We start from the raw sequence: 72,089 nt of genomic DNA on the forward strand, positions 1-72,089 counted from the left end.
CATTATAAGACATTTTGGTGCATGGCACTTAGGCCATTAAATAAATACCTTCTTGTTCAGACACTCCCTCAAATGATTTTACTTAAGCAAGAGCAAAGAATAAGTATAACTATTTAGTTAACTGGTAGTAACTCCTTCTCACACAAAGTAACTTGGATGTTATTAATGTGTTTAGTGAGTTAATTACAGCATTCTGATACTCTGATGTTTAGTTGATGGTGAGAATATATTAGTTGTTTGAGCTAGTATAAGAAAGCATAAAGTCCTTTGCAGATTTCAAAGTGCTAAACAAATGTTAGTCATAATTAAAATTACAACTTTAACAAATTAAAATACTGAAAGTTTGTGGTGTGGGAGGATTTCTGATATTTAAATTATAGCCATGGTTGTATGAATATGTTTGGAAAGTATGTTAATCACACTCTTTACTATGTCAAATGATATCTTATGATCATCATGACAAAGAAGCTAAGTTGAAACAGTAATTTTAGAATCAAGAGGCAAACATTTGGGATAATGTAACATTCATTAGAAAGAATACTGTGTCCTTCAATTGATAGAAAAGCCCAAATTTTCTTTTAGTCTCACCTTAACATAATTTCTATTTTAAAATTATACTTTACACGATGGATAAAAAAAATGAGCTGTATGTATTTTCTCCATTCACATTGGCTGGACCTTTTTTTAAATTAGAGGTATGTGATTCAATATGCCTTTTATATATAATAATAGAGACATATAGACCAATATTTGAGTACATCTGATATTTGGCTTTCCTCTTTTACTAAGTAAGATAAAAGACTGGCCACAGACAATGCAACCACAGCTAAATAACCAACTTGGTAGATGACAGAAAGCATCAGCCAGATAGCCTTTATTTTGGTGAGGACACTAATATTAAAGCAAAGAGTTCTGGTCTCAGTTTTATCAATACTTTATCTTAAGACTTAAACTGCATTTCTTATCTTGTACTTTCTTCATCTTTAAAATTAAACCATAGACAAAATTTTCACTTGTTTTTTATATGCTATTATTTGATCAATTTGGAATGAACTTCAATAGATTCCAATAGGGGTGTTCTTTTGCTTCTGATCACACTAAAATTCATTAATGTAAATAGAAAAGATAAGCATAATCTAAGCCAGGAAACTTCACCAGTGGATAATTTATTTCAAAATACATTCAGATTAGCTTGTATCTGTTTTATCTGAGGCAACAGACAGATATGCCTGTGATCACAACATGATACCAAGAAGCTCCACTCCAAAGCAGCAAGAATTAGAAATTTTGACAAAACTTTGCCTTTGCCCTAAACTTATGGTGATCCTCCTGCCCTAGGCTGCCAAGAGCTGAGATTGTAGGCATGTATCACCACACCCTGGCATTCTTAATAACCCCTCCTAAACCCTCCTCTTACTGGAAGACTTGACCAGCTTCCTTACTGAAATCCTATCCCTTACTATTGTAATCCCTTACTATATGTAATCCATGCATCTTCTGGATGCTTGGATTCCTCTGATATCTTACAGAATGGCATTTTAGATACTTATCACATTTATATTGTTTTGTATTTGAGAAAATTGCAAAATATCTTATCTGTTTGATGAGACTGCAGAAAGCTGCTGGAACTGGCAGCGTTTTTTTTCCCCCTATCATCTTACCTCTCATACTTTGCTCTATATTTTGCTCTCCCCAGTTCTTTTTGATACACTGTGTTTACACATAGCAGGAATTCAGTAGATCTAGAATAGAATGAAGTAAGCCTATGGAAGGGCTGAAATCATTACTGTAGAAAACTCACTTTAAATAAACAAGAAAAGCATCCCTTATGGCATCCTAGATCCCAGAGTACAAAGTAAAAAGCCAAAGCAGTTATAACATACTTCAGTCTTCTGTACCATATCTTGGTTAATGCATATTTGATTACTCTCTATATATATTTGACATTTGAGATTATTGGCATTGTAACAAGTCTTGGGCAGATCAGTTTTCCCATTGGTCTGCCTCAAGGTTTATTTTATATTCCATTCCTACTATACACTTCTTTCCAGTTTGGATTAATATTCCCACCAAAGTTTTATAGTAAGACTATTTTTTTGAGCATCAGAATTTTAAAATCAAGATTTCAGAAATGTTTATTTCTAGAAGAGCAACTAGTCTCTCAAGCTCAGTAAAAGTGTCCTTTGAGGCAGAAGACCTTCAAACACTCCCGAAACTATACCACACAGGTTATGTCCAAGCCTGAGACTGAACTTGCACTGGCAATCATCTCTCTCATGGATTAAGTGAAAACTTCCTTTGCTTTGATATGGAATGATTAGTGAAGGTTTGCAGATTTCCTCCTCTTCATCTTCCTGTGTTGGTGTGAAAAGAGTTTGATGGTTCATAAAGTGTGGCACTAGGTTCAGACACCTGGGTTCAGGGATTCCTTGAAACATCATCCTCAAAATCCTGAGGATATAGGCATATTTTACAGAAAACTGGACCCATTTGACTGGAAGTTCTCTAACCACTAGAAGGAAATGGAGGACTATCTATACTTTCGGATCACAAGGACACTGAGGAAAGCAGAGTGGTGAACAGGAAGTTTAAGTGTGATTATAGTTCAAAAATTCTTATTAAGAAGTGGAGTATTTATTTCAGTCAGAATGTCACAGGTTTGTATATTTAGGGATGTTCTAGGCAGAGATCATTCTCTTCCTGAACTTTACTATTAGACTCTACTGTATATTTAGAGAAATGTCCATTTAGATACTGAAACTAAAGTGCAAAGCTGGGAAAAAGGATCATACTGAAGGTTGCGGTGGTCTGGTATATCTATAAAAGGGACCAGAAAGCACCTAGATTCTGCAAATGACACAGTAAACAGTCTCAGTGTTATCTCAGACTCAAAGCTCAGTGCAACCACAAAGCTAGAAGACAATGCTGTGTGACCCTATAAATAGAAAGGAGCATTTCTTCTGCTAAATATGAAGCTTTGCAGTCATTATGTTCAGCCTGTTGAATAACCTTGCATCATTAATGAGAGAGGAGAGGGGCAGAGAGAGAGAGAGAGAGAGAGAGAGAGAGAGAGAGAGAGAGAGAGAGAGAGCTGCTCACCCACCCACTGGAAAACGGAAATGTTCAATGTGTTCAGAACAGCTTGCATATTTCACTCTGACAACTCACTACCATATTTTCCAACATGGTAGAGGTTTGGTAATCCTGAAGCTTTTTTTCACCTGCCTTTTTCCCTTTTGCCTTCATCATTTTTCTGTTGTTGCTCCCCCCTCTCTCTGTCTGCCTCTCTTCTCTTCCTCTTTCCCTTTCTCTCTTCCTCCCTCCCTCCCTCCTTCCCTCTCTCCCTCCCTCTTTTCCCCTCTTCCTCCTTCATTGCTTTTTTTTGGGGGAAGTGAATGAGGATTGGATTGGTTGTTTTCAGAAAACGGAGTTGGATCGATGCACAGATCAGTAGCATCCTCATTGGAGTGGCTGTCACATGAATTCTTTAGAGACTTCTGGAGAAAAGAGAAAGAAACTGAAACGGTAGGTTCTAAATTGTTAATGAATAATAGCTCTCACATGCCTTTCACACTTGATATCTAGAATTGGACAGTTGGCATCAGGTTCTAGCTAATCTGTCAGATCTAAATAGTTATGAATATAATGAACTTGGACCATCCACAGAGGTCATTTTCTTGGAATTTGCACAAGCAAAAATAATGATATGATCTGTCTGCTTCAGGTGGGAGGAAGAATGTAACTTCGAACTTGGTAAAATGTAAGTTTGAAATGGAATATTTCTCTGTATAATAATGTATTTAGCACAACTGATACCAGACAAAATAGGACTATGAATATTTATAATTTAGCCTAGCTTGCATTAAGAAAGGTTACTTGCAGAAACATACTGGGAGATTTTTATCTACATTTTGCTATAACATTTTGGTGAAGATATTTTTTAAACTGTTGAATGATGAAAAATAGTTGATTCATCGCCTCTTTCAAAATGCTTTTGAAAATGATAAGTATAATATCTCAAGACTTTAACCAGCATGAAGTCATTCTTCTCTCTGTGTGAATCACATAGTTTTATTATAAAAATAAACTGTAGTTATAAGTAACTTTAGAGAGGTTCTACTATCAAAAAAGCAGTCCAGAAGAATATATGTGTTTATAATGTGAGAGAAGAAAATAAGAAAGATAGACAGGCACAGCTTTTCTGATTCTCTTAGATAAGCTATAGTTATCAGAGCAAACAGCACAATAAAAACAACAATGTGATTTAATTTATATTTCTGATCAGTATAATTGACTTAACTTGTTTCTACAAAATGTAAGTGCATTGCTTGTAACGTTTGTGTTCTTTTTTCTTGATTGGAAAGATAAAAAAGATGCTTTCTGACTTTAAACAATTATGAAGCTATTACTGGCATGCAACTGCTAGGAGCTGTGTTCAGATACTTTAAAAAAGACAAAGGTGGATTTCTATCTGAGGTGAGGGAAAGGATGAAGAGGAATGTGGAATATGACCAAGGATTAGACCCCAAATAGGTATCCACTTGTTTTGCTGTGAAGATTGATGTTCTTTGATTTGCTTTTATACTGGGGTAATTTTCCATGGAAGGAAAGTTATAATTTTATTGAACAAGCAGAAGTGGTTATTTCAGAGAGCTTTGGTCATTCAGCAAAGAGTATTTCTTTCCCCCAGCTTTGGTAATTTTCAGCTATGCAGGAAATGCTTCCATTTTATAGAAAGAATCGAAATTCTTTAGCCTAAGCAGACATTATGCTAGCCAAATTTCTGAATATTTACAAAAGCCATTCTCTGAGAAGTCTGTGTTCATAGCAGAAACTTCATTTTGCTCTTGAGTAAACATGTTCTTCCCTTTTCTGTTTTCAGTAATCTTATTATAATAAATGCATCTAATACATTTACTTTGGTGGCAGACTGTGTAATATGGTGCTGGATATTGTATCGGCAGAAAAAATTCTAAGAAACAAAAATGAGGCATTATATGTTCCAAAATGCTTACTTTTACCAGAAGACTCTTATGAATTTAACTCTCTTTCTGCTGGGTAGCTGAAAAGCATGGAAGAAAAAGAATATGTATTTTCTCTTCTGTGATATAGTGCTCTCTCTTCTCATATCAATAAGATTTTTAAAAAGCAGAAATAGAATTTAACTCCTTTCTGTGACTACCATGCAGTCCTGTGAAATAGAGTACAGACCATCCCATTTCTCTTGCCTATTAAAATGTATATTCCTTTAAGACTAGTCTCTCAAAAATCAGCCTCTTAGGAAAAGAATAAAAATTCATTGGAATATATCATCCTGGCCATTTGTAGGAACTAGTAATACTTCTTTGTGTTTTGAGAAGTAAAGTTGCTTATATTTTGCAACTGGAAAAACTGAGGCTCAAAGGATTGAAGTAACTCAGCCAAGTGCTTCTTTACTTTAACAGAGAAAAAGCTAAATTCTAGGTTTCTCAGCAGCTCATCCAGTGCTCACTTCACTCCTTCCTGCTGCCTAACAAGGCTTGTGGATTAAGATTCATGCATTATTCATTTGGAAATCTTAAAAGATGTCATTTAGAAATCACTCAAGAACCTCTCAATACCATGATGTACTTCAGGCTTCTCCCAAGGGCTCTGTAGACTGATTTGTTGGGCTTTACCACTATTTCCTTGTAAAATAGGAAGGAAATAGTTTGACTCTAGCTATATATACAAACAATTACAAAATACAAATTGATACTAAGTGCTGAAAAAAAACAATAATATATATGTGGCCATATGGCTGATGTGTATGAATTAGATCTAGTGTCTGAGAAATTACCTGGTCAGTACAGAAGGGAAAGAAAGTATCCAGGAAGTTATAGGCATGAGATATAGGCATTACAAAGTTGAGAAGGTAGTAAATATTTCTGTATATCCACTTGGCTAAGGCAAGAACATGAGAAGGCTGAATAATTACAGTACTTGTTAAGAAGTAAATCCAAAAGAGAACACTCTAATTAGTTGTTTGATTGTTATTACTATTTATCATACTCCCAGGCACCATTTGGGATTTGAAAATTGAAGTCAGTTTTCTTGGTATAGTCTTTGTAAGCCAAGTGAAAGAGGGTAGTGTGCTTCTCTGGCAGCATTTTCATGTAGAACCACAGAAACATTTGCATTAGCCAAGAACCAAGATGCAAATAGAGTATCTCAGAAATAGGAGTGTAAGCTATTAACCAAAATCAAGTCTGTACAAACTCTAGAAACTTGGAGCTAGATAAGGAACGTTACTAACTCGCATTATTTAGTAAAGAAGTTCAGTTTGATTTCTTCCTTTGTCAGTCATGGGTTATATAGAAGCATTCTGAAATCTCAGAGTAAGAACGGGGCCTTCGAATTCAAGGTCAGCTTGCATCTTGAGCAGCAGTTATTTTCTCACTGGAAACATAAAATATATGTCAGTGGCTTCCATCAAGTAAAAGAAAAAACAGTCACTCATTTCTTTTTTGTACTTTTTTAAGTTTAAAAATATATTAATGTTTCCATACAATAAAAATATGATTAAATCATATTTCGCCCTCCTCCAACTCTTCCCAGTTCCTCCCCACCTCTCAACCCACCCAACTCATTTCCTATTTTCTGAAAACTTCTTTGCTTCCTCCAAACGACTTTTATTCAGTGTACAATACTCATGGGAGACATCAGAATTCAGCAACAGATGACATAATTTATAATTATAAACATTTACTTAAAATTATTTTATGTTTAACTTGACTGACCACATACAAATACATTTTATAAAGTAATGGTAGTTTGTTGTGAAATATTTTTTGTTTTTTCAATTTTTTTGTTTTTTCGAGACAGGGTTTCTCTGTGTAGCCCTGGCTGTTCTGGAACTCACTCTGTAGATCAGGCTGGCCTCGAACTCAGAAATCCGCCTGCCTCTGCCTCCCAAGTGCTAAGATTAAAGGCGTGCGCCACCACTGCCGGTGAAATATTTCTTATAAGTAAGTTATTATTTATGTTACAAAGTGATTCTTAGTAAAACACAATGCTAATGAGAATGGCTTACTACTTAGAGCATTTGCTCTTTTGTTAGGTGATACTAGGTGACTTAAAAGGCACTATTCCTAAATGTCTAGTCCCTTTTGGGTTAAACAATGTGCTATAAATATGAATAACATAAGATGGGTAGACTAATTTTTTAGATGTGATTTTACAATTAAATATTGTTATCACCAAACTTGAAAAGAAAAAAATGCTCATGGGGCAAGCTTTCAAATTTCTGCTTTATTTTTAGCATATATTTGTCTTGATCCCTTTAATTCTTAAATCAAAGGTATTATTATTTTGTTCTTGAAAATATATTTATTTGGCTTTTCTTCTTATATGTCTGTGATGATGGCACCTTAATTCTACATTCTCAAGTAGACTTTTGGTTGGCATCTATCATTTTAATCATTTCATCTGACATATTCTGATTGTGAAGGCACCATAGACATCTCTTTTTTCATGGTAAATTAAGATAAATCTAAGACAGGCTTATTTTCAGTCATGCCATGGGATTCTGTACAACAAAAACTTCAACCAATTTGTCTATTATTGGCTGGTCTGAGGAAGAGCTACTAAGAAGAAATGACTGATTTTGTTCTCAAGTGTAGGTACAGCTCACATCAAGGAATACAAGCTCACATCACATCACCTGAAGCAGTAATGCTTTCTTCTATTAAATGCTATGACCTCCAAACATTAACAAAGCTGAAAAGAAAAATCTACCTAGGTGGAGCAGTACGAATATGACAGTTTAGTTTTGAAGTGGCAAGTCTATATAGTATTCTGAGCAGATTCTTATACCTTGGGTTTGGAGCTATCTTGATTGTCTCTGACAATCTGGTAAAAAGGTCTTTTTGGTTGTAGGAAGTAGTATAAACATCCCTCCCTGTAAACTCTAAGAAGACACTTAGGAATATGCAGAGGAAACTAAACTATTTTTTAAAGTTGATATGGAGCTTCTTCTTAATATCCACCCTAGTTCTAAATTTCATTTGTAAAAATTATACATTAGAAAATATCATCTCTGTCTGTTTTAGTCTTACCTAGAGAAAAATCACAGAGGAGATTTAAAAATTTCTGACTTAGGGGAAATCACTAAATTTGAAAATTCTGTGACATCGTCCAATAAGCAAGAGATATTAAATTTGATTATCCTAGGTTATAAATCATTTTCTGACTGGGATGTGGGCCAATCACATTTGGCTACAGTAAAACCGCAGGCCAAGTGAATATACTCCATGGCTAAGTATGCTGGCTCCTCCCAAATGCTGTGGTACCATCATTATGCAAAATGGCTTGGATATGCTGAACGCAGAGGCAACCTTTCTTCCCCTGATCAACTTAGTGACATTTATTTATAGACATGAATATGAACATAGAACTATTTGCACACACATACAAATTTAATGCCAAGGTACCGCAGTATGTAGTATTGTATGAAGCTATTTTGACAATTTAAAATCTAATAGTATTATCTGCATATCTTAGCTCATATGTCATGTTTGGCCAAAGAAGATGAAATTTCTTTTTTAAAGTAGTGCTGATCAGTTAGTTCATTATATTTTTCTGTAAAACTCCGGGGCATTAGCTAAAACAAATTTTATTTTCATTTCTAAAAGTTTGTTCCCAATATAAAATTTTAATTTCAGCTAGTTTTTTTCCTGTGGAGTTAAAACTATATTTGGTAAGAAAATCGTTATGATGTCTAAGAATTAGAGGGAAGACAGGATCATCCATGAAAAGAACTAAGGTAAAAATAATACAAAAACCATGAAAGTAAACGAGGTTTAATTTGATCAATCTCAATCTACTGCACTAACTTCTTGATGTTTGTGGAAAACTCCAGTTTTTGCTGATTGTCTCTCTTCACAGCTCTAGGTGCTCAGTGTGCTCCCTCCGACAAAGAGAAAACATTCTGAACTTTGTCAAGCAAGTTTGCTTAACTTGGTGAAGCATCTATGAGTCCCCAGCTCCTAATGACTCTGTATACAGGTAAACATTTTACTGGGTTCACACGCTTCCCAAGTTTCAATTGTTTTCCAAGAAAATGTAAACCTATGCTAACAGATGTTTCCCATAATAATTTCGGGTTAAATTATTAAATATTTAAATTCAGAATCTAGGATTCAGCAGGCCATTGGAGCTTAGCTACTACTGGTCCTCAATTTTATATTGGATTCTTAATCATCAAAATCTAATATATCCCTTATTTATTGTGCAGTCAATGTACTAAAAAGAACTGGGAAATCTATATTACATTTTTATGCTCTATTATTTTTTGTCCATTTTAGAAATAAAGAAATATATGCTAAATATATAAAAAAATGACCAGATTGAAGCAATTGTCTTGGCCCTATTACCTTTTCTGAAAAATCACTTTATTGAAGTGTGATTGGCATTTGAAAATTGTATGCATTTGGATTTCAAACCAAATTCTTTGGGAGTTAAAGTTCTTTCTATTACTCTGTTGTCTCCATATGTGAAAGCAGTCCAGACTTACTATCTTGTTTGAGCCGTTTCACTTGGGGATAGAGAACATTCATACTAGAGAGAGTCAAAATGTACAAACAATTTTGAAACACAGTCAATTTAGGCTATGTGAACGTGGGAAAAAATGATAACACATATATAAGGGAAAAAATAAATAAAATGGTAATTATTAGAAGCATTATCTCAGTTCATTTCAATCATACTTTATGGTGTGTTCACTTTTCCTGGGTAAAATTCATAACAAAGGGAACATTACAAATTCTTATCCTGCTGGAGCATAATTGAATGGGAAGGATAAACTACACACATGAGCATACTGATGGGATTTATGACACTTTTGCCATAAGCAGAGTCAATACACTCTTTGCAAAGTGCAAATGTTTAAAAAAATTACTGCCTTCAATGAAGCTGAACTTATGGGAAAAATAAATTATATCCAGGACACTAGAAACTTTTATAAACCTTGGTTGGTTTGTCACTAATATATGACATGCTAGGGTTTAAGAGCAAAGGTCCTAAATTATAGTTACAATACTCTGAGACATTAGAACAAAATATGTGGTTCTCTGTACAAGCTAATACTAACATAAGGGAAAAATCCTAAAATGTACTCTCTGTTCCAAACTTGTCTAAATAGAGCATAGGGACGAATTTAATTTTTGCATGTACTTATTTTATGATCTACTGTTGAACTCTGTGTATACTTATGGTTAAGAATTGGAGGGAAAATATAATATTCCATGAAGAGAACCAGGGTTAAACAACGACCATGGAAGGAGACAGTAGAGTCAATTTTATGCCTGTAAGTAAATTGTTGCATTATCAGTAAAGAATTGAGTTGCCTGTTTCAGGCTCATAGCACAGTCTATGAGTATATTAGAGAAAGAAATAACTGAACTCTAACAGACAGTTTATTTCAGAAGCTCATTGTGGGAGCCATCTTGTCAACTCTGAGCTCAGAGGTTAACACAATACTTGCACAATACAAGAACAAGGTTTTAGGTAGCCTCCTCTCAGTATAAATCAGTCTCAATCATTTCCCCCTGCTCTTATTATACTGAATTTCAAATTTGTTTTCTACCTAAGAAAAAATGGAGGAAGGGCCTTAGAATATCATTTTCTTAATAGTTTTATAAATTTTAATAACCATTACTGGTGTTTTAAGTCATGACTTGTGGATGACTAGAAGTATGAATGTGAGTGTAAACCCTAGCTTCCTCTTTTCTCACTCGGTGTTAGTGAGGGCACTTCTCTTTTGAAAATGGGTAACTATTGTACCGAAATGAACAGACACTTTGCAAAACTGGTCAAAGCTCCTCTGTACAGTTCTCCAAATACCATGTTATTGCCTTGCAATTACACTGGGAAAACTGAGTCTCAGACTCACCTGACTTTTAGTTGACAGATTTGTCCTCAGCACACAGAATCACTAGCTCAATGAAGCTTGCAGCTAGAAATGCTTATACACAGCAAAATAGAAAATCTGCAGCTGAATAAATGGAAAAGAGTAACATGATGATTATGGATCCGTGAAATCACTGCTTTTGGACATGCATTGTGATTGCTTAACTACTTTAAAATTTATTCTGGGTGTATACCCTAAATCTTTGGCAATTTTCTATAGGTCTTCCTGTTTCACCAATTAAATTTAGGAATAGATTTTGCAGCTTTTCTGTGACTTATGGGTCATTGTTATGTGGCAATATGTTTTAAGGGTAGGGTATACATTTTGCGTGACATCTAGCATTCTGACTTGGTTTGTAAACATGGTTATTCATTTTACCACTGCATTCCTTCTTTCTTGTTCAGTTGTTCAGCAGTTTGTAGCATCAGAATAAAACAGCCGAGTCTCACTTATGGTTTTTAGTGCCAATGAAAATGGATGAACTAATGCAGAGAATATGCTCACATCTGTGTTCCTCTCTAGGGGAATGGAGGAATGGGAGTTGATGAGAGGAATACATTATTGTTTGTTCTTCATATCATAAGGAATATCAGCTTCCAAGATATTGAAGAAAATAGGGGACACTGAGTTTTGGTGGATTGTTTGTGGTTGTCTGATTTACAGAATTAAAAATCTCTTAATAATGTAAACATTACCTTCAAATGATTTGACTGTAGGGGAGAAAGAGGAATATCTATACACAGAGAATGTATACTGAGAAAAAGACATGAGATGAAGAAAAAAACATGGGCTTTTGTATTAAGACAGGGTCCAGCCCTGGCTTTGCCATTAACTCATTAGATAGTAAAGGATGAGTCCTTTAAGATAACTGCTTCAGTTATCTCCCTTATAAAGCTAAAGCATTAATAGATTTTTATCTCATTATCAGCAGGGTTTTAATAAAGAATAAAATCTAATGTTAAAATTCTTAATCTGTTTTGATAATGAAAAATCACAATAATATTTACTGATTTGTTATCCATATCACCACCAGGTGTACCATGGTAAAAATGTGAATTTCCTCTATCACCTGTGACATATAACTGAGTTCGGAGACCTCTGGCTACTCATTTTTTTTTTTTTTTACTTATCCTCTTCTGGGGTCCTTTTAGTCCACTTTGTCACCTTCTTTCAAAGACAAATTACTTTTGGCTGCTTACTGCATAGCCCAGGCTTGCTTCAAGCTTGGGCTTCTCCTGCTTCTACCTGCTAAGTTTATATTCCATGTCTGTGTCATCACATGCAGCACAACAAAACAATCAAATCCAGAACAACAACCCAAACTAAAACAAATAAAAACAAAACCTTTAGTCATTTTTGTTTTCACTACTATTTTTACTTAGTTTTTCCAATGCATTTATTGAGACTCTTGTGTGCTTCTAGAATCTTGTTTTTATAAATGACAGAGGCAAAAGAAAGTATTGACAGTATTTATTAAGCACCTATTGGTGATAAGCACTGTCTCACTGAATTTTACTTGAGAGATCTCATGCAATCTTAATGATACATTCTACATTTTACAAGTGGAGACTAGCACACCATTTGTTTTCCAGCTATCTTTCATGCCCTCTCCTCCCAATAGTTAGACCCTTTTCAACACTTATGATGTAGTATGATGGCTGTCAGGTAATCTTGTTTCAAATGCCAACAACATTGTCTCTCTTTGTGTTTTTTTCCTTTGGTCTTTTACCAAGTTTATTTCTCATATTTATATATACCTCTTTATATCTTATCCTCTTGACTTTCTAAATGAAATTTTGTTTATGACATTTATTCCACTTAAAAGTATAATGTATAACAAATCTCTGTAGTATTCTCACTTTATTAGGAGATTCCTGGAAACGCAGTGCTTATAAAAACTGGATGGGTAATAGGATATTTCAGATGAGTTGGCAAACCTGAGCAGGAAATCACTAGATAAAGTGCAATGCAGGAATATGGGGTGTAGTCATTGGTGTTCATACTTGCCCCACATAGAAGCAAGCTACAAGAGTGACAATGGCATGTAAGAGACATCTTTGTGACGAAATTCAGCTTCTAAAAATGGCTAGGCTCACAACCAGTGGCCAGCTGACTCTCCTTTCTCATGTGTTTTCTAAGGAGTGAGACAACTGCAGTCAGGAGAACCTCTCAGAAGACTGCTGACAGAGGAAAAGAAAGCTGCTTCTCTCCAATAATGTTGGAAGTTTGACTAGAGACTGTGGGATTTTTCTAGGATAACTCATCAAAGTTGAGAGCACCTTGTGACCAGGGAGTGACTTGTGAGGCTTGCCAGTGGCATTCCTATCTGCTCTCACTCGTTTCTAAGGCTGCCAGGTCAAGTGAGATGTCAGATGGTAAAAGAACAGCTTACACAGTCTACTTTGCAACCACTAAGGGATAGATGTAGCTATTTGCTCATTTCTTTTTGTCTCTGGTAATCCGTGTTGGTGTATCATTTTGTATAGCTGTGAAAATTTCCTAGTCCTCCATGCTGCACATAATTATTATTTCATATTTTTTTCAGGCATGAATGAATTAATCAGCCCTATTATCACAGAGTCCGCAGGGAACCTGATAAAGAGCTTCTATCAGCGCGGGATAAAACAGTAGGTACTTAAACATTAACTTGACATTGTTCCAGCATCCTTCCCCAAATATAACTCTTTCACCCAAAGCTAACTGGGCCTCCATTAGCTCCCTGCTGCTTGTTTGCTGTTCTATATAGTAACCTACCATGTAGTGACAAGGTTATAACAGGGAAACGATGTAGCCTTGCATTACATGAAAGAACTGGTTTACTAGAGGATTTGGTAAATTATGTTATTTTAATTTTTCCCTTTGTGGTAATATTAGAGCCTATGATTCATAATTAACCTACTTTTAATTGCTATATAGATATTGTGTTCATTGTCAATATTTCTGATATTATAAAACATATTGCATTATAATATTGCTTACATTTATTGCTGATTTTTAAAGGCTCTTAAAGCAAAGGGGAGGACTTACGTCATTTCATTCTAGTCTTGTCCATATTTTTGTAAGCTGTTCATTTAATAGTTTTTTTTAAAAAAAACTAGAAAATCAGGGTGACTAGCCTTTACATTTCAAATTAAATGTGTACAATGGTTATGTAAACATTTTCAATATTAGACACCTAATATATACATCTATCTATCTATCTATCTATGTATCTATCTATCTATTTATCATCTATCTATCTATCTATCTATCTATCTATCTATCTATCTATATCTATTTCAGGTAGGTGTGTATGTATTTATCTCAACTACCACACACTGGACTCTGCATAGACATAATAAATAGAATAATAGTAAAAGAGAAAGAATATGACATTTTCTGAGATGGAAAATTATAGTGAGCAGCAGAAAGTTACATAAATATTATGCAAGTGTTTGCCCACTGGTCAACAAGTCTCTAGTTGGACATGGTGCAGTTTTCACAATGAGAAATACAGGAATTTTTTCTTTTCTTATTCTAGAGGACCCTTCTTAGAATTATATTACTCAAGCACCAACATAGATATATAATCACTATTAGGAGATATGTCTAGTGCTTGTGGTTTTAAACTTGAATAAAAACATGAAAAGTAATAGGTAGTTTTTTGTTTGTTTGTGGTTTGTTTTATATTTTTGGAAATAGAAGTACTCTATCAGGAGAGGGGAGTGCACCACAAAGAGTAATAGGCATTGAAACTGACCAAACTTTGGTATACACATGTAAGCATGAAATGGCCACAGACTAAACAGTGAATAAATAAATCATGAGCAAAGTAACAGCATAGAGAAATTAAACATGGGTGTACTCTGCCACTGATATGCCATGATGCAACAAATTTTATTCTTTTTTTAAATGTTTTTTAGAGGGCTGACATTTTATTAAAGATGTTGGTTCTAACAACTTTTTTTCCCTTTTTAAAAATTGGTTATAATACTTACATTTCAAATTTTATCCCCTTATCCCATTCCCCCCACCACCCAGGAACCCCTTATCCCATCCCCCCTCCTTGTGCTTCTATGAGGGTGTGATTTTCCTGTTTCTATGATGCTGTTTCCATTAACATAAAGTGCCTCCTAAATTTCTAAATCCTTCCATTTGTGTATTAAATCTCCTTTTTTCTTTTCTTTTTCTTTCTTTTTTTTCTTGTTTTCATCTTTTTTTAAAAATTGGGTATTATATTATCATTCAGATTTTATCCCCTTACCCCACTTCCTCCCACCACCTAGAAACCTCCTATCCCATCCCTCTCCTCATGCTTCTATGAGGCTGTGCCCCCACCTACCCCCCACCCCCACTATAACCTCCCCACCATCACATTCCTCCCCCACACTCTGTTCGTTTTTCATGGGACCAAGAATCTTCTCTCTCACCTATGCCCAACAAGGCCATCCTCCCCTACATATACTGCTGGAGTCATGGGTCCCTCCCTATGTGCTCCCAGGCTGGTGGTTTAGACACTGGGGGGCTCTGGTTGTTTGGTATTGTTGCTTTCCTCCTGGGGAGGAAAATTTTATTCTTAACAAGGAGGTTAGGTGTTTAATAACCAATATTACTACTATAGTACACATGTCTTCTGCATGTGAATGTTTTTATTTAATAGAATTTATTTCAATATGTATACAATTTTGGGCATCTGGAAGCCACGTTCAAGTTGCTGGACCCATTCTTTTTAGTTGCATATTCTCCTAAAAGAAGAAAGATCTTTTTCTTGAGAGATTTTCTTCTTTTTCTTTTCCTTACTCTCTCTCTCTCTCTCTCTCTCTCTCTCTCTCTCTCTCTCTCTCTCTCTCTTTCTTTCTTATTTTTTACTTATTCACTTTACATCCTGCTTATTGCCCCCTCTGGTTATCCCCTCAGACAATCCTTCCCACATCCTTCCTCCCATTCTTCTGAATGGGCAGGGCCTCCTGGATATCCTCCCCACCTAGCACTTCAAGTCTCTACAAGGCTAGGCCCATCCTTTGAGATGTTTTCTAATATATTAACAATGAGTATAACAAAAGACAAGAGAAATAAAATTAGGCACCTGTCCACAGTGGTAACACTTCTATATTACTAAAATATGACATGTGATATAATAGCCTATGCAACAAATGGCATGCATCTATTATCAAAAGTAATTATCTATTAGCTCAAAAGAAGTATTATGTGTATATTGAAAGCATTAATGGATGAAAGTGCTGGATAATCTTTGTATTTTTGAGGAAATATGAAATTCTCTTAAACAGTGAGAAATTCAAATAGTTCTGTGATAAAATAATAGTGTTTTTATCATATTCACACACTTTCAACTCTTTCCTGATTTACTCCCCTTCCTTACCTACCCAACTTCTTGTCCAAAAAATAAGAAAAAACACCCTTCAAGATAAATTTGTGGTCCCCAAATATGCTTGATTCTGTGGGGTTTTCCTGAATAGTAGTCAACTTACCAGTGCCTATACTCTTAGGAAAAAAGAAAACTCTTTCTCTTTCAGAAGCTAAAAATTGCCTATAATTCTATGGCTTCTCATGGGATTGTGTTCCCAACTTCCCTCTTGATGCTAGGATTTGACCTAAGGCTAACATAGGTTTTGTGGTGAAAGCACTGTGAAGTGTGTAAGTGTGGCTGCTCTGCTGTTTGTTGTAATCAACCACTCCAGGTGCTTATCCTCTTTCCTTCGACTCTTCCACAATGATTGCCAAGCATCTGGATGATATATATTTCCCCTACAGAGCTAAAAAAATCTACAGTTTGTTATTCTATACTTATTGGCCAGTTTGAGTTCTCTATGTTAGTCATCATCCTCAAATAAAAGCTTCTCTGATGATGTTGGAAAATGCATCAATTTATGGGTCATTAGGAGTTAGTTTAACATTTTAATAGCTTAACCATTTAGCATCTTAAAACTGATAGGCTCTCCCCTAGGGCCTTTATTTATATAGCTATAGGATTTTAGCCTGATAATAGTGCCAGGTATATGTGTTTCACCTCACAGGGCAGGTCCATGTTTGTGCCTATATTAAATCAGTGAGCATATCCTCCCCAACCAATCATTATTGGGTTCACAGTTGGGTAAGACTGATTATTACTTCTCTGACTGATAGCTTGTATAGTACCATCTTGCACCATGAAAGCTAGCCAGTAGAGGTGAGGTTACCAGTTTGTTATTTCCATGTCCTATGTAATATCTTCACCAATATTGTCTTACACTTAAGTTCTGGAGGGTAATCAAGAACAATGGCAAAAAGACTGTAATTTTTAGTGGTTTATTAGACAGCACTGTCCAAAAACTATCCCCTAGTAGGAAAATTCAGAGGGGGTGGAGAGGGAGGGAGAGGGGAGAGAGAGACAGAGAAAGAGAGAGAGAGAGAGAGAGAGAGAGAGAGAGAGAGAGAGAGAGAAATGAATCATAAGAGGGAAACAATATCCCTACTAGAGGCTAGCAAATAAAAAGGCCAATGATAATTATGAGTTACTTCTTTTGTAGTTGTTAACTCATGCGTATATGTGGTTTTCATGTGTTTTTAAAAATATATTTGATGTTATTCATCCCTTTCCTTACTCATCTTCTATCCTAACCTATATTTCTCAACCAAATATTAACTCCCCCCCCATTCCAATATTCTCTGCTAACCATTTATAGCAGTTCATTCTATCTCCCCTGCCTGGAAAGCCTTTCTCCATACCCCTTTAATAATGGGTAATCCTAGTGAAATCCACATATCTAAAAAAAAAAAAAAAAAAAAAAAAAAAAAAACACACATGATATTTGTCTTTCTGGGTTAAGGTTACCTCACTTAGAATAATTTTTGAAACTCCATCCATTTACTTGATCTTTTACAATTTTATATTTCTCAATAGCTGAATAACAGTTAAATATGTAAATATACCACAGTTTTATTATTCATTTATCAGTTGATAGACTTCCAGACTGTTTCCATCTCATAGCTATTTTGAATAGAGCAACAACTAACATGAACAAGCCTCTCTACAGTAGAACATGGAATCCTTTGGGCATATGCCTAAGAGTGGTATAGATGAATTGTGTATAGATCTATTTTTAGCTTTTGAGGAATCTTCACACCAATTCCTATAGTAGCTATATATCCTTCCTTTCCCTCCATCTGGATCAGCATTTGTCCTTTTTTCCATTAATTTATTTATTCACTTTACAACCCAATATCAGTGCTCCCTCTCCTCCAAGTCCCCATTTGAACAACTCCTCTACCATCCCCCACCTTCCCGCCTTTTTCCTCTGAGAAGGGGAAGGTCCTCCCTGGGTATCACTCCACCCTCTGCACATCAAGTCCCTGTAGGACTAGGCATATACTTTCCCACTGAGGCAAGACAAGTCGACCTAGTTAAGAGAACAGAATCCACAGGCAGGCAACAGATTCAGGGACAGCACTCCACTCCAGTTGTTGAAGGACCAGCATAAATACCAAGCTGCACATTTGCTACATATGGCAGGAGGCCTAGGTCCAGCCCATGCTCACCCTTAAATTTATGGTTTAGTCTCTAGGAGCCTTGAAGGGTCCATATTAGTTGATTCTGTTGGTTTTCCTGTGGAGTCTCTATCTTATTTGGGTTCCTCAATCCTTCCCTCAAGTCTTCCATAAGCCTCCAAATCTCCATCTAATGTTTGACTGTGGGTGTCTACATCTGTTCCCACTGGCTGCTGAGTGAAGCCTCTTAGAGGAGTGTTATGCTAGGATCCTATCTGTAAATTTAACAAAGTGTTCTTAATACTGTCAGGAATTGGTTTTTGCCCATGGAATGGCTATAAATTTGGTTCAGTCTTCCATTGGGCATCCTCTCTGTCTATGTCTCATCTTTATCCATGCACATCTTATAGTTAGGTCACATTTTTGGTCGAAGGTTTTTGTGGGTGGGCCAATGTCCTTATCCACTGGGAATCCTGCCTGGCTATAGGAGGTGACCTCTGCAGTTTTCATATCCCTGACTGCTAGGATTCTCAGCTAGGAGCCACTTTCATAGACTCCTGGGGCCTCCCCATATCCCAGGTCACCAATATGTCCTAGAGATGCCCCCTATCCCCACCCATAACAGATTTCCATTCTTTCTCCCCTGTTATCCCTACACCTGATCCCCCTGCCTCATTCTTCTCCTCGTCCCTTTCCTACACAGTTCCCTCTCTCCTTCCACCTTCAATATCTATGCTATTTCCAATTCTGAGAAAGATTCAAACATCCTTCCTTGGGTTCTCCTTGTTATTTGTCTTCTTTGGGTCTGTGGATTGTAGTATGTTTATCTTGGATAATATCCACTTATAAGTGAGTACATACCATGCATGTCATTTTGAGTCTGGGTTACCTCACTCAGGATGACATTTTGTAGTCCCATCCATTTGTCTGTGAAATTCATGATGTCCTTGTTTTTAATAGCTAAATAGTATTCCATTGTGTAAATAAACCACACTTCCTGTATCCATTCTTCAGTTGAGGGGCGTCTGGACTGTTTCCAGTTTCCTAGCTATTACAAATAAAAGATGCTATGAATATAGTGGAACAAGTATCCTTGTGGGATGGTGAAGCATCTTTGGGTATATGCCCAGGAGTAGTATACCTGGGTATTGAGGTGAAACATTTTTCAATTTTCTGAGAAACTACCAAATTGATTTCCAGAGTGGTTGTACATATTTGTGCTCCTACCAACAATGAAGGAGTATTCCCTCATTTTTTAGAAAAAATTTTAGTCTTAGTCATCCTTACCGGGGTGAAATGAAAACTCAAAGTACTTTTAACATGCACTTTCATAATGACTATGGATGTTGAATATTTTTTAAATGTTCCTCAGCCTTTTGTGTCTCATCTTTTATGAACTCATTATTTAGTTCTATAATGCAATTTTAATATGGGTTATTTGTTTCCTTATTGTTTTGTTTTTTGGGTTATTTCTATATTCTAGATATTAACCCTCTGTTGATTGTATAACTGATAAGATTTTTTCCCCATTCTATAGACTGCCTCATCATTTGAGTGATGGTGCTTTTTCCTGTACAGCCATTTTTCTGTTTCTCAAACTCCCATTTATTGTTTATCTTAATGCTTGTGGTCTCAGGATTCTACCTTCTTGTGCCCCTACCTGGACAACCTCTTTGAGTAAAAAGCCCAACTCACATTAATAATCCTTATCCTCTATCCTTACCAAGTGTTCCCTTCCTTAGCTAGTAGAAACTAGATTCCCACTTCCTGAACTTCATTCCTTGCAGCCAGATCCACCCATGACAGTTGCATGTACCTGATTCTTTCTCAAGGTAGACACTTGACTACTACAGCCAACTATATCCATTTCTATAACAGGAGGACCTCCCTCTTCAGAGAGTACCTACATCAATAATTCCACTTCTTCCTTTATCTTAATTGATAGCTATGAAAATCACTAATCAATGTATAGCTTCTTATTTAAGAAGACAGAATACTCAAGAAATGTTATCAAAAACTGAATAGAAACCAATAAGATAATCTAGCAAACCATAAAACTCTTTTATCTTTAATCTTTTTTACAGTCCCGTCATTATCCCCTTCCCATTCTGCCCTCCTACAGTCCCTCATCCCATTCCTCCTCTGTCATCTCCAAGAGGATGTCCCCCACCATCCTCACACATCCCAAACCCTACCATGTCTCCCTAGTTCCTAGGGCCTCAAGTCTCTCAAGAGTTAAGTGCATCTTCTTTGACTGAACCCAGACATAGTAGTCCTCTGCTGTATATGTGTTAGAGGCCTCAGACCAGCTAGTGTATGCTGCCTGGTTGCTGGCTCAGTGTCTGAGAGATCATGGGGGTCCAGGTTAGTTGAAACTGTTGGCCTTCCTCTGGAGCCACCCTCCTCTTCAGCTTCTTCTAGCCTTTCCCTAGTTCAACCACCAGGGTTCCCATCTTCCTTTCACTGGTTGAGTGTAAGTATCTGCATCTGACTCAGTCAACTGGTTATTGAGCCTCTTGGAGCACAGACACACTAGGCTCCTTTCTGTAATTACACCATAGCATCAGTAATAGTGTCAGGCCTTAAAGCCTCCCTTGACATAGATCTTAATTTGGACTGGTCACTGGACCTCCTTTCCCTGTCTCTTCTCCATTTTTGTCCCTGTAGTTATTTTAGACAGGAACAATTCTGGGTCAGAGTTTTTGGCTGTGGGATGGCAACCTCATCCCTCCACTTGATTCCCTGTCCTTCTACTGGAGATGGATTGTACAAGTCCCCTCTGCCCAGTGTTGGGCATTTTATATATGGTCCTTCCCTTTGAGTCCTGAGACTCTCTAACCTCCCAGATCTCTGGTATATTCTAGAGGGTCTTCCCACTCCCACCTCCCAAGGTTGCATATTTCCAGTCATTCTGTTGGCCCTCAGGGCTTTACTCCTGTTGCCACCCTCTCCCAATAACTGATCATGTTCCTGTTTTCCCCTCCCCCTTCCACTTAGATCCCTGCCTTCCTCTGTAGCCCTTGATTGCTTTCTTCTCCCTTCCAAGTGGGATTGAAACGAGAAACCATTTTTTTCCTTATAGGTCACTAATGCTTTTATTTTACATGTAGAGCCACTGAAGAGTCTTGATTGTAGCCACCCTAAAGATTGCACTGAACACTAGCTTGGAAGTGTAGTGACAGAAACAGTGAAGGAGGTCAATCACATGATTACAAGGCTGGGATTTCCAGCAGGGATACAAGTGGTCATACTTGACTTCCAAAGTCTAAGGAAGCAGTGACATGGAAAGGACAACACTGGGATGGCTTTGAGCTACCTCTATGTCCTCGATGTCCTCTATCAGGGACAGTAAGATGCTAAGCGGCTGGTGGCTCCAAGGATCTCCAGCTCATGCTTTACAGGCACTTCCTGGAGCACTTGTTGGCAACCTTGACCTTACTGCCCTGCAATTCCTCAATTCTAAGAATTTGATTGTATCTGTCCAGGTCATCAGATTGGCAAGGGGCACCATTTTTCTTTTTGGGATATTATATTTACATTTCAGATTTTATCCCCTTACCCCATTCCCCCCACCACCCAGGAACCCCCTATCCCATTCCCTCTCCTCCTGCTTATATGAGGATGTGCCCCCACTTACCCCCCACTCCCACCCTCTCAGTGTTCAGCCTTCATGGGACCAAGGATCTCCTCTCCCACCTATGCCCGACAAGGCCATCCTCCCCTACATATACAGTTGAAGTCATGGGTCCCTCCCTATCTGCTCCCAGGCAGGTGGTTTAGACCCTGGGGAGCTCTGGTTGGTTGGTATTGTTGCTCTCCTCATGGGGCCACACACCCTTTCAGCTCCTTCAGTCTTTTCTCTAACTCTTCCATTGGGAACCCCTTGATCAGATCAGTGGTTAATTGTGAGCATCTGCCTCTGAATACATCAGACTCTGGCAGACCTCTAAGAAGACAGCTATATCAGGCTCTTGTCAGCATGCACTTCCTGACATCCACATCAGCGTCTACTTTTGGTGACTGCACATGGGATGGATACCCAGGTGGAATGGTCTCTAGACGGAAGGGGCACCATTCTTGATCTTCCTAGTGCAGAGCCTCACCATGAGGTCAGTGATCAAAGTACACTGAGTCTCCAAAGAGTGATGACCGTGACATCCCTACCATTGAACTTGGCTAGCTTGCATTCCTGCAGATGCTCAGTCACAGAGCTGATCTGGTTCACTTTGAACAGGAGGCAGTTGTAGGACTTCTTGCCTACAGTTTTGTCAATCTGCTTATGGATGGTTACTGTGAGATAATCCCCAACCATTTGGATGCATTTTACTAGCTGTGAACTTCTTCCAGGCTTCCCAGTTGTCCCAGACAAAGAGTGCTTCTATGGACATCACTGGATACTCCTGGATGAAGGACTTATACAAGTCAGTCAGCTAGTTGGGTATGATGTACTGGAATCATTAGAAAACTTGAAGTTCAGGTCATTCCTGCCAGATGTAGAACTCAGAAGCAGCCACATCAATTCCAATGACAATCTGGTCAGTGTAGCTAGCTGTCTTCAGCAGCTCTAGTCTTTCTTCAGGTTCTTAGGTAAAAATGCACACACATCACCCACATTGGTTTTATCTGCATTCTTCCCATATTTCTGCTTGATGACATGCTTCAGGTTGTGTTAAATCTCTGCTCCAATGAACATTGCTTCCCAGAAATAGGATATCCCATATGGAGGACCATATACTGATGCAAGGCCAGTTTGTTACCAGCATGAGAACTACTGTTGATCACACTGAAAGCTGGCACCGGCCTGATGACTTCCGGGTTGGCCAGCTAAATAAGTGATGTGATGGTAAAGGGGCACCTTGTTTTCCATGGCAGTAGCACTGCAGACAGCCAAGGACACTCCCAGGATGTCATTTGCACCAAATTTAGTTTTATTTTCAGTGCACTCCATCTCAATCATTACTTTGTCTTTCCCTTGTTCCACAAAATTCAGTTGTTTTTGCTAACCAGAGCAGGTGCAATAGTTTCATTGATTGTCTCAGTAGCCTTTGAGATACCCTTCCCTGTGTAGTACTTCTTAGGCTCCTAAAGCTCTATGATCTCATAGACACCAGTGGAGGCACCACTGGGCACAGCAGCTCAGAAGAGAACCATATAGGTATAGAGATCAACTTTAACAGTAGGATTGTCAACAGAGTCAAATCTTTCTCTGGCATGGATCTTGAGAATAGACATGGTGAATTTCTGGCTATCAAATCGTCATGCAATAAAGAAACAGAGGTTTGTGCAGACACTGGAGAAAGTGTTAAGGAAAGACGTGTATGCTGCAGTTCCTAAGCTGTTCTCAAAAAACTATTTTGAATGGAGAGTTAGATGAAATTCATGACAGAATGAAAATAAAAGTTAAAGTCATACAAAATCAGATATATCAGTATCAGTGGTCTTCTTTATAGGGCTTTCAAGGGGGGAGAGTTAAAATGCATTGCTATGAAATGTTAAAAGGAAAACATGGAACAGGATTATAAAAGTGGGATGGTAGATTGGAGCAAGAAATATAAGGAGGGTTAAATAACAACAGTATGGAATAGAAATGTTACCATTTTAGATAAATTTAGGGTTAGTAAATCTTTTAAATTATCTTAAGGTGGCTGTCTGTTTTAATTTTATGTAATCAATCAGTGAATGCTTATATAAATGATGACTGGAAAGATATAGAAATAAATCAATGCATCAGGGACCAATTATAGAAGAAATAATAGATGCATTTGACTACTGTTCATTGTAAAATCTAAAGATAGCCAATTTCTTAGATCTGGAATTACATGGTCACAGATATCATTGTTTAAATGATTCATTAAACCCCCAAACTCTATGTATCTAATATTTTCCTACCCAAATATATACCTAAGTTGGTAAGTACATTAATGCTGTATGAATTTAATTTTTCTTGTGGGCTGGAGGTGTCTTTAAAATGTTTAAAGGAAACAGGTAGAAATTTTAATGAACTTGACCTAAATAAGCCTCAAAATGTGACTTAGTTTTCCTTCTAGTGACATGGGTATCTAAAATTGACCCAATATTTCTAATAATAGACTTCACTGAAAATACTTCTTATTTTTGTTACATATTTTAGTTTAATAATCTCTTCTTTCCTTAGCTTCCCATTACTTATATTTAAGAGTAGAAAGCAATAAATTTATAAATAAGATGTAAGTGCCAAAATTATATACAAACCCACCTTAACCCATATTAAAATTCACAGGCTTACTGTGGTGTCTGGGAATTCTGAAGAACAATGGTATAGAGTTAAGTATTTAGCATATAGAAAAACTGAAGTAAGTAAGTAAATATTTGAACTAATAAAAAAGTATGCGTCCTAGCATACTTTGTGTTAGGATAATCTTGCATAGTGGAAACCTAGGACACCAGTAAGAGATCAAACTGAAAAAAATAGTGTCTCGGTGTTACATTTTCAGGTCTTTGTAGTGTAGCTTAAGGAGATATTTTAACTTGAATCTGATTTAACAAAAAAAAAAACCTATAGACATATGTCAGTTTAAAAAATAAGAATAAGAAATTTGTGTTATTTAACAAAACACAAGGGAAGCTGGGCTAACATACATGTCAAAATGTTGTCAACAGGACTGAAATATGAACATTGGTTCACTTCTGAAATCCTGTTGGGTATTATTGGATATATTATGCTTCAAAAATATAAAAAGGTCCATTTGCCAATGAGGGTTCTTTACTGTCTTGCTGTTCATCTTAGGTAGAAGAAGCCTTAAGTTATTTTATCAGATTTGAACTTGGGTGTTGAGGCCCAAGCTCGAGTCCCACGTTCGGGTGCCAAAAATGTCGCGGCCTGAGCAAAATGTTGAAGCCCGGGCTGCCCCACATTTGGGCGGCCACTGTATCCTGGCCCAAACTGTTGCTCCGGTCAGCGGGTCGGGGTTCAGCAAGAGAGAGAGAGTGAGGCCGGACTCGAAGAATGGAGACCAGACAGAATGTGTTTCAATCCCGTTTATTCTTCAGTCTCTCTTCCTTTAAGTGTCTCCTAAAAGTGTCTGCTCTGTCTGATGTGTCTGATGTCTGCCTCTGCCTTTTATATGTCTTACTTCTAAGCCACGCCTCTAAGTTACACCTTTAATCATGCCCTTAGGTCTTATCTCTAAATCTGATCTCTACACTTCTAAGTCATACTCTTAAATCACACACCTTTAATCTCACACACCTTTAATCTCACGCACCTTTAATCTCATGCACCTTTAATCTCAAGGTATCTAAACCAAGATTATCGGAGTGTGCTCAGCTGTTGTAGGCTATTGTAATCCAAGTCACATGTCAGGGTATATGGCTCAAGATGGCTGCAAAGCTGATAGCTGCTTTCTGCTAAAAGTCGGCCCCCAACACTTGGGATAGAAGTTTTTTCTATAAATACATCTGCAAAAGATTGGGAAGTCTCAATTTTTCTCCTAAAGCTATGTGTCTCTACCCTCTCGAACCGCCATCCCACAAACATGGATCAGGTAATGCAGTTTGTTGAGCCAAGTCAGCAGCTTGTAAAGGACTTGATTTGGCTGGTTAAAAGATGTACCAAACCCGACAGAAAAGAATTCCAGAAAATTGCCATGGCCAAAGCGATAGGATTTGCTATCATGGGATTCATTGGCTTCTTTGTGAAAGTGATCCATATCCCTATTAACAACATTATTGTGGGTGGCTGAGTCCTTTCTCACCATGGGTCAAGTGAACCAATCAGGGGGACAAGCTCATGAAGTAAAACCTTGCATGGAAAAAAACAGATTGGGAAGAAGACATTTTGTAGATTTCTTAGATATTTTTAATTCAACAAGACTTTATGAAAATAAGTTGTAATACATTTCATTTTAAAGCCAAACAATAGTACCAAACGGTACAGCCTTGACAATCCTCTCATTAGTTACCAGTGCCAACTTGTGTTAGATACTGAAATGATGAATTGCCTAAACTGTGCAAATGTCACAATCAATACCACTTATTGAAAAAGTGTTTAGTAAGAGAACATTATTCAATACATAGGTATTTAAAATTCCACAAAATATTGCATCAAATTCTAAGACCTGGCCTGAACCTAAGCAAAAATTGTGATAACATTTCTGATCCTTAAGATCCTTATGATTCTTGCCCTAAAGGAGAGAAACATTCCCATGTCTTTGAATTTAGTACCAGAATATCATTTGTGGGAACAAAAAAGAGAGTCATTTGTAAAGGACTCATCTGACATAGCTTATCACTAATTGATAAATTGTCAGATGCCTTCATATAAAAATTTATCAAAAATTTCAGTGAAGACCTACAGTTTTATTTGGTGGCTGATATTTTATATCTTCTTGTACTAATTACAGACCAGGAAAGGAATGGCACCTAAGTGAGTATGTCATTACCTGGTACTTGAAAAATCTTAAGTTTTCTTCATCTTACTTTTGTATCTTTCTTTGGAGATGAATTCAGAGCAGTGGGTCATAATTTTTGTTTGGCTCATTTTACCAGATTATAAATAAAGAAGAGTTGTCAGGGAGTACACCAGAATGATTTACTACTCCATGCTTCCACCTAAGCCAAGAGGAGGGTACTCCACAAGAACTATTACTGGTGCAAGACCAATCAAGAAATCTACTTATCTTCATTGCTTTTTGAGACAGTGTCTAATGTACCTGAGATTGTTCTCATATTCACAATTTTTGTGTGTCTATTTCTGAGTGCTAGAACCATAGACAGATAAGCCATATCTATCTTCCCACATTTACCTGTAATGTCACTCTAGTGACAGAAAACTGACTCTGAGAACAAAGAACTGATAAACAAACAAACAAACAACAAATTTGATTTGCTTTTACTACTACTTAGGGGGATAATGCTGCCAGAGGAGTGTAGGATCACAATGCTGTTTTCTGGCATTTTTGTCACCTCCAAAGGAGCCCAAGTGTTTTATGTTAGTTACTTTTCTATTGTAATAAACAACCATGACCTAGGCAACTTATAAAAGAAATCATTTAATAGGGCTTATAATTTCAGAGAGATAGAGCATGTGATGGCAGAATAAAGGCATGGCAGTAGAAACAGCTGAGAGCTCATATCTTAAAACAGGAAACAGGAGGCTAGAGACCAAGTATTCAAGCATATGAGCCTATGGGGGCCATTCACTGAAGGCTTGTTTTCTGAAGTGTGTTCAACTAGAATCTGAAATCATGGAAAACTTGATAGAAGATTACAAAGTAACTAACTAGAATCCTTTCCTCTTGGAATATTAGAGAAGGCTTACCAAAAAGATCCAGAAAATTACTTCCAGTCCAGCAGAAGGCAAAGCCATGTCACTTGGGGAAACTGAAGCTCATTTAAAATGACAGCATTCTGTGTTATATAAAATTATTATCTGTTATTGAAAATACAAAATGATGAGATCTTCATATTTTAGATTAATTGTCATGATCTTGGGATATCATTTTCCCATGGAAATTTTAAGTGTTATTACTGAACAGTAAATATTTTGTTGTTGTCAGTGACATTTAATATTTTAAAGCTTAAACCTTAAGTCATTTTCCATGAACATTCTGAAATAGCTGAAGATCTTGATGTCTGTTTAGAGTAGTAGTTCTCAGTCTTCTTAATGCTGTAACCCTTAATACTGTTCATCATGTTGTGGTGACCCCCAACCACAAAATCCTAAATATAATTTTGCTACTGTTATGAATAAAAATGTGAGTATCTGATATTCAACCCCCGTGAAAGTATCATTTGATCCCCAAAGGGATTGCAACTTACAGGTTAAGACCACTGGCTTAGAGACTTCTCTATTATTCTTTGCTGTTAAAAACAAAATGCTATAGGATTTGGATAATATGAAAGGAACCCAGATATAAATAAACCACAAATATCAATAGAAGAGAAAACTCACTAAGCAAAAGACTAGGCTATGCTGATGTAGTAAATGAGCTGAGAAGAAAAGGCTGCAAAAGCTTCGGGACCTATTACATAGACTCCAGAAGTTGTGAGTATGTGGAGGTATTGACATTCCTTTGAGAAAGTTGTCAGGTTTGAATTCTTCACTCCAGTTCCTAAAGGTGGGAGTCTGACATTTCCAGCCTAAATGTTTTCCAGAGAGCAGACATCTTATCCTTACAGAGAAGGAAGATTGAGCCCTAGTCAACAAATAGGAAATATTTTTATTTTTCTTTTACTGAAGGAAGGCTTTTAGTCCCTTAAAAATCACACCATGTAGGTAGCCACCTACACACAAATCATGGCCAATCCTCTGGTGAGGCCCTGGGGACTGGTTTTCTTTTCCACTCCACCCTTGCTCTTTCTACCAGACCCCATAAGGTTGGTTTACTCCTTTACTTTCACAGGCTATTAATCCTGCGGAGCAGTGGATAGGGCACACACTCAAAGAGAAAATTTTGAGAAGGATGGCAAAAAAGTGAAAAGGGCCAGAAGGATGTGATTATCTTGGACGTTAGTTTATTTTATGTAAGCTTGGAAGCTCATAACTTTCCTGTAAAAAAAAATCCCCTCTTCTTGTCCAAATGCTCATGTCTGGTCTGAGGCACAAGGTGAACATTCAGAAAAGCTGAGGAAAATCCCCACAGCCGTGTCAGCACCAAGAACAGGAAATGCATACAGTTTTCCCCACTGCAATGTAACTTGTGATCGCCTCATTGCTGCTACCAAGTAAAAATATGCAAACTTTAATGTGTAAAAAGGAACTTTGTAGAATAGTGGCTTGTCCTCTAAAAGAAAAGAGTTGGAATACACAAATACAGAGTGGCAAATCCATAAGGCACTGGATAACTGTATTTGGACTGACTAGTTTTAAATAGTTTCTTTGGTATTTCAGAGTTCCACTTAAAACCCAGTTAATACTTGAACTAGTGTTTTAATCTTGCATCTATATAAAACTTCTTGAGTTCCATTAGGAATGAACTCTTCAGTTAAACAATGGTGAATTAATGGAAGTTTATCTAATTTTGTACAAAAGATTACAGTATGTGAGTAACATAAAAGTGGTTCTTACCATTAGACTATCATTTGCTTTAGATGCTCAATAAATGTATTTGAATCTGAGATTCAGATACATATAGCTGGGCCTTGAAGGATAGACGAAATATCAATACATGTATATGGACCAGAGATAGAGCAATTTAAACCAAGTGATAGTCAAGAATCTGGGAGAAAGAGAAAGGGACAGTTTTCTAAACAACTTGACTCTGGGCTTTAAGTTATTGCTTTTTTACACTCAAAGTACATTCTCAAATTTGTGTGTACATTGAACTTGCTAAAATTCTTTTGACTTTGTGGCAATTATTGTTCAATTCATCAGGAATATATACTTCAAGCGCACACTCTAGTTATCCTAGGGATCAGAGTTTTAGAGCCTTGACTAGAAAAAAAATCAGAAATAATAAAGATAGATTAGCAAAACAATGAGAAACTCTTAGAGAACAACTGGCTTTATCATTTTTATGGATAGAGGAGACAAGAATTCTGGCATTGGCATAAGTATTGTAAGTATTGTTAAGTATTGTGCTCACTACAGGCTTGAAAAGTCTTTGGGATTGTCCATCCTCCATACAATTGATATGTATGTACTACTCTCCAAAATATAAAGTAATTGCAAACTAGTATGTCTAAGGCAATGGCATTGTGACTTGGCTTTATTCACTAGTGATGTGAGGCTGAGTGACTCTTTTCATACTGTCTCCAAGTAATTGAGATAATGTCTATAGTCAAGGAACAGGATACATTGTCGGCTGGAGAGGAAATGGCCCTCAAATCTTAGCAGAGACATTTGAACTCATTTACACTCATCTAAATGAAGGATGGTAACGTTCACAATAACTGTTTGCCTGTATACATCCTTCCTTTTTCATTGAGTTCAACTGTAGGAGTCTCATAGAAGTTGTTGAAGCTTCTAGAAAAGGCACCCTGCCCGAAAACATTTCTTTATAAGAAAAAAGTCTGAGTGGAACATCTAGTAGGCCTGACAAAATTTAGTGAATTCCCTAGGAGAAATAACCACAAAATACTTTCCCCAAAGTATTTGCTTACCACCATGCAGCAGTTACCAGACAGCTCTTGCAGGGAATTTGTGAGATATTTGACTTCAAAATTTTTTTCAGAAATCAAGACATATTTTTGGCTCCTACTGATCAAAATCTATAACAAATTGTTTTGCTCTCTTCACCCTAGGGTTTATGATCGCTCATATATCATAATATTAAAAGTATCTCCTATACAGCTGCACACAGCTGTTCAGTTTCACATAGTTTGCAGGTATTTGCAGGAAGTCTATTTTATTGTAGCCTATTAGTATGCATCTAACCAGAACTCTAAAATAAAATTGGCTTTTGAGCAAGCAGTTGCCTATAACTTGGAATTAGGTGTTTTGTTGGTTTGTTTATTGTTGTTTGGTTAATTTATTTGTTTTTAGTTGTTGTTTTGCAAAACTCCATACCCCCAAATAGCATCTCTATTGATAGTACGTCTCAAAGATTACAAATAAATGATTTGATTAGCTTGTATTTTATAATTTGCATTCTTAAAATGTAGTCACAAATTTTCACAGGGAGAAGTGTTACAGTATGACCTAATATATTCTCAGAAAATAACATCTTGAGTCTCACCAAAATGATACACAAAGCTTTCCTTAATATTCTTTTTTTTCTTTTTCTTTTTTTATTGGATATTTTATTTACATTTCAGATGCCATCCCCTTTCCCCATTTCCCCTCCCTAGAAAACTCCTATCCCATACCCCCTTCTCCTTTTTGCTTTTATACATTTTTTTAATGTTAACCAATGGCTTTATAAATTTGGTAATGCTCAATATCAATCAGAAGTGTAACCTAATACCTAATAGGCAATCTAGATATATCAACTATCTTTGACTGGCGGAGACATGTAAACATCTGCCTCCATGTCTGGCCCCCTCTCTCTTTCTCTCTCATCACCTAGCTCCTCCTCTCCTTCTCCTTCTCCTCTCCTTACTTCTCCTCTCCTTACTCCTCCCACCTTAGCTCCTCCTACATATCACCCTTCCTGTTAAAATAAAACTTTTCTCTCAAAACACAGTTAGAGCATAACTATACCAATTTATGTCAGTAAAGTGTAGGATAGACCTAATACGCAGTCCATCATTTTGTTGACTAACCAGAACCTCTGTCATCTCTCCTAAATAAAAGACTTAGTTCTGAACCTGGCTTTTTTTTTTTTTTTTTCTTGGCTTTAGAATGAATGTCAGCTGAAAACCATCCTCTCAAATCTTTTCTCTCAAAGTAAATAGCAAGAATTGGCTATGAGACTATAAGTTTTCAACCCCATCAGAAATCCAGAATGACTGAGTTAACTGAGATTATGGGAAGCACAAAGCATAGCTTCTAAAACATAGCCAATTTATAGAGACCGCTGAACACCTGGACAGTCCCTATACTACAGAACTTTGGAGCATCTGATCTTTAGCCTTCTGGCCCAGGATCATCTGACAGACCTAGTAATGCAGAATTATTAAGGGCTGATTACTCTGTCTTGGCAGATATAATCAGTTGACTATTCTGCAAGTGTGTCCTTTTATGGACAGTGATTTGTCTGTAGATGAAAAGATGCAATTCTTGCCTAGTGGCTGACTCACCACAATTGGAATAACTCCAAAGATGCTCAATTTCTTCTTAGAATCCAAGACAGGAAGCTGTCAGGAGCAGACAGGTATCTAATCAAAATGAACATTAATACAGAAATGTTTGTCACGTCAATTCTGTGGATTTCTGATGTTTTGAAAACCAACTATTTCTGTAAGGCAATCTGGACTGTTGTCTGTTAACTCCACTCAGCTATTTCTAAAGAAAATATAGAAAACACCATAACAATAAACTCAAAGCTATGAATTTGCTATAGGCCCTTAACTCACAGGCTAACCATTTCAAATAAGTTAAAAAAGTTAAAAAAGGACTGGGTCTAAGCCTTGTATTTTTAAATGTGTTATACAGGCTCAATGCCTATGATAGTAACAATATTCATCTCACTTTTATATTAATAAGAAGCCCATACCAATAAAAACCTTAAATTTGAAATCAAAGTAAATTTGGTACCATTTAAGAAATTATAATTTCATCTTAATAACAATTATACATATTTCTACCAGTAGGTTATGGCTATGCAATAAATTCTAGATACTCCTCCCTGTCCCACCAAAACAACTACTTTCCCTAGAAAGACAGCCCAATATTAACCATCTCAGTCCCCAAGCCCAGGGAATAGGGGCGCCAACTCTTCATTACCTTCTTCAAGCTGATTATGGGTGTTGAGATATTAGAAGAGGGGCAGGGGGAAGAGTAAATTGATAAGCCTCTGACACTGTGTTTTCACTGCATCCAGCTGGAATTCCAGGGCATCAGAGGTTCAAGCAGGTCTGCTCAGCTTGCCTGATGAGTAGATACACCAAGGCTATGTATTCTGCAATATACAATTCTCAAAACAAATTTTAGTACCAAAATAATTGTTTGCTTGAATTCTGAAATCTAGTCTTCTGGCAGCCTGCCTCTGTCATGTCTAATTCATATAATTCTGGGAGTTTCTATGAGGGTGTGCTCCCACCATCCTCCCATTTTTGTCTTCCTGCTCTCAAATTTCCCAACATCAGGGAATCCAAACTTTTGGGCACTTAGGCCCTCCACTTCCACCGATGCCTAACCCCTTACCCGATTTCCAAACTCCAATTACTATAAGGGTGTGCTCCCACCATCCTCTCATTCCTGCCTCACTGCTCTTGCAATTCCCAACACTAGGGAATCCAAACTTTCAGGTACCAAGGCTGTCCACTTTCACTGATACCTGGCAAGGCCACCCTCAACTACCTATACAGGTGGAGGCATGAGTCCCCCGTGTGTTCTCAGGCTGGAGATTTTAGAATGGCTACTCCAATTTGTTTCTTAGGACCATTTGCTTGAAAAAATTGTTTTCCAGCCATTTACTCTAAGTTAGAGTCTGTCTTTGCACTGAGATGGGTTTCCTGTATGCAGCCAAATGCTGGGTCCCGTTCATGTATCCAGTCCATTAGCCTATGTCTTTTAATTGGGGAACTGAATCCATTGATGTTAAGAGATATTAAGGAATAGTGATTGTTGCTTCCTGTTATTTTTGGTATTAGAGGTGAAGTTATCTTTGTGTGGCTGTCTTCTTTTGGATTTGTTGGAAGAAGGTTACTTTCTTGCTCTTTCTAGGGTATAATTTTCTTGCTTGTACTGGAGCTTTCCCACTAGTATCCTTTGTAATGCTGGGTTTGTGGAAAGATATTGTGTAAATTTGGTTTTGTCATGGAATATCTTGATTTAGCCACCCATGTTAATTGAGAGTTTTGCTGGGTATAGTAGCCTGGGCTGGCATTTGTGTTCTCTTAAGGTCTGTATGACATCTGTCCAGCATCTTCTAGCTTTAATAGTATCTGGTGAGAAGTCTGGTGTAATTCTGATAGCTCTGCCTTTATATGTTGCTTAGCCGTTCTCCCTTACTGCATTTAATATTCTTTCTTTGTTTTGTGCACTTGGTGTTTTGATTATTATGTGACGGGAGGTATTTCTTTTCTGGTCTAATCTATTTGGCGTTCTATAGGCTTCTTGTATGTTTATGGGCATCTCTTTCTTTAGATTAGGGAAGTTTTCTTCTATAATTTTGTTGAAGACATTTATTGGCCCTTTAATTTGGGAATCTTCACTTTCATCTATACCTATTATCCTTAGGTTTGGCCTTCTCATTGTATCCTGGATTTCCTGGGTATTTTGTGTTAAGACCTTCTTGCATTTTGCATTTTCTTTGACAGTTGTGTTGATATTTTCTATGGTATCTTCTGCACCTGAGATTCTCTCTTCTATCTCTTGTATTCTGTTGGTGATGCTTGTGTCTATGACTCCTGACTTCTTTCCTAGGTTTTCTATCTCCAGGGTAGTCTCCCTTTGTGATTTCTTTATTGTTTCTACTTCCATTTTTATGTCCTGGATGGTTTTGTTCAATTCCTTCACCTGTTTGGTTGTGTTCTCTTATAATTCTTTAAGAGATTTTTGTGTTTCCTCTTTAAGGGCTTCTACCTGTTTACCTGTGTTCTCCTCAAATTGTTTGAGAGTGTTATTTATGTCCTTCTTAAAGTCCTCTATCATCATCATTAGAAGTGATTTTAAATCTGAATCTTGCTTTCCTGGTGATATGGGGAATTCAGGACTTTCTAGTGTGGGAGAACTAGGTTCTAATGATGCCAAGTACCCTGGGTTATTGATGCTTATGTTCGTGCGCTTGCCTCTTGCCATCTGTATCTCCTTAGTGTTACCTGCCTTGTCCCTGACTGGAGCCTGTCTTTCCTATTATCTTGGTTGTATCAGAACTTTGTGGGGTGGGTGTAACTACTGGGGTAAGCACTGGGTCCCAAAATCTGCTCAGTGCTCAAGTACAGACAGGATGCTACCCAGGTTAGAACTCTGGGAGCCCCGTTTCCTCTGGGTTCTTAGAGATTGGGGCAGAGCTGCCACCCAAGATCTGTTCAGTGTTCTGGTCAGACCAGAGGGAACCAGTGCTCCGGGCCGGGAGTGACTTCCTGGGTCCTTGTGGGTCCCAGTTACTCCCTGTTTGGGGTGGGCCTTGCTCCCTTTCCTTGATATTCATTTGAAGCAAGATTCACCTAGATAAGTAAACAAAGACACAGTATAGCTGAAACAAGCATTCTCATGGAACATCAGCAAAATTCAGCAAATCTTCATGTTATATAAACATAAATATATACTAATTCCCATCAATAGCTTTAGGAAATATTTTTGACCAACATATACTGGAAACTTAACACAGTGATTTTGGGGTTTTTTATCTTTTCCTCTCCCAACCCCCCATTTTTGAAAAGTTTGACATAGTATTTCAAATAAATCTCTCATAGCATAATTGTCCTCTGAGAGGCTCTGTCCAGGAGCTGACTGAAACAGATGTAGATACTCACAGGCAAACATTGTACAGAGGTCAGGGACCCTAATGGAAGAGTTGGGGGAAGGATTGAAGTCTCTGAAGGGAATAGGAACCCCACAGGAAGACCAACAGTGTCAACTACCCTGGACCTCTGGGAGCTCTCAGAGACTGATCCTCCAACTGAAGAACACATATGGCTGGAACGAGGCCCCTGGCACATAATTAACAGCAGTGCAGCTCAGTCTCCATGTGGACCCCCAACAACTAGAGCAGATGATATCCCTAAAGCTGTAGCCTAACTGTGGCATTTGTGCCCCAACAGGGTTGACTGGGCTGGCCTCAGTGGGAGAGGATGCACCTACTCTGGCAGAGACTTGGTGCACCAGAGTCTGAGAATACCAGGGTGGGGCACCCTCTCAGAGGGTAAGGGCAATGGAGATGGGAGAGGGTTGCTGTGAGTGAAGACCAGGAATGGGCAGTGTTTGAGATGTAAATAAATAAATAAATATTAAAAAATAAAGTCAGGGTATGTTCAGGTATCTGCTACACTATGGATTCAGTATGATTTCAGGATTGACCTTTTCCCTGGGGAAGACCACCTGTTCCACCTCCAACTTTTCTCAGTTGCCTGTAGTTCTCTATGTAGGGTTGAAGCTTCACAGGCTTTTCTCAATCCAGTTTTCCATGTGCATTGATGTTGTCCTTGTTCAGCTCATGCATGGGTGTTCATGTTGATGCGAATTTAAAGGTATAGCTTCTGGCATTACTAACAGACACAATCTCACAGTTTCCCTGATCTTTTGGCTCATATATTTCATCACCCTCTTTTATAGTGTTCCCTGAGCTTTATGTATGGAAGTGTTTTGTAAATGGATCTACAAGGCCTGGGCTCGACACTCTGCATTTTGATGGGATATGGTTTTCTGTAGATCTCTGTCTGTTGCAAAGATTTTTCCTTAATAAGGGGTGAAGACTATACTTAATTGTGGTTTTGATGGCAAATGTTTATAGATTTTGTGCAGGAGTATGCTGGTTTAGTAAGTTAGTAAATTGTAGATTCTCCTCTAATACATGGCTCCTCTCTTACATGCTTTAATTATCTATGGTCATATCCTTACACACTGTATAGTGACATTTATTCCTTTCCACCATATTTTAATATTCAAGAAGAGAAAGGCCACACACTTTTTTTCACTATCTATGTTCCTAGTACAAAGTATGATTCCTCAAAAACTGTAGCTGAGTAAATATTGGCCCAGTAAATATTTGATGAATATACCAAGCGAGGTTCTGAGAATCTAAAGGACTGAAAGGAATACAAGACCCAACCCATGACTTCAAGGAGTTTCTGAGTTAATTGAGGTAGTGTATAATGTGCAGAAGGACAAGAGCATAAACAATGCACACATAAATAGCAAAAGGAAGAGGAAGTTGGGTTATTGGAATATTTCAGGAAGAACAGGAAACTCAAGAAAGTTGGAAAAATAGAAAGCAAAAAAGCAAAAGAAGAAGAAAGGAAGGAACAAAAAAGGAAAGAAAGGAAGGAAGGAAGGAAAGAAAGAAGGAAGGAAGGAAGGAAGGAAGGAAGGAAGGAAGGAAGGAAGGAAGAAAAGAAAGAAGGAAGGAAGGAAAGAAGGAAGGAAGGGTTAGTGGGCAAAGAGATGCTGTAGGTTAAGACAACATCACTATTGTTTCCACCTGTGAAAATTAGGAAGGTGATTTGAAGAGTATGAATTTTGCTAAAATGGAGTATTTGTCCAGCTAGAAAAAAAAGGCAGATTAACTTTAGAAAGGTACATGGCACTGTTATTAAGGTAACCCTTTACTACCATTCTATACAGCTTCTGATTTGTAGATATACATCTTAATTTAAAGAGGTAACCTAGAAAAAAATAATGAAACCCTTATGTACAATGGAACAGAATAAAAATGGAGAAGAAAAATTTATAAAGACATAAACTAGGGTAGAAAATGCAAAATTTATAATGTGGTGGTAACAAGAATGCATGGAAGTAATAAGAATGCCCTTGCAGAAAATAGTCACCTAACCTAAGTAATGTTTATTGAACACTTATTGGATACTACATTTATCACTTATATTAGCAGAGTAAACTCTCATACTTACTCTCCACATTTGGTACAATGATTGTTGTCATTTTTAATGTACACAAGCTCATGCTCTATGGTAACTGTGTCTGACTTCATATTTTACTTAACATACTTTTCCTCCTGATCAAGCAGTTTTGTTGCAAATGGCAAAACTTCCTTATTTTCAAGGGCTGAGTAATATTCAGTTGTGTGCATGCACAGATGATTGTTTAAATATTCATTGTTGATGGCTATATGTTTGATTCTGTATGTGGTCTAAAAGGAATGACAGTAAAATAAATATGGGGTAAAGCAGTTTTGTTAAAATATTGATTTCATTTATTTTAGATATATAACACATAGGAGGGATATTGAATGATGTGCAGTTCTATTTTTAATATATGTATTTTTAGAAAATACAATCCTCTTTTTTGTAGAGTGACATCAATTTATATTCCTTCAATATGGTAGGAAAAAAACTCCCTTTTCTTTACACCTTCATTACCACTTGCTTTCTTTTGAATTGTAAAAAGCTCTTTGTAAGAGTTTGAGCGATATTTCACCGGTAGTTTAAATTTTTATTACTCTGGTGATTTGTGATGTTTGCACCTTTTCTTACACCTCTATTCTGCCATCTAAATTTCTCTGTCACTTAATTACAATCACCACATGTGAATATATTTTGAAGATACTATTTGTTTTCAGAGTTGGTCAGTTTTGTTAATACCTCTTCCAATATCCATGCTATTTTTTAACATTAATATGTAAAGGTTATAATGCCAAGTTTCTATATCTTCTTCATTTGAGAAATACCAAATAGTCAACATCTTCAAAATGAATGTCTTTCATATAAAGTGAGACCCACATTTTTAGGCAAAACATGATATTTTACTTACCAGGAGGTTTACTTACCAGGCAAAATAACAACAATAATTCCTTCAAGGGCTGAATCATGCACACTTCAAACCACATGGAGTTGATAATCCAAAGCAGGATGTTTCATAATTCTCTTTTCATTTTTATTCTTCCCACGTATCTTTAAAGTTGGTTAAATCCTTCTAGATTTCAGCAGCCTTGAGGCAATGATCCAAGTCCCTAAGCTAAAATTTGTTTACCTCAAAAGAAGGGTCATTGGCCCAGCTGAGTCAGCCTTTGGGGGATTTGATTCTCTGTTCTGATGCTCTGCTCTCTTGTCTTGGATAATTAAGAGGTGACTAAATGGCCCATGTAAATGGAAATATTTAAAGAGAGGCTGGTTGCCCACTTATTTTCACAACATCTGGGAAGGATTTGGATCAAATCACTGGCCTCTAAATGATGCTTCAATGACAAAAGCAATGCTGACTGTATGGGAAGCTTTGTGAAAATAGAATTTTCTGGCCTTACCTAAAACATGTTGAATCAAAATCTCTAGAGGAAACACCTGGAAAGCTGTATTAATTTTTTACTGTTGTTGTTTTAAAGAAAAAGTCTTCACATGGATCTGAAGATCCCTTATGTTTGGGAAATACTGGTGGAAATCAGAGTTTCCAAAGACTTAACTGAGTTTAATTGTTAAAATACAGGTCCTGAGGGAGGGGCTGAGATTCTTCTGAATTTCTAACAGGCTCCCATACTTGTTGGCTTAGATATTTTTTTGCAACAAAGTGCTGGATTATTTTTCAAGTCCCTTCTAGTTTTACTTTTCTTCACTTTATAAAACAGTGGTTTTCAACTTTCTTAATGCTACAACCCTTTAATACAGTTCCTCATGTTTTGGTGACCCTCCAACCACAAAATTATTTTTGTTGCTGCTTCATAAATATAATTTTACTACTGTTATGGATCATAATATAAATTTCTGGTGGTCTCAGACAAACTCAGTTAAAGGGTTGTATGACCTCCAAAGAGCTTTTTATCCATGGCTTGGGAACTGCTGTTATAGAACCTGTAGCATATTAATCCTCACTCACATCAAAATTCTGTTAAAACTAATGCATTTTTATACATATGCTTTAATACACACACACACACACACACACACACACACACACACACACTGGATTTTGATCATACACATACACAACTCCATCCCACCTTCTCCAGGCCTCCTCCATATGGCTCCCTCACAACTTTGTCACATTCTGTTTTGGTTTGTTTGTTTATTTTTAAATAATCCACTGAGTTCATTGCAATATGCCCATATGTGTATGTGTTTGGAGCTTCCACTGGAGGAAGGGCAACCTACCAGTGGCCATACCTTTTTCTCTCCCCTTAGCAGTCATCAACTGCCAATAAGTCTTCATTTAAAGACAAGGCCTTGTTCATACTGGAATTTTGATACGCTTAATCTTGAGCATGTAAATCCAGCTCCATGTAAATTCATGACTGTAAAAAAAATTTCAATCCAGATATAGGATACCCTCCATATGTGTTATTGGTAAGGGAGTCTCCAGAGAAACATCCTGTCAAAGAAAAAACACAAGCCAGGCTATTGTCATTGTTTGTGGTTGCCTACTGTAATTAGATGGTCAGATCCTATTGCTGAAGACACCACATACTTTTGTTGTAATACATATAAGAATTTTAAACTGACTTGGAAACTTCCTCCTGACTAGCCAGCTTTTATTGTGTCAGATGATACTATTAGGCCTCTGGATGAAAAAGACATTAATAGTCTTCTCCATTCTGTAATATTAACCTGGGGGTGGGGGACAAGACATGCACTCTGGTACAATAGTGGCACAAAGGTTGAAGAGAAAAACAACTACATTGTGATTGGGTTTAAGGTCTTTTCACAGAAGAATATTCATGAGTGAAACAGTAAACCTTACCTTTTGGTTTCTAGCCTATGGCTAAGACAGGCCATCAGCCCTAGAGGGAAATCTACTGTGTTATTTTGCTAAAAACATGATCGTGTTAAAACGCCTTCTAAAAACTTGTTTTTACCCACAGATCTATGATGCTGTCAACCTTGGTTAGAAAAGCTTCTTTTTGCAGTAGGAAGCTATTAATGTGGAGACTTATAACTGACCAAAATGATAAGACTAAGTGACTGTGACTTCTTAGTCCTAAGCAAGATATCTATATCACTCCCACAGTGAGGCTCAGGGAATATCATGGATAAGGAGGGTAAAGAATGTAAGAGCTAGACGATGGGGAGGATTTTTGCGAAACATTATTTTCCAGATATGACATGGCCATTAACACTAGTTTTTCTGATTAATGCCAGACATAATGAGCTTATTTTCTTTTACTTGCAGGTTTGTCTTTTATTCTCTCTATCTCCTTTTCAATGCATATCTGAAAAAGTCTCAGAAAAAAAGAACAATCAAAGTAAATCATCTTCGAATAGTGGCAGAGCCAGCCTGCACTGAAGCAAACCTTTCTTCTGTGTGAACCAGACTTCTTCCCCCAAAAAGAACATGAAATGTCCTTCCAGATACCTGTAAAGTGATGACTATCATGTGGGAACTTGAGAAACTGATGTATGACACAGTTATGAATCAAGTAAGAAATATCCAATTTCCATGATATCCCGGAAGGCCTTACCACAAAATAAACAAGAGGAGAAAATTTTAATAGTTTTTCATGTATGTTTGCAACATGGATTTCTGTAGTTGTGTATACAAATCTGAGGCATAAATACAGCCAGGCTTTCTTTAAGTTCTCAAATCATATGTAGAGACTAACAATTGTGGCAAAGGGTTGTTTTACACTCTGTCTCTATGAACCACTGACTTGTGGACAGTGCAGCAGTTACTTGTGGATTTAGAGTTTGAATGACCAGTAAGCAAAGACAATTTCTCTAGAAATAATCATGACTGATAATTTTACATGTAACAGGACAGATGGAGACAATACAGATTTCCGGTACTTCATTTATGCAGTGACATACACTGTAATTCTTGTGCCAGGTCTCATAGGGAACATATTAGCCTTGTGGGTATTTTATGGCTATATGAAGGAAACCAAAAGGGCTGTGGTATTTATGATAAACTTAGCCATTGCTGACTTATTACAGATTCTCTCTCTGCCACTGAGGATCTTTTACTACTTGAACCATGACTGGCCATTTGGTCCTGGTCTCTGCATGTTTTGTTTCTACCTGAAATATGTTAACATGTATGCCAGCATCTACTTCTTGGTCTGCATCAGTGTGCGAAGATTTTGGTTTCTCATGTATCCCTTTCGTTTCAATGACTGCAAGCAAAAATATGACTTGTATATCAGCATTGTTGGCTGGCTGATCATCTGCCTTGCCTGCCTACTCTTTCCTCTCTTGAGAACCAATGATGATACTTCAGGTAACAGAACCAAATGCTTTGTGGATCTTCCTATCAGGGATGTCAATCTGGCCCAATCTGTTGCCATGATAACTATTGGAGAGGTAGTTGGGTTTGTTACTCCTCTTATGATTGTTCTATACTGTACCTGGAAGACAGCTTTATCATTACAAAATAAATACCCCATTTCTCAACATCTTGGAGAGAAAAAGAAAGCCCTGAAGATGATTCTGACCTGTGCAGGAGTGTTTCTAATTTGCTTTGCGCCTTATCACTTCAGCTTTCCTTTAGATTTCCTGGTTAAGTCCAATGAAATTAAGAGCTGCTTAGCCAGAAGAGTGATTCTAATATTTCATTCTGTGGCCCTGTGTCTGGCAAGTCTGAACTCTTGCCTCGACCCAGTAATATATTATTTCACCACTAATGAGTTCAGAAGACGTCTTTCAAGACAAGATTTGCCTGATAGCATCCAACTTCATACAAAACCATACAAAATTGTGAGTAACCATGCTACTTCTACCATGGCAGCTGAACTATGCTAAATAAAACCAAGAACTGAAAGTGGCCTGGACTGACAGTACCAGAACACATTTGCAGTACCACAGCAAGACAGTATTTACAGAAAGTATTCATAACCGTACAGTGTGTTCTACATTACTTACATGATGAATGCACATATTTAGGACAATACTTGTTTAGAGTATTATATTTCAATATCAATGCTGGTGACATGTTGATGCAGTAATGTTGGACCAAGTCTTTAAGACTTAAGTGGTAAAATTTTGATAACACTCTGCGCACATATGCTCTCAGCTAGAGTCATCAGCTTTATCTGTGAACCTAAGTCACAAAGAGATTGCTATCTCAAACACATTTTAAGCACTGAGTTTTCTTACCTCAGATGCTAAATCTATGTTCAAAAGGTGTGCAATTGTCTGTTTGCAGTAGTGATCACAGTTTGCATTCCAACAACATATTTGGTTGTGTTTAAAGTGGGATGGGCAAAACTTTATGTACACAAAATGTTATTAAAAAATAGGGTGATTTTTATCTCCCAGGTGTGATTCCATTAAAGGATTTGAAATTATAGTGCTTGATTTCTTCAGTTAGTTTCAATATGAAACATCACTTGTAACATTACTTGTTGAATGAAGTTCTCAAATCAGGTGTTGGTACACTTAAACTAAGAACAACAAACATTCATGACACACAGTAATCCTCTACAACTGTATAAAATGCTACATTGAATAATCCAAGGCTAGGTAGTTTTCTACAGTTAACTCAACATGACTCAGATGGCCTTTATGCTTTAGGGAAAGGAAAGAGGTGACAACCACAATTCTGGCTCCCTGAAACTAGTTCCAAAGAATACCTTCAGAAATGTATGAACCTGCTTGGCAGAGGAATAGTTTTTCATAATTTAGAATTACATTGAAGAAATCTGACAGGTTTATTACTTCATTTACTGAGCCTATGGAATAAACAGTGTGCCAATTAGTCACTAAACTTGGGCAGAGTGAAAATAAGAACCAAAGTGAAGTATAAGTATTAAAATCACTGTTGTCCTTCAAATATTACCCAAGGTAAGAGGTGCCTATTAAGACATCTACACAAGTCAGATTAAGACATGAAGACATTGGTCATGTGGACTTCTAAATCTACATTTTTTCAGTTAAGTTATATGATTATTAAGCCTACAAAGATTACCTCTCAGAAACTGTTAAAAGAAATTCCTTCACCTTTTGAGAAAATTGTGGATCATTCCAGCAGCCTTACACACTCCTTATAAAAACTATGTCTACTACCTGTTTGGTACTATTGAGCAGGAAAATCTTGGGTATGTGGCTGTAAGTACTGGAATATTCTGAAGCATGATATACATAGTAAATAAGATTACTTTTAAAAACCTTTTAATAAGAGAATGGGGAGAAAACACTCTTCTTTACATTGAGAAAATATAGAAATCAAGCAAGAAATATACATACATACGTATATACATACATACATACAAACATACATGCATACTGTGTAGTTTTAGGCACATAGTTAATGTTACTATATATTTTGGGGAAAACTCATTTAATAGACATGAATTTTAGCTTTTAATACTAGTGGGAAACTTCTAAAGTTTTGTCTGAGTAAGTAACAAAAAAGTATTGCTTATGCTTGTACAGTTTATGAAAATGATAATGGATTAGAAAAATGAGTTTGTGCTGCTAGCAACAGTATATTTATATATTTCCTAGTTATTCCCTGTAATGTACATATGTTTTGATGTATTAAATAAGTGTTAAATTTTGTTTTCAAAAGAGAAACTATAAATGTATGTGGTCTATTTGTTTTAAAGTGATTTCTGTTTGACTGGAATTTTGTATTGTAATGAGATTACAAGTAATCATTTGTGAAACTATGATACAACTGTGGGTTCTTGAAATAGAACTTACACTTAAAACATCTATGCTTACTATATTTTGTAGCATGTGTTACACTTTTTAAAGTCACTTTGGGAGATCACTGTTTGAACTTTGTCTAACATTGATTTCACTATGCTCATACCATCTCTTTAAAGGAGAGGAAATATTCCTAGGATATTATTGACCATCATAGTGTGGCTGAGAGTTCAGCTGATTTGTTAGATAGTCCTTCATCATTTAAGAATAAGTCAAGTGTCTAATGATTTTATGTTATTTATCTACCCAGACCTGTCTATCTGGGTTTGTATTCAGCATCTGAATACTGAATCAGAATCACTTTCCTGAATCTTCATCTTCCTTGCCCTAACATTTGAATTTTGCTCTATGCCCTTCTCCTTGTGATCAACTTATTCACAATAAGGTGCTAATTATAATGTTAACTTCATATTAATTTGCCAAGAAATATCTTAACTTCATACCTTAGAAATAGGCATTAACACAAAATGGTGAAATTGAAATGGAGTGATTGCAGGCACAGATAGATGTGGTAGAGGGGAAGACACTGTAAAGAGAGTGAGTCTTATAGCAATTCTTTCAAATAATGCATTACAAATGACCATCTACTTTGGTTGCCATTATGAGGATGCTAAATTCCAATAAATAGCTCCATAAACATGGGTATACATTTTCTAAATTTTTGCTTGAGGTTTTTTCTTTTACCCTCTTTCTCTCTTCTAACACTGGACTTAGTTTGCAGAGGAAAACTGTTAGAGAAATATAGTGCTTCAGCTACTACCAAGCAGCTGCCTCTTTACTGAGGTTCCATTCTCGTTGGAAAGTTTTTCTTCAGATCTCTTATTTATCATTTTGAGTTCTATAAGATTGGATACAAAGAGAATCCGAATTGTGGCAATGTATAATTAAAGATAAATTATCCCATGTTTCTTTTATAAAGTTGTTAAATTTTAGTCTTAAAGCAAATTATTTTAATAGAAAATTTAAATATAGATTGTTTTAATGCTAATAATATTGTCTTTATTGTTGCTTTTATCATTTTAATGAAATGGTTTATATGTTATATGTCTTCATTGTCATGTAATAAAACAACAAATACTATTAATCAGTAGTTTATGAAGAGGAGCCATTTGCCCTACAAATAACAAACCAAGTTACCATGCTTTATAAGGATTCATCAGTGGAACTCTGCACAACTTGATTTTTATGCCACCTTTTGAGTTAACTTCCAATATACTGTGAAATGTTGTTACTAGAGTTTATTTACAGCTCTTATTTATCATATAAATTTTAATAATAAAGTTTATCTCTGTAATTAAATGGAAGTTTTCTGACTCTGGATGTCAATGTGTGATCAGTTCTTTTACCAGACTGATAGATTTAAAGACTGTTAGTGGGATCACATACATGGATTTATATTTCTTAAGGTCGATTATTCCTTTTAATCTACTGGAGTGGTAGAGTTTATTCTCAAAGACCAAGCTGAGTTGTGCCCTCTATGTTATCATACCTCAGGTCTCCTCTAGGCTTAACTTTGTTTTGTCTATTTTAGCCATTAGCTGCTCATTTTGTTTATATCCCTAAATTGTTTGCAAAGCCAAAGTAGCTTCAGTAATAACTAAATAGTTATGAATTACACATTTTAATGTTTTCAGAAAGACATTCGTAGGATGTGTTTTTTTAAAGGCTTCTTTTTAAGTGAAACATCTGATTCTTGGGAAGATCTGAAAAAAATAATAAAGTTATAAATACATAACCTGTCTCATGCTTCAAGTACCCTCAAACCACTTAGAAAACTTCCCTGTGATCCTGTGAAACCATACAAGAAGTAACTTCACTACCTTCAAAACTGTACTCTGCTATGGTAATGGTTGGCAGAAGAAGGTGAAAGATAAACTTGTAAAAAATATAATTGTTTAAAGTTACATATTCCTCAGTTTTGAAGGATGTGATCTGTATGGAGGAGGGAGGAGACATTTCTTGAACTTTACAGATCATTTCTTCAATAGGGCCTAATTAGATTTAACTACTATTTAATTTTGCAGAGACCACAATCTTCTTTATTGTTTATTATATTCATTTCTTCTTAATCTTAACATCTGATTCATCTATAGGTACAATCCATATGCAAGTCCTTGCTCTAACCTTCTTGCACATATTCACTGTTCCATAGGTAGGATTGTCTTGGCCATCTAATCCCAGTGACACTTTGTTTTTTGTAGAGGCTTTCCAGTTTGATATAGGAACATAATGGTATGGTACAAGTTTTCAGATCTTTACCATGTTTTATATTCAAAATTTATAATAGTGCCTATAGTACTAAAATTAAATAAAAAGAATCAAAAGTAAAAGCTTGAAAAACATATTGCCCAGGTTGTGAGTTTAGTGAGCATGAACATAATGAATGCAGGTGTACTATAAATTCCCCAACCAGTCCTGAAAAATGTAAAGGATTTAATAATAGACGAAATTATCTGAATCACATTACTGTTCTATTTGCTTATAAACAATAAAATTACTACATCATTGAAAGGAAATAGTTGGAATTAGAAATGATCATGCTATGGCAAAGAAGGTATACACATAAAACACATCGTATTTTAACATATGTGGGGGTTAGAGAAAAAGGAAATGAAAGTAAAAAGAGAACTATTAGGGGTGTTGGATTGGAAGGGACAGGGCAACAGGAACAAAAAGACTAATATATATGTAATAAAAATAATAAGTTTCTTAAAAAGAAGTAAACACTCTGACATGACATTATCAGACAGGGAACCTCCAAAGATACTATTGAGTTAACTATCCATGTAAGGTAATCTGGACTGTTGTCTGTTAACTCCTCTCAGCTATTTCTAAATAAAACATAGAAAACACCCTAACAATAAACTCCAAGCTTGAATTTGCTATAGTCCCTTAACTCACAGGCAAACCATCTCAAATCAGTTGAAAAAGTTAAAGAAGGACTGGATCTAGGCCTTGTATTCCTAAATGTGTTACACAGGCACAATGTCAATGAGAGTATCAATATTCATCTCACTTTTATGTCAATAAGAAGCTTGTACCAATGAAAACCTTAAATTTGAAATCAAAGTAAATTTTGTACCATTTAGAAATTATAACTTCATCTTGATATTAATTAAACAGATTTCTACCAATAGGTTATGGCTATGCAATAAATCCTAGCTACTCCTCCCTATTCCCACAAAAGCTGTTACTTTCCCCTAGAAAGACAGCCCAATATTAACCACCTTAGTCCCCAAGCCCAGGGAATAAGGGCACTGACTCTTCATTAACTTCTTCAAACTGATTACAGGTGTTGAGATATTAGAAGAGGGGTGGGAGGAAGAGTGAATTGATAAGCCTCTGACTTTGTGTCTTCACTGCATCCCATTGGAATTCGAGGACCTTAGAGGTTTGAGCAGGTCTGCATAACTTGCTGGATGAGTAGATACACCAAGGCTGTGTATTCTGCAATGTAGTAGTCTCATAACAAAGTTTAGTATCAAGATAATTTTTTAGAGGGCTGACATTTTATTAAAGATGTTGGTTCTAACAACTTTCTCCCCCTTTTTTGAATATAATATGTACATTTTAATATTATATTAATATAATATAATATATTATATTATAATAATATAATGTAATATAATATTTTACATTTAGAATTTTATCCTCTTACCCCATTCCCCCCACCACCCAGGAACCCCTTATCCCATCCCCCCTCCTCCTGCTTCTATGAGGGTATGCCCCACCTACTCCCCACTCTCACCTCCCCACCCTCAGATTCACCCCCCCACTCAGTGTTCAGCCTTCATGGGACCAAAGATCTCCTCTCCCACCTATGCCCAACAAGGCCATCCTCCCCTACATATACAGCTGGAGTCATGGGTCCCTCCCTATGTGCTCCTAGGCTGGTGGTTTAGAACCTGGGAGGCTCTGGTTGGTTAGTATTTTTTCTCTCCTCGTGGGGGCATCAACCCTTTCGGCTCCTTCAGTCTTCTCTTCTCTCTAACTTTTCCATTAGGAACCCTTGCTCTGATTAATGGTTAGCTGTGAGTATATGCCTCTGGGTATGTCAGACTCTGGGGGACCTCTAAGGATACAGCCTTATCAGGCTGCTGTCAGCATGTACTTTCTGTCATCCATATCAGCATCTATTTTTAGTGACTGCACATGGGATGAATACCCACGTGGAATGGTCTCCATACAACCTCTCCTTCAGTTTCTGTCCCACACTTTGTCTCCATATTTGCTCCCTTGGGTATTTTGTTACTCTTTCTAAGTAAGACCTAGGCATCCACACTAGTTCTTCTTTCTTCATGAGCTTCATGTAGTCTGTTAGTTGAATCTTTGTTGTTTCAAACTTTTGGGCTAATATCCACTTATCAGTGAGCAAATACTATGTGTGTTCTTTTGTGATTGGGTTACCTCACTCAGGATGAAAGTTTCTAGTTCCATCCATTTACCAAAGAATTTCTCAAATTCATTATTTTTAATAGCTGAGTAATATTCCGTTGTGTAAATGTACCATATTTTGTATCCATTCCTCTGTTGAAGGACATCTGGGTTCTTTCCAGCTTCTGGCTATTATAAATAAGGCTGCTATGAACATAGTGGAGCATATGTCCTTGTTATATGTTGCAGCATTTTCTGGGTATATGCTCAGGAGTGGTATAGCTGGGTCCTCAGGTATTGCTATGTCCAAATTTCTGAGGAACCACCAGACTGACTTCCAGAGTGGTTGTACCAACTTGCAAACCCACCTACAATGGAGGAATGTTCCTCTTTCTCCACATCCACTCCAGGATCTACTATCACCTGAATTTTTATCTTAGCCATTCTGAATGGTATGAGGTGGTATCTCAGGGTTGTTTTGGTTTGCATTTCTCTGATGACTAAGGATATTGAGCATTTCTTAAGGTGTTTCTTGACCATTCGTGTTTCCTCAGTTGAGAATTCTTTGTTTAACTCTGTACCCCATTTTTAATGGGGTTATTTTGTTGTCTGGCATCTAATTTCTTGAGTACTTTGTATATATTCGATATTAGCCCTCTATCAGATGAAGGATTGGTAATGATCATTTCCCAATCTATTGGTTGCCATTTTGTTCTATTGACAGTGTCCTTTGCCTTACAGAAGCTTTGCAATTTGATGAGGTACCATTTGTTGATTCTTGACCTTAGAGTGTAGGTCATTGGTGTTCTGTTCAGGAACTTTTCCCCTATGTCTAGGTATTCGAGGGTCTTCCCCACATTCTCCTCTATTAGTTTCAGTGTATCTGGTTTTATGTGAAGGTTCTTTATCCACTTGGACTTGAGCTTTGTACAAGGGGATAAGAATGGATTAATTTGCATTCTCCTACATGCTGACCTCCAGATGAGCCAGCACCATTTGTTGAAAATGCTGACCTTTTTCCACTGGATTGTTTTAGCTCCTTTGTCAAAGATCAAGTGGGGATAGGTGTGTGGGTTCATTTCTGGATTTTCAATTCTATTCCACTGATCTTCCTGCCTGTCTCTGTACCAATACCATGCAGTTTTTATCACTACTGCTCTGTAGTACAGTTTGAGGTCAGGGATGGTGATTCCCCCAGAAGTTCTTTTATTGTTGAGAATAGTTCTCTCTATCCTGGGTTTTTTTTGTTATTCCAAATGAATTTGCAAATTGCTCTTTCTATCTCTATGAAGAATTGATTTGGAATTTTGATGGAGATTGCATTGAATCTGTAGATTGCTTTTGGCAAAATGGCCATTTTTACTAAGTTAATCCTGCCAATCCAGGAGCATGGGAGATCTTTCCATCTTCTGAGATCTTCTTCGATTTCTTTCTTCAGAGACTTGAAGTTCTTGTCATACAGATCTTTCACTTGCTTGGTTAGATTCACTCCAAGATATTTTATATTATTTGTGGCTATTGTGAAGGGTGTCATTTCCCTAATTTCTTTCTTACCCTGTTTATCCTTTGAATAGAAGAAGGCTACTGATTTGTTTGAGATGATTTTATATCCAGCAACTTTGCTAAAGTCATTTATCAGGTTTAGGAGTTCTCTGGTGGAAGTTTTAGGGTCACTTAAGTATACTATCATATCATCTGCAAATAGTGAAATTTTGACTTCTTCCTTTCCTATTTGTATCCCTTTTACTTACTTTTGTTGTCTACTTGCTCTAGCTAGGACTTCCAGCACTATATTAAATAGGTAAGGTGAGAGTGGGCAGCTTTGTCTAGTCCCTGATCTTAGTGGGATTGCTTCAAGTTTCTCTCCATTTAGTTTGATGTTGGTTGTTTGCTTGCTGTATATTGCTTTTACTATGTTTACGTATGGGTCTTGAATTCCTGATCTTTCCAAGACTTTTAACATGAAGGGATGTTGAATTCTGTTAAATGCTTTCTCAGCATCTAGTGAGATGACCATGTGGTTTTTTTCTTTGAGTTTATTTATGTAGTGGATTACATTGATGGATTTCCGAATATTGAACCATCCCAGCATTCCTGGGATAAAGCCTACTGATCATGATGGATAATTGTTTTGATGTGTTGTTGGATTCGGTTTGCGAGAATTTTATTGAGTATTTTTGCATCAATGTTCATAAGAGAGATTGGTCTGTAGTTCTCTTTCTTTTTTGGGTCTTTCTGTGGTTTCGGCATGAGCGTAATGGTAGCTTCATAGAACAAATTGGGTAGTGTTCCTTCTGTTTCTATTCGATGGAAAAGCTTGAAGAGAATTGGTATTAGGTCTTCCTGGAAGGTCTGAAAGAATTCTGCACTAAAACCTTCTGGTCTGGGACTTTTTTTGTGGGGAGACTTTTAATGACTTCTTTTATTTATTTTTTTTTTAGGGTTTATAGGACTGTTTAGATGGTTTATCTGCTCCTGATTTAATTTTGGTATCTGGTACCTGTCTAGAAAATTGTCCATTTCATCCAGATTTTCCAATTTTGTTGAGTATAGGCCTTTGTAGTAGGATCTGATGATTTTTTTAAATTTCCTCTATTTCTGTTGTTATGTCTCTCTTTTCAGTTCTGATTTTATTAATTTGGATACTATCTCTGTGCCCTTTGTTTAGTCTGGCTAAGGCTTTATCTATCTTGTTGATTTTCTCAAAGAACCAGCTCCTGGTTTTGTTGATATTTTGTATAGTTCTTTTTGTTTCAACTTGGTTGATTTCAGCCCTGAGTTTGATTATTTCCTGCCATCTACTCCTCTTATATATGTTTGCTTCTTTTTGTTCTAATGCTTTCAGGTGTGCTGTCAAGTTGTTAATGTATGCTCTCTCCAGTTTCTTTTTGTAGGTACTTAGAGCTATGATTTTTCCTCTTAGTACTGCTTCCATGGAGTCCCACAATTTTTGGTACAATGTGTCCTCCTTTTCATTAAATTCTAAAAAGTCTTTAATTTTTTTCTTTATTTCTCCCTTGATTAAGTCCTCCTTGAGCAGAACATTGTTCAGTTTCCATGTGTATGTGTGCTTTCCATTGTTTTTGTCATTATTAAAGACAAGCCTTAGTCCATGGTGGTCTGATAGGGTGCAAGGAATTATTTCAATCTTTTTGTATCTGTTGAGGCCTGTTTTGTGACCAATTATATGGTCTATTTTGGAGAAGGTACTATGAGGTGCTGAGAAAAAGGTATATTCTTTTGTTTTAGGTTGAAATGTTCTATAGATATCAGTTAAATACATTTGGTTCATAACTTCTGTTAGTTTCATTGTGTCTCTGTTTAGTTTCTGTTTCCATGATTTGTCCATTGCTGAGAGTGGGGTGTTGAAGTCCCCCACTATTATTGTGTGAGGTGTGATGTATGGTTTGAGTTTTAGCAAAGTTTCTTTTATGTATGTGGGTGCCCTTGCATTTGGAGCATAGATGTTCAGAATTGAGAGTTCATCTTGGTACATTTTTCCTTTGATGAGTATAAAGTGTCCTTCCTTATCTTTCTTGATTAGGTTTGGTGGAAAATCAATTTTATTTGATAGTAGAATTGCTACTCCAGCTTGTTTCTTGGAACCATTTCCTTGGAAGATTGTTTTCCATCCTTTTACTCTAAGTTAGTGTCTGTCTTTGTCACAGAGGTGTGTTTCCTATATGCAGCAAAATTCTGGGTCTTGCTTATGTATCCAGTCTGCTAACCTATGTCTTTTTATTGGAGAGTTGAGTCCATTGATATTAAGAGATATTAAGGAAAAATGATTGTTGCTTCCTCTCACTTTTGTTGTTGGAGGTAGAATTATGTTTGTGTAACTTTCTTCTTTTGGGGTTGTTGGGAGATTACTTTCTTGTGTTTTCTATGTTGTAATTTTCTTCCTTGTATTGGATTTTTCATGTATTATCCTTTGAAGGGCTGGATTTGTGTGAAGATATTGTGTAAATTTGCTTTTGTCAATGTATATCTTAGTTTCTTCATCAATAGTGATTGAGTTTTGCTGGATATAGTAGTCTGGGCTGGCATTTGTGTTCTCTTAGGGTCTGTATGATATCGGTCTAGGATTTTCTGGCTTTTATAGTCTCTGGTGAGAAGTCTGGTGTAATTCTTATAGGTCTGCCTTTATGTGTTACCTTTTTCCTGTACTGCTTTTAGTATTTTTTCTTTGTTTTGTATTTTTGATGTTTTGATTATTATGTGACAGGAGGTATTTCTTTTTGGTCTAGTCTATTTGGGGTTCTGTAGGCTTCTTGTATATTTAAGGACATCTCTTTCTTTAGGTTAGGGAAGTTTTCCTCTATAATTTTGTTGAAGATATTTACTGGCCCTTTAAGTTGGGAGTCTTCACCCTCATCTATACATATTATCCTTAGGTTTGGCCTTCTCATTGTGTCCTGGATATCCTGGATGTTTTGGGTTAGGAGCTGTTTGCATTTCGCATTTTCTTTGACAGTTGTGTCAATGTTTTCCATGGTATCTTCTGCACATGAGATTCTCTCTTCTATCTCTTGTATTCTGTTGGTGATGCTATGACCCCTGGTCTTTTTCTTAGGTTTTCTATCTCCAGGGTAGTCTCCTTTTGCTATTTCTTTATTGCTTCTACTTCCATTTTTAGATCCTGGACAGTTTTATTTAATTCCTTCACCTGTTTGGTTGTGTTTTCTTGCAATTCTTTAAGGGATTTTTGTGTTTCCTCTTTAAGGGTTCCTATCTGTTTACCTGTGTTCTCCTCAAATTCTTTGAGTGTATTATTTATGACCTTCTTAAAGTCTTCTCTTTTTTTGGGTTTGTTTTTTTTGTTGTTGTTTTTTTTTTTTTTTTTGAGACAGGGTTTCTCTGTGTAGCCCTGGCTGTCCTGGAGCTCACTCTGTAGACCAGGCTGGCCTCGAACTCAGAAATCTGCCTGCCTCTGCCTCCCAAGTGCTGGGATTAAAGGCATGCACCACCACCGCCCAGCTTCTTAAAGTCTTCTAACATCATCATGAGAAGTGATTTTAATTCTGTGTCTTGCTTTTCCGGTGTGATGTGGTGTTCAGGGCTTGCTATGGTGGGAGAACTGGGTTATGGTGATGCCAAGTAACTTTGGTTTCTGTTGTTTATGTTCCTGCACTTGCCTTTTGCCATTTGGTTAACTCTAATGCTACTCTCTCTCACTGGTTCTGACTGGGGACTGTCTTTCCAGTTATCTTGCTTGTGTCAGCACTCCTCAAGGTCCAGGTGTCTCTGTGATCCTGTGATCCCGTGATCCTGAGCTCCAGCTGCTCTGCATGCGGTGTCTCCTCTAGGATGTCTCAGGGTAAGTTGTCTTCTTGAGAGCAGACCAGCTAGGTGTTTGCTGCTCTGAGTGCAGTGGTTCCTCTAGAATTTCAGGATAAGTTGTCTGCTGCTCTGGGTTCCATGTCTCCTCTAGGATGACTCTGGGTATGGTGTCTCCTGCTCTGAGTTTGGTGGCCTCTCTAGGATGTCCCAGGATACGGTTTCCACAAGGGTGTAGACCCGCTGGGTGTCTGCCTCTCTGAGGACACTGGCCTCTCTGGGCTGTCTCAGGATACAGTTTCCACAAGTGTGCAGACCCTCTGGGTGTCTGCTCCCTCCACTGGGATCTGAAGAGGAGTGGAAGGGGAGTGGAATTCTGCAAGGGCAGGGTGTGGGTACCTGGGGGATGTCCTGCGAGCTTCCTACTCCCAGCTGTGGCTCTGGTGCATAGGGCAATGCGCAACTGGCCTTACCTGCCACCCTGAGGACACTGGCCTCTCGGGGATGTCTTAGGATACAGTTTCTACAAGGGTGTAGACCCGCTGGGTGTCTGCTCCCACTACCGAATCTGGAGAGGGCACCATTTGTTAAAGATGCTGTCTTTTATCGAGTATACACTTTTGGCTTCTTTATAAAATGCCAGGTATCCATAGATGTGTGGATTTATATCTGGTTTTCCATTTAATTTAATTTATCAATGTATCTGTTTTGTGCCAATACTAGTACTTCTTTTAATATTCAGGATAGTTTTAGCTACTGTGAGATTTTTGTGTTTCAATATGAAGCTGAAAACTGTCCTTCAAGATCTGTGAAGAATTGTGTTGGAATTTTGATGGGGATAGCTTTTGGTAGAATGGCAATTTTTCCTGCACTAATCCTAATGATACATGATCACAGGAGAGTTTTTCATCTTCTTATTCATCTTATTCAATTTCTTCAATGTTAAAGTTTGTATTAAACAAGTATTCCATTCACTTCATTAGAGTTACCCAAAGTTATTTCATATTATTTGGGGCTATAGTGAAAGGTGTTAATTCTATGACTTTTTTTTCCCTCAATTGTAATTTGTATATAAGAAAGCTACTGATTTTGGTAGTTAATTTTATAACTAGGTACTTTGCTGAAAATGTTTCTTAGCCATACAAGTATCATATTTTTGTGGAATTTTCAGGTCACTTATATATACTATCATATCATCTGTGAATAAAGACACTTTGATTTCTTCCTTTCCAATTTGTATCCCCTTGATCTCCTTCAGTTCTGTTACTGCTCTAGCTAAGACTTTAAGTACTATATTGGATATATAAGATTAGAGTGGACAGCCTTTCCTTGTTCCTGGTTTTAGTGAAAATTCTTTCAGTTTTTCTACATTTAATTTGTTGTTGGCTATCATCTTGCTGTAAGCTATCTTTATTATATTGAGGTATATCTGCTGTATTCCTAAGCTCTCCAGAACTTTTATCATGAAGGAGTGTTGGATTCTGTCAAACACCTTTTCTGCATCTGTTGGGCTATGGCATGTGTATGGGTGTGGGTCCTGTTGTGTTGAGTTGTGGGTCCTGTGTCTGCCCCACCCCAAGGGGCTAGTACCAAGTCTCAGAGAGGCAGAGGTGTAGGAATCTGACTGTGTTCACTTCAGGCCAGAGCCAGGCAGACATAGGACTGTGGGAAGCCACCTGGCTTCCCTCTGAGGGTGAGGGAACACAGTCTGAGGTCCCATAGGGAACAGAGCTCTTGAATTGGGGGTCTCTGGGTCAAGGTGGCTGAAAACAGACTGGTTCTCAGGCCTTTGGGCTCTCAGGCGCCACTGAGAGGCCGTGGAAGGTTGAGACAGGGGGCATACAGGCTGGATCGACCTGTAGCTGAGAAGGAAAGGGGGAGAGATGACCTCGGGCTGTGTACTGTGGGGTGAGACACTTGGTCACAGAAACTCACTTGGCTGGGCCTTGGCTGGCTGGAGTTGGCTTGCTTGAGTTGGTGGCCTCTGTGGCTGGAAGCATAGAGAGGTCAGAAGCATAGAGAGGTTGTAGGCAGGAGATTAGACAGCAGCTCTGTAGTTGACAAGCTTTTCCATGGTTCCCCACGGCCGACCCCAAAGAAGAGAGATAGTCCAGGTCTCAAGATATGGTCATAAGGTCTTTATTGTCATGGCAGAAAATGGATGAAGCTATTCCCCATATTCTCAGGGTAGACCTAAGGTTAAATACCTTTTGCAAGGAGGAGGGTCTAGGAAGGAATGGTTAATTGACTATGCCTTCTGGCCTTTAGCTATCTCATGACTATGGAGATCTGTCTTGAGGCTCTGTGGCCTGTAGCCACTCCCTCTACCTGTACTACATGAGTGACTAATGGCCACAAACCTCTTTATGGGAGGGGCTGTAGATATGTGAAAGGAGCCAGGGGCCCAGGAGCAAGGCCAAACTCCTATCATCCCTGGAGGGTCTCCAGGGTTCAAGGCCTGCTTGACCAGGTACCCAGCTGCCTCTCACAGCCTCACATGCATCTAGTAAGATGATGATGTGGGGTTTTTGTTGTTGTTTCTCAGTTTGTTTAGATGGTGAATTACATTAATCAATTTACATATTTGGACAATCCCTACATCTCTGAGATGCAGTACTAGGATTCAGTTTGTATTTCATTAAGAATTTCTATATCAATGTTCATAAGGAAAATTGGTCTGCATTACTCTTTCTTTGTTGAGTCTTTTTGTGGTTTGGGTGTCAGGTAACTGTAGCATCATAAAATGATTTGGACAGTGTTCTTTCTTTTTTTTAAATAATTTGAGGAGAATTAGAATTAACTCTTCTTTGAATCTGGTAGAATTCTGCACTAAAACCTTCCAGACCTGGGCTTTTTCTGGATGGGAGATTTTTAATGGCTGCTTCTATTTCACTAGGGGTTATATTCTATTGAATATATTCCATTTAAATTGTTTATCTGATTTTAATTTATCTTGACAAAATTATCCATTTCTTTTAAGTTTTCTAGTCTGGTGGTATAGGTTATTGGTCCTGCATCTGCTCCATCACAGGGCTTGGCCTCTTGGGGAGGCAGGACAAGGGCCATAGAGCAACCTCAGGACACCACTCTGGGGATGGGCAGTGGGGTGGGGAAGAGCAGTCTGGGGGGCTGGACAGCCAGAACAGGCTTGGAGATCCCATGGCCTGCAAGGAGGCTGACACTATCTTGTGTTTCTCAGGCTTTTGGACATCCAGGTGCCACTGGGAGCTGCTGATGAGCTGAGAATGGAGTGGGGTCCTATGGGTTGGATCTGGCCCAGGCTGAGTGAGAAAAGGAGAGAGCTTCAATTTGTCCAACCTGGAGAGTCCTTGGCTCTGTGGGTGGCTGGCTTGAGCTTGGCTTGGTGGCCAGCACAGCTGGGAGCACAGAGAGGCCTTCTACTGGAGATTAGAGGACAGTTCTGTAGGTGAAGGCCTTCTCTATAGATCCCCACAACAGATCTTGGTGAAAAGAAACAGTCCATAGTTTTAAGGCATTTATTTTCGTGGCAGAAAGTGGATGAGTAAAACTGTACCCCACTTCTCAGGGTGGGCCTGAGATTAAATATCTTTTGCAGGGAGGAGTGTCTGGAAAGGAAACCTTAATTGGCTAAACCCTTCATGCCTTTAGGTACTTCATTAAAATGGAGATCTGTCTTGAGCCTACATGACCACAGGTCATGTCCTCTACCTGTGGAGGGGCTTGAGCCATTGCCCTTATGTGACTGAGGGCCACAAATCTATGGGGGTCTGCAGCTAGTGACAGGGGCCTGGTACCCTGGAACCAAGTGAAGTACCTATTGTCCCTTCAGGGTCACTGGGGTTTCTAACTTTAGCTCAACCAGAAACCAGGCTGCCTTTCATGGCCTCACATGGTGGAGCACCGGTTTTTAAATTATGTTCTTATGATTTTCTGCATTTCCTTTGTGTCCATTATTATGTCCTCCTTTCATTTCTACTTTTTAAACTTGAATTTGCTTTCCTTTCTCTTTAATTAATTTGGATAAGGGTTTGTTAATATTATTGATTTTTGCAAAGAACCACCTTAGTTTAATTGATTCTTTGTATTGTTTTTGTTCTTGCTTTTGCTTCTGTTTTATTGATTTCAGACCTGATTTTGATTATTTCTTGCCATCTACTTTTTTGGGGCTGTGATTTCTTCTTTTTATTCTAGAAGTTTCAGGCGTGCAGGAAAGTTACTATTATGGTGTCTCTCCATTATTATTTTTTATGTAGGCACTTAATCCTATAAATTTGTTTCTTATAAACACTTTCATTGTGTCCCATATGATTAAGTTTGGATATAATCATATTGCTGAAGTGTGTAGCATGTATGTTTTGTTATCATGCTTTAAGCTTCAGACAGATTTGGTGCCATCCCACGCCAAGAATATTGGATCCACAGATGAAAAATACACACACACACACACACACACACACACACACATTGTTCAATTTTAACTTACCTTCTTCGCTCAATTGCTAGGCACTTCTAATCTACCTAGGCTAGCATGTCCTTCCCAATACTCTTAGCTCAGCACCCTAAATTTGCCCTCAACTTAGTTATGTTTCTAACCTCCCACCTGGAGAAGCAGCCTATGATTGCTCTGCCCAAGATCTCACATGGCTGGTCACCTTTTCTCCCTCCAAAGCATGGCAAAATTCTGCCTTCCTTTTCTGTGTTCCTTAGCCTGCCTCAGTCCCACTTCTTTCCTTCTACCCAGTAATTGGCCCCTGGCATCTTTATTGATAGATGGAGAACTAATTGGGAAACAGGACCTTAGCATTAGAACCACTCTCTACAGGAGTGACATAGACATTAGTTCACAATAAAAAGAAATCAAGTTATACCTGATCTGGAAGCTACTTTAATAATGATTAACTTTCATAATTATGGAAATTACTTTTCAGAAAAAACAATATATGAGTGGTCTTACTCAGATTTAAACACTGTAGTCTACAATGTGATCTCATGAGGAAAGAGGTGCCCACTAGTCTAACAGTGGCACAACTGTTTGTGGTTGGGGGTGTTACCAATTTCTTGCTAATTGGATTGAAGGTCCACATTGTAGGAGGGAATTAATGATTATTATTGTACACCTGGATCTAGAAACCCTGGCTAAGAACTTAGGGGACAACAAAATTTTAACACTTAGCTAAATTAATATGCATCAAGTGCCTTCTAAACACATATGTTTATAACCATAGTCTACTCACAGCCTTCATCATAGAAGCTTTCTTCTTTTTCAAAGAATCACGATGAATGTAGAAAACTTTTGGCTCCTCAGGGTACTAAAAAAGGGATTATTGAATGATTGGCTCTAAAAAGGACATTTATAACACCCCTTTTAAGGTCCAAGGAATATAATGGAAGAGGTGGCAAAAGAATATAAAATCCAAAAAATAGAAAGAAGGTCTGTAAAATGCTGTCCTTTGGAAGTGACATAGCTATTGTAATCATGAATTCACAGCAGATGTAGATACATGTACAGACCTGTGTAAGACTGGGCTTGTCAGTAGTCAGTCATGGATGGAGGAGAGGCTCAAGTGACCCTACCCTTTCACACTGAACTACTGGCTACTGATAAGTTATAGAGGTGGAGATTAGCACCTTTAGATGTGTGACCACTGGTTAACCCACCAGGCTCAGTTTTATAGTTCTATATCCATGATCACACAAACATCCTTGGTTAAACTCTCTGTCTTACAAAGCAAATGGTAATGAACATGAGAACAGTCCCACAGCACAGGGGAAGATGGTAGCAATATGAGGGAAATAAGGGAGGATGGGGAGTGAGAGTAATAAGAATGTATTATATACATTGTATGAAGTTGTTACAGAACAAATTTAATTGATACAAAGGAGCAATAACTTTGGAGTAATCCCAAACTGATTTTGAACTTTTTTTGACACTAGAGGTCTTCAGAAACTTCAGTAATCAAGGGGAAGTAATACTAATTGTTTACTGTAAGATTGAATTCATTGCTACCATTAACAAAGGCTGGGTAAACTTAATGCATATAACCCTAAATCTCCTCCCACTCTTCCTCTCCCTGTGCTACTTCTAGATGCAACTCAACCTATATTGTCATGCAATAACCCACATTGCCAAATTCTATCAAAATACTTTTTTGTATCTTTTCCTCTGGAGGGCAATTTGTAGATGAAATGAGACCCTTTCCCTGAAACGCATGAAATGTAAATGATGGTTTCTTTCCACCAAAAATAAGTCACTCATACTAATTAAAAGAATCATCACATTCTTAGATCCTTTACACATAAAACATTTTCTTTTTCATTCCTCTCTCCCTTTCTCCATCGCTCAGTGTTTTAAAATCATTTTCATTGCCACTCCTCCAAGCATGCAATAACCCAAGTAATACTATGATAAAGTACTACTTTAAGGTAAATGACTTCTATTGAAAAAAATAAAAGATTGGCTCTGAGCATGTAGAAAATATAATTTAAAAGGTGCTAAAACTTAGTGTTGCTTCTTGTGATTGCCAGGTTTGTTCTCCATTTGCAGTAGGGACATGCGTCTTTGACAAGCGGTGGTAGCTTCACTTACATACAAGTAAAATTTGGAAGATATTAAAGAATTATGCTGGTCTAGAAAAGTGGTGATAATTAATATTTTTCTAATATTCTATTTGTACGAAGCCCCAGGAATGATTCCCAGGCATGATTGGCCTCTTATTGAGAAGGTCTTGTGTTTAATTGGACAACTGTGGGCTGCCACCAATATGTGAATGTCATGTGCATAATTCATCTCAATGTATATATTGCATTATTGGACATTGTCCTGATTCATAAATATTGTAGCTGTATAGGACTGTTCAATTGATTTGCTCCCTAGGAAGCTTGCATGGTATTTTCTGGAAACATGGAAAGTTGACCCCAGAAAAGTGATTTTTATATTACATCTAGCTTGAATCATCTGAGTCCTGTGTTCAAAGTGTGGTGACTTCAGTAATAGGAGTCCACCCCAACTTTTAGAGGCAACTGAGGGATACATTAATAGTCTATATCATCTAAGGAGTTACCTGGACTACACTACCCAGCCATTCTAAAAGACATTTCTTATCCTTGGGTACTCGGGTTTTATAGTCTATAGATTGGGGGGTGGGGGAGATATTAGCCCAAGTAGCTTAGCTTTCTTTAATATGTGAGTGTGTACCGGGCGGTGGTGGCGCACGCCTTTAATCCTAGCACTTGGGAGGCAGAGGCAGGTGGATTTCTGAGTTCGAGGCTAGCCTGGTCTACAGAGTGAGTTCTAGGACAGCCAGGGCTACACAGAGAAACCCTGTCTCGAAAAACAAACAAACAAAAAATGTGAGTGTGTGTGTCCATTGGTTTCACGACAAACCACTCTGCATTGGAAAACCAATAAAGGCAGCAACCCTTGGAGACAGTAATACTCTTTCATCATTCATTAATTGCATGCAGTTTGTTATCTAGGGGTAGACTCTGAAATTTCCCCCTCACATTATCACAGCCACTGATATTGCCATTGTTTCAGTCTCATTTAAGCAACAATTTCTAGGAAAAAATGTTTGACAGTGGACTTCCCGATATTCTGGCTCTTAAGGTCTTTCTACCTTCTCTTCTGGAGTGTTCTCTGTGCAGTAGGTTTCTTTCCTCTCTTCTCTCTCCCCCCTCTCTCTCTGTTTGTGTTTGTGTGTTTGTGCATATATTGTTGCATGCATGTAACAATAGTCATCAATGAAAAACTGTTCATCAACTTCAGATTGGGACAAATAAAGGAAGGGTTCAGGGAAGGGTACTTGGAAGGGGCTGGAGGAAGGAACAAAAGAAGGGAAAGTGATAAAAATTTTATTTCAATTAAAAACATTTAAATAATACCACCATTTATTCTGGTAATACTTAAAATATTAGTGATGGTCAAGCAACAATAAATAGGCTTTGAGGTACTAGAGAAATGTTTCCAGGTTTAAAAGCACTCTTTTCTTTTGCAAAGGACCTAGGTTTAGTTCTCAGAACCCAGAAAGTATCTCAGAATGCCTGTAACGGCAGTTTCAGGTGATATGATTCCCTTTATTGGCCTCTGTGGGCTCCTACATGCTTGTGTGCACATAAATTGAGACAGGCTAAATAAATATTCAATAAAAGGTAGATCTTGCACTATTTGCAGATGATATGATAGTATACTTAAGTGACCCCCAAACTTTCACCAGAGAATTCCCAAACCTGATTTTAAAAAAACTTCAGCAAAGTGGCTGGATATAAAATCAACTGAAACAAGTCAGTAGCCTTCCTCTACTTAAAGGATAAACAGGCTGAGAAAGAAATTAGGGAAATGACACCCTTCAAAATAGTCACAAATAATATAAAATACCTTGGTATGAATCTAGCCAAGCAAGTGAAAGATCTGTATGACAAGAATTTCAAGTCTCTGAAGAAAAAAATGAAGAAGATCTCAGAAGATGGAAAGATCTCCCATGCTCCTGGATTGGCAGAATTAATATTGTAAAAATGGCTATCTTGCCAAAAGTAATCTATAGATTCAATGCAATCCCTATCAAAATTTCAACTCAATTCTTCATTGAGTTAGAAAGATAAGTTTGCAAATTCATTTGGAATAACAAAAAACCCCAGGATAGAGAGAAACTATACTCAACAATAAAATCTTCTCAGGGAATCACCATACCTGACCTCAAGCTGTACTACAGAATAATAGTAATAAATACTGTATGACATTGGTACAGAGACAGGCAGGAAGATCAATGGAATAAAATTGAAGACTTAGAAGTGAACCCACACACCTATGATCACTTGATCTTTGTTTGACAAAGGAGCTAAAACCATCCAGTCGAAAAAAGAAAGCATTTTCAACAAATGGTGCTGGCTCATCTGGAGGCCAGCATGTAGAAGAATGCAAATCAATCCATTCTTATCTCCTTGTACAAAGCTCAAGTCCAAGTGGATAAAGGACCTTCACATAAAACCAGATGCACTGAAACTAATAGAAGAGAAGGTGGGGAAGAACTTGGAATACTTAGGCACAGGGGAAAAAAGTTCCTGAACAGAACACCAATGGCTTATGCTCTGAGATTAAGAATTGAAAAATGGGACCTCATAAAATTGCAAAGCTTTGGTAAGGCAAAGGACACTTAGATGTCCTTCAACAGAGGAATGGATACAGAAAATGTGGTACTTTTACACAATGGAGTACTACTCAGCTATTAAAAACACTGAATTCAAGAAATTCTTAGGCAAATGGATGGAACTAGGAAATATCATCCTGGGTGAGGTAACCCAATCACAAAAGAACACACATGATATGCACTCACTGATAAGCGGATATTAGCTCAATAGCTCACAATACCCAAGATACAACTCACAGACCACATGAAGCTCATGAAGAAGGAAGACCAAAGTGTCAGTGTTTTGGTCCTTCTTAGAAGGAGTAACAAAATACACATGGGATCAAATATGGAGACAAAGTGTGGGACAGAAACTGAAGGAGGGGTTGTCTGGAGACTCTTCACCTGGGTACCATCCCATATGCAGTCACCAAAGGCAGACACTGATGTGGATGCCAGGAAGTGCATGCTGACAGGAGCCTGATATAGCTGTCTCCTTAGAGGTCTGCCAGAGGTTGACATATACAGAGGTGGATGCTCACAGTTAACCAATGAACTGATCATGGGGTTCCCAATTGAGGAGTTAGAGAGAAGACTGAAGGAGCTGAAAGGGTTTGTGGCCCCATGGGGAGAGTAACAATACCAACAACCAGAACTCCCAGGGTCTAAACCATCAGCCTGGGAGCACATAGGGAGAGACCCATGAGTCCAGCTGTGTATGTAAGGGAGGATGGCCTTGTTGGGCATAGGTGGGAGAGGAAACTTTTGGTCCAGTGAAGGCTGGATAATCCAGTGTGGGGAAATTCAAAGGCAGGGAGGTTGGAGTGGGTGGGTGGAGCCATATCCCCATAAAAGCAGGAGGAGGAGGGATGCGATAGGAGGTTACTGGGTGGGGGGAAATAAGGAAAGGGGATATTATCTGAAATGTAAATAAAATATCCAATAAAAAAGGACAAAAATATTTATACTTTCTTGGCCTCACTAACTCATCAAAGTCATTTTTGCTGTCTGACATTTATAAGCTATCTAAATTGGTATTTTTCAAAAGAAAATAGCAAAGTTTTAATAAATGTCTAAAAATGCCTCCTATAATTATTAATAAGAAAATACAAACCGAATTTATAACTTGATATCATGTTACTTATGGTAGAATGTATTTTTAAATTGAAATGCTAGTAGGGAAAACGTGAAGAAAATAAACTGTTATAAACAGTTAGTGATAATATAATTTAGCATATCATTAAAAAGAATAGTATGGAAGTTTCTCAAAAGAATACACATAGTAGCTCTACCATATCATCCAATGATTTGACACATGCCCACATGCATGTGCATATGTGCACTTGCACACACACACACACACACACACACACACACACACACACACACATATATATATAAATATATATATATATATATATATATATATATATATATATATAGAGAGAGAGAGAGAGAGAGAGAGAAGTATGCATGTCTATGTGTTTTGTCATGTCTGTGTTTTTGTCATGTCTTTGTGTTTTTGTTTTTGTCAGCATGGTTTGCAATTTCTAAATTATTTAATAGTACATGTGAACATATAGTTCTTTCTTTGAGAAGCCCACACTTAAACTCTCAACCTGTTTTACTTCTAAGAATCTATTAATTTATGGCTTAACTTTTGTTCTTAATTTTACATTAGCATAACTTTGAACATTATTTCCAGCTCTGCTTCATTATACCTACTAGTCATAAAATTTCTTTCAGTGTCAAATCCATAAATTTGGCTTGAGTTTAAGTCCCTAAAAGTCTAAGAGAACATATTAGGCTGCTGAGGGTGGCAGTGTGGAGCCATGTTTCTGTCCTCTCACTACTGACATGTAATTTCATTGAGATCAGACATTGTAAAATTTCAGAGATTTTTCTTTGTGATTGACATTTCAATGAATAATCAAGGTCCCCACATGAATATTAGGATTGCATATGCTTTGAAGGGCGTTACAGAATTCTCATTGGTATAAGTGAATGTAAAATTGGGCAAACAAATACTTGCTATGTCCCAAGTTCAGTATAGACATGGAAATTCAGCTGGTATTTTATGCTCTCACTTATCAATTACAGTTTTATGAGAACATGTGACTGTTCATGTTGTTTCCTTGAGCTTCTATTATAAGCATTAAAATAGAGACATGCTTAAATTAGTTTGGTCTCTTTACCAAAGGGTCAAAGGACAATGAGGCTAACGTGAAGCTAAATTTTCTCTGATGATATTTTACATATTGTCATTGAAAGGATTAATTACCCAACCACAGTCAGCCTGAATCCACTGAGCCCCACTTTTTATGCAAGTATGTGAGCCATAACCAATTACTGTTATTTTCAGTGACTTTGGGGATGGTTTATTTTACAGCAAAAACTAACTGGTTAAAATATGCCTGAGAGATTATGTGTTCTTATCTCATATTCATATGCCTACTCTACAACTAATTTTTAAATGTCAAACCTTTTGGTTATTTCTACAAGGCCCATTTATATTCATTTAACAATATTCACTCACATGAAAATGAGGACTGAAGTGTGGCTTCTCTATGTTTCACATACCCCAAACTAACTAATTGCAATGCAGTTTGAAGAATAGAGCCAAACATACTAAATTTCCAGTCACAATATCATCTGACATTGTGGATTTGGTTAGCTACACAAGTGTGTTTTATTTTCCTCAATAGCATATAAAAGTTTGGGGAAATTGGTATAAATTATTGGAAACGATATAAATGAGAGTTAAAGGTAATTATAGTTCTTGCTCACATTCCCGTACACCGTTTTATTAGCACCATTAGACACATTCATGCACGGGAAGTTTCATTTGGAAAGACTATTAGATTGATCATTGCCAGTCATCTATACATTTCCTTACAGACATGACCCCTGATTCCATTGCTGGAAGTTAGGAAGCATAAAAACAATGGGAGGCAACAAGAAAAGAAACAGGCCATGGGTGATTCAGAATAGTTACCACTGAAAAGAAATTTGTTTGTTTTTGCTGAGTCTTACTAAGCTAATTAGCAAGGTTTTAAGAGGAATGTATAGAAAAGGACATTATCTCTTCATACTATGGAGAAAAAGAAACATGCACATTACTTCTTTGTGTTAAAGCTAAAAAAAAGCTATCTGCTTTCTTAAGGGCATTTTTGTTTTAAGAGGGTATCAGTGAGGGATCAACATTCAACACACAATGATATTTTACCAACAGCAAAAGCTATAAGATTACTATAAGTAGTTATGGAAATTGTGAATACTTCTCAGATATCACTGTTAAATGCAATGTAGTTCCTGCTTAATGTCACTGAAACCACATTACAATAAAGACAGTCTATGCTGCTCATGTGTAGCTCCTCTTGGAGTCCTTTGGCTTACCTTCTTCTGAAGAAAGAGACAGGACTTTAATGACTTGCTATTCCTACATATTGAGGTACCAACTGAAGTTAAGCATCTGAAAGAACAACTTAATACATGAAACTTTATAGTGTGAATCTTCACATAGGAAATCTAGCATTGTGGACCAGGTCTACTGACTTGTATATTTGTCTCCTTCAGTTAGGTAAAAATTGCAAAAATAGTTTCTGTAGAACTATTTGTTATTAGCTGTTTATAACTTGTCTAGTTTCAAAGCCAATGAAGGAATTAAAACTTTAATGGGCACTGCAAAATATAGATATATAAAACCATTAATCATGTAATGTCAGGATAGTATGTGTTCAAGATTGGCTGAACACATTGTAGAAATGTAAATAGGAATAGTAGGTAGGAGAAGGTAAATTATTGATTGCTTTTTGCCATAAAACATTATCTTAAGCTTCTTACAGGACAAGGCAAAAGGCAAAATCCTTGTGAATTCTATAGTTCATTTCTTCAGTGTGTATACGTGTGTGTGTGTGTGTGTGTGTGTGTGTGTGTGTGAGAGAGAGAGAGAGAGAGAGAGAGAGGAGAGAGAGAGAGAGAGAGAGAGAGATGTGTGTGTGAGTTGGCTTATGTAGAGGACATGGCTATACTCCAGGCTTCTACCTCCATTGCTTGTCATTTTATTTCTCTCTCTCTCTCTCTCTCTCTCTCTCTCTCTCTCTCTCTCTCTCTCTCTCTCTCTCTCTGTGTGTGTGTGTGTGTGTGTGTGTGTATGTGTTTAATTTTTATTGGTTATTTTATTTATTTACATTTCAAATGTTATTCCCCTTCCCAGTTTCCCCTCCTCAAATCCCGTCTCCCTTCTCCCCTCCCCCTGCTTCTATGAGTGTGCTCCCCCACCCACCCACCCACCCACTCCTGCATCACTGCCCTAGCATTATTTTTTTTCTACAATAAGATCTTCCACGGAACCTGTAGCTCACTGTTTAAGCAAGACCTGAAGCTCAAATGATTCCACTGTCTCAACCCACCACGTAGCAGTAGCTTTTTATGTGGGAACTGAGGGTCTGAACTCTGGATCTTATTCTTACATAAGTGCTTGATGGACTCAATCATCTTCCCAGTCCTTAGTCCAATAAGGTAAAGCAAAAGAGATTTTAAAGGCATGGCTTGCATTCTCAACATCACTGCCTTTTTTTTTTTTTTTTTTCCACATAAGGGCACTCTGAGGTTTGCTTGTTTGTTTTGTGAGGAGGGGTCATTCCTCTTAGTCTTAGTGTTTTGTATAGGACTCTCAGCCTTTGTTCTTTTCGTAAGAATGGCCTTAAATCCAATTTTGGTCAATGAATTTATTTGTTTGTTTGTTTTCTATCCTATGAAACAATGTTAATTCAGTGATGGTCACATTAACAAGCCAAGCCACTATGATTAAATATTGATATTTTGGGAGAACTGTTTTTCTAAACTTTCAGCTGGACAAATAGGAAACTGAAGTTTATGAGAGAAACAGTGGGAACTCGAGAGTGTATAATAGTAAAAATGGCAATATGGTTAAGAAATTAAAAGCATGTTATATATTTTGTATTTCATGTTTTTCTATAGAGGTAAAATTTAAGGTATGTACAGGGATGAAGTCTGAGAATGTTTTCTAAATGAAAAATAGTCAAACATGGATTGTACAAGTGTAAAGATACTCTTATGTGGAAAAATATTAAAATCTTCATGTACATTCATTTCTAATCAATTCCACTTCTATTTAATAAAATCATTTTACCTATATTGAACATAGAAAGTAATAGTGCCATGAAATTTTTATGTATATTTAACATAGGAATAACTGTGCTATGAGGTACAAATAATTATGAGTTGCAATTCATCTGAGGTCATATACATAGTTATTTTTTAACTGATATCTAAGAAGTCTTCTAAAATCCTGCTTCCTTAACTTAGCACTTCTGTTCCCTTTCTGAAAGTGCTCTGAGGACCTGAAGGGATATTTGTCATGTAGATTGATGTGTTACATCTAGGAACTGTGACTTCCACAGGTCAGTCTAGGATATTTATATTCCCTCAACTAATGCAATAATTACTCTAATTACTCCAAATTCTTTTCACAGGTTATTAAAATTTAACAGTAGAAGATACTGAAAACTTAATTGTTCTACATTCCTGTGTATACAAAAGTAGCATCAACAGATTGAAGTTTGATCTAAGAGAGAACCTGAGTTTGAGTTCCCGCCCCTACATGTTAACTCACAGCTATCTGTAACTCCAATTCCATAGGATATTCTACTCATCTGTACTTCCTTTGCACTGAACACAGATGCTGTTCAGACATATATGCAGTTAAAATACACATATACATAAAAATAATACAGAAACATTTTCTCCAAATCATTAGAAAGCACACTCCTCTTTCAATCATAAGAGAGGAGTTTTCTTCAATAATTTGGACTTACAGAACAAAGAAAAGTGAGATATTAGAATCAAATTTTTTTTTATTTTTTTTATTAGATATTTTATTTACACTTCAGATGCCATCCCCTTTCCCCATTCCCCCCCTTAGAAAAACCCTATCCCATGCCCCCTTTTCCTTTTTGCATTTATACATTTTTTTTAAATAATGTTAATCATAAGCGTTATAAGTTTGGAATTGTTCAATCAGAGGTGTAACCCACTGACCAACCTAGATATAACAACTATCTTTGACTGGTGGAGATACATGAATATCTGCCTCCCTGTCTCCCCCCTCTTTCTCTCTTTCATCACCTACCTTCTCCTATCCTTCTTCTCCTCCTCTTCTTACTACTTTTCTTCCTCTCAGTACTCCTCCTACCTTAGCTCCTCCTACACATCACCCTTCCTGTTAAAATGAAACTTTTCTCTTAAAATACAATTAGAGCATAATTATGCCAATTTGTACCAGTGAGGTACAAGATAGTCCTAATACCCAGTCCATCATTTTGTTGACTAACCAGCACCTCTGTCATCTATCCTAACTAAAACATTTAGTTCTGAACCTGGCTTTAGGATGAATGTCAGCTGACGACCATCCACTCAAATCTTTTCTCTTATGGTAAATAGCTATAAGTTTTCAACCCCGTCAGAAATCCAGAATGACTGAGTTAACTATAATTGTGGGAAGCACAAAGCATAGCTTCTAAAACTTAGCCAATTTATAGAGACCTCTGAACACCTGAAAAGCCCCTATACTACCGAACGCTGGAGCATCAAATCTTCAGCCTTCTGGCCCAGAATCATCTGACAGACCTTGGTGATGCAGGATTATTAAGGACTGATTACTCTGTCTAGGCAGATATAATCAGTCGACTATTCTGCATGTGTGTCCTTTTCTGGACAGTAATTTGTCTGTAGATGGAGAGAGGCAATTCTTGCCTAGTGGCTGTTACCACACAACTGGAGTAACTCCAAGGATGCTCAATTTCTTCTTAGAATCCATGACAGGAAGCTGTCAGGAGCAGACAGGTCTCTAATCAATATGAACATTAATATATAAATATTTGTAGCATCAGTTCTATGGACTTCTGATGTTTTGAAAACCAACTATCCGTGTAAGATAACCTGGACTGTTTTCCGTTAACTCCTCTCATCTATTTCTAAGTAAAATATGGAAAACACCCTAACAATAAACTCAAAAATATGAATTTGCTATAGTCCCTTAACTCATAGGTTAACCATCCCAAATCAGTTAAAAAAGTTAAAAAAGGGCTGGGTCTAGGCATTGTATTCCTAAATGTGTTATACAGGCACAATGCCCATGAGTGTATCAATATCATCTCATTTTTATATTAATAAGAGGCTCGTACCAATGAAAACCTTAAATTTGAGATCAAAGTAAATTTTGTACCATTTAAGAAATTATAACTTCATCTTGATTATAATTATACAGATTTCTACCAGTAGGTTATGGCTATGCAGTAAGTCCTAGCTAATCCCCCCCCCTGTTCCAACAAAACCACTACTTGTCCCTAGAAAGACAGACCATTATTAATCACATTAGTCCCCAAGCTCAGGGAATAGGGGCGCTGACTCTTCTTTAACTTCTTCAAGCTGATTAAGGGCGTTGAGATTTTAGAAGAGGGGTGGGGGGGAGAGTAAGTTGATAAGCCTCTGATGCTGTGTCTTCACTGAATCCAGATGGAATTCCAGGACATCAGAGGTTCAGGCAGGTCTGCTCAGTATGCTTGATGAGTAGATACACCAAGGCTGTGTATTCTGCAATATACAATTCTCAGAACAAGTTTTAGTATCAAGAAAAAAAAAATTTCCCACCCCCAGGGGGCTGACATTTTTTTTTAAAGATGATGGTTCTGAAGACTTTTTTTTTCCCGCTTTTTAAAATTGGTTGTAGTATTTATGTTTCAGATTTTATCCCCTTAGCCTACTTCCTCCCACCACCCAGAAACCTATCCCATCCCCCTCCTCATGCTTCTATGAGGCAGTGACCACATCTACCCCCCTCACTATCCCCTCCCTGCCCTCACATCCCCCCCCACTGTGTGTTCATTCATTTTTCATTCATTTTTTTTATGGGACAGGGCCATCCTCCCCTACATATACCTCTGGAGTCTTGGGTCCCTCCCTATGTGTTCCCAGGCTGGTTGTTTAGACCCTGGGGGTCTCTGGTTGTTTGGTATTGTTGCTTTCCACCTGGGGTCAATAACAGATTAGGTGGCTGTACATGGGGTGAATACCCAGGTGGAAAGGTCTCCTGATGGCCCCTCCTTCAGTTTCTGTTCCATGTTTTGTTTCCCTATTTGCTCCCTTGAGCATTTTTATTTCTCGTTCTAAGTAGAACTGAGGCATCACCTCTTGGTCGTCCTTCTTCATGAGCTTCATTTGGTCTGTGGGTTGAGTCTTCGCTAATCCAAGCTTTGGGCTAACATCCGTGGAGATATGTTTGTGTAACTATCTTCTTTTGGGGTTTTGGAAGATTACTTTCTTGCTTTTTCTAGGTTGTAGTTTCCCTCCTTGTGTTGGAGTTTTCCACCAATTATTCTTTGAAGTGCTGGATTTGTGTTGAGATACTGTGTAAATTTGGATTTGTCATGGAATATTTTGGTTTCTCCATCAATAATGATTGACAGTTTTGCTGGGTATAGTAGTCTGGGCTGGCATTTGTATTCTCTTAGGGTCTGCATGATATCGGTCCAGGATCTTTCTGGCTTTTATGGTCTCTGGTGAGAAGTCTGGTGTAATTCTTATAGGTCTGCCTTTATATGTTACTTTGCCTTTTTCCCTTACTGCTTTTAGTATTTTTTCTTTGTTTTGTACATTTGATGTTTTGACTATTATATGGCGGGAAGTATTTCTTTTTTGGTCTAAACTATTTGGAGTTCTGTAAGCTTCTTGTATATTTATGGACATCTCTTTCTTTAGGTTAGGAAAGTTTTCCTCTATAATTTTGTTGAGGATATTTACTGGTCCTTTAAGTTGGGAGTCTTCCCCCTCATCTATACCTATTATCCTTAGGTTTGGCCTTCTCATTGTGTCTTGGATTTCTTGTATATTTTGGGTTAGTAGCTTTTTGTATTTTGCATTTTCTTTGACAGTTGTGTCAATGTTTTCCATGGTATCTTCTGCACATGAGATTCTCTCTTCCATCTCTTGTATTCTGTTGGTGATACTTGTGTCTATGACTCCTGATCTTTTTTTAGGTTTTCTATCTCCAGGGTATTGTCCCTTTGTGATTTCTTTATTGTTTCTACTTCCATTTTTAGATCCTGCATGGTTCTGTTTAATTCCTTTTCCCGTTTGGTTGCATTTTCTTG

General features: G+C 37.4%; 1 protein-coding gene and 2 pseudogenes across 3 annotated transcripts; 2 read left to right on the forward strand and 1 right to left on the reverse strand.

Annotated features, from left to right (window-relative positions):
• Positions 1 to 2,928: 2,928 nt before the first annotated feature.
• Gpr174 (G protein-coupled receptor 174) lies at positions 2,929 to 44,588 on the forward strand. Of its 3 annotated transcripts, none has more exons than XM_076918291.1 (4): positions 2,929 to 3,525; positions 8,905 to 9,024; positions 13,473 to 13,558; positions 40,689 to 44,588. In XM_076918291.1, exon 4 carries the CDS (start codon positions 41,246 to 41,248, stop codon positions 42,251 to 42,253), a length of 1,008 nt encoding a protein of 335 aa, XP_076774406.1. In that variant the 5' UTR covers positions 2,929 to 3,525; positions 8,905 to 9,024; positions 13,473 to 13,558; positions 40,689 to 41,245; the 3' UTR covers positions 42,254 to 44,588. The 3 variants fall into 3 exon arrangements, with proteins under 3 accessions (XP_076774406.1, XP_076774408.1, XP_076774407.1); XM_076918293.1 differs by having other exon boundaries at positions 13,473 to 13,554; XM_076918292.1 differs by lacking the exon at positions 2,929 to 3,525 and adding an exon at positions 3,601 to 3,760.
• Positions 21,787 to 23,623, reverse strand: LOC117694988 (alpha-enolase pseudogene; annotated as a pseudogene).
• On the forward strand, positions 25,896 to 26,144 carry LOC117695322 (protein transport protein Sec61 subunit gamma pseudogene; annotated as a pseudogene).
• Positions 44,589 to 72,089: the final 27,501 nt, after the last annotated feature.

This window comes from Arvicanthis niloticus, chromosome X (assembly GCF_011762505.2).
Source record: "Arvicanthis niloticus isolate mArvNil1 chromosome X, mArvNil1.pat.X, whole genome shotgun sequence".
Taxonomy (NCBI): Eukaryota; Metazoa; Chordata; class Mammalia; order Rodentia; family Muridae; genus Arvicanthis; species Arvicanthis niloticus.

What these genes read in the sequence shown, in the direction of transcription:
- Gpr174 (XM_076918291.1), top strand. Translation starts at nt 41,246, where the DNA reads ATGACTGATAATTTTACATGTAACAGGACAGATGGAGACAATACAGAT.